The sequence below is a fragment of the Vicia villosa genome, linkage group LG3 (assembly GCF_029867415.1).
Source record: "Vicia villosa cultivar HV-30 ecotype Madison, WI linkage group LG3, Vvil1.0, whole genome shotgun sequence".
Lineage (NCBI taxonomy): Eukaryota > Viridiplantae > Streptophyta > Magnoliopsida > Fabales > Fabaceae > Vicia > Vicia villosa.
Window position 1 is genome coordinate 121,448,211 of NC_081182.1, and position 71,545 is coordinate 121,519,755.

Genomic DNA, 71,545 nt, shown 5'->3' on the forward strand with positions numbered 1-71,545 from the left:
TAACTCTCATTAATTCTCACCTCGACCCGACTAAATCTATTAGTCGCTTTAGACGAGAGATAAAAATACACAAATTAAAATACATTTTAATTTGCTGCCCTCGACGATCAATCTATCGATCTGAGTAATCAGCAATGCTCCGTAATCCGTTAGCTATACTGACCAAACCTATTGGTCACCGCATCTAACGGTGCCAAATCAAATCAGGGTTGTACGCCAAGCCTCAAAATATTTTCACCTTTCAAAACAAATTTCAAAACTACGATAGGCCATTCAAAAAGCCTTTAAAACAATTTCAAACCACGAATTCAATCCTAAGGCGTACAACCCTGTGCCCGAACTACGTTGACTCTGATCCTCCATAAGGAGGTACGTAGGCACTTGGTAACAAGGCGAGTCTTCCCCCCTATAATTTCAATTCATTCTTAAATCTTATTTTTTACCCTTTTCAATTCATTAGCTATAAACCTCATAATTATTGCCATGAACCTTATCTTTACAATGTTAGCCTTTAGGAAAGGGTTGAGGTTGCCTAACACCTTCCCTCAACCTGATTATAATAACTTACCCTGAATCTCACATCTGCGTAGGGTTTCCTATTCGCCCTTCAGAATAGTTGACGACTCTAAACCTTTCAATTTTAGGGCAGGTTGCTACAGCTGGCGACTCTGCTGGGGATAACACTATAGGTTAATTATTATGCTCCTAAGGTTTGAGAGGGTTTAGGTGTGTGGTTTGTGGTTTAGGTTTTTTGGCGCATTTTAGGGTTTGGCAAACTTGCCACTTTTAGGGTTTGGGGGAAGGTTTATCTTTTAATAATAAATTTTTAATTCTTTATTTATTTATTTTTTTTTTATTAAATGTTTATTTGCCATATTTGCATTAAATGCTTAACTGTTATATAATTTTGCACTGTTGGGTTATATATTACTGCTGTTAAACCTAAGTGTGAGAATTATAATTAAGACCAGAGGGGAACTACATCGCTTACGAGTCTTGTTATAATTCCACTCAGAGTGAGTTAAATATTCGGAAAGGTCTAATACGAGGCTCGACCTTGTTGAGGGCTGGACTGGGTATTTAGCTGATCTCTCTGGGAACCAACCCCTAAAATTCGAACCTCATGGACCAATGAGTTGTTCCAAAATCCAAAGAGACAAAAAGTCTCGGCGGCTACGAATGATCCCATGAGACCTTCTAGAACATTCCTGTGGGAAGGGTAGGCTCCCGAGCCGTTACGTCGAACCTATGAACTTAGGGCCTATGTGATTATATGCTGAATATGTGCTTATTATTATTATTATAATATTGTGTTTTTTTTGTATAATTATTTGCATGCATCATACATCATATGCATTTTTTTTATCATGTCTTATCCACAGGTAAAAAAAAAGGGAAGAAGAAAAAAGAAGAATAAATAATAATAATAATAATAATAATAATTCTTTTTTGGTGAAATTCAGGAAAATGAATGCTAAGAAGTCTATTGTCCACCTCACCGTCTCAGTGCCTGATATCAAGAAATTGAGAAATATTAGGGATAAAATGTCATCAACTGCTTTGAACAGGTTTGAGGGCCGTTATGGGGATATTTTGGACTTGCTCAAGGTTAAGGTTCAAGAAGAAGCAATCACCGCTTTGATCCAGTTCTATGATCCGCCGCTTAGATGTTTCACTTTTCAGGATTTTCAGTTGGCTCCTACCTTGGAGGAGATGGATGCTATGCTTGGGTTTTCAAGAGTAAAAAAGGGATTCTATACAGGTGCTGGGAAAAAGGTTGAGATGTCTGATTTGGCCAAAGCTTTGGAAGTGCCCGTTGCGGATTTAGAAGCTAATCACAAAACTGATGGAAGAATACAGGGAATTAAAAGAACTTATTTAGAAGCTCAAGCTATGTCTTATGCTCAAAAGAAACAATGGGACATTTGTGGACATTTTTTAGCTCTTTTAATTTTGGTGTTGTTTTATTGCCTAATAAGGCAGAGTATGTTGATGATGCTGCTATCCATGTCTTCACCTCCTTCAGAAATTCAAATGAGGATCCAACTCCTACTATTCTTGCTAATATTTATTATACTATCCATGATCTTTATGAAAAGAAAAGGGGAGCGATATCTTGTTGTCTTCATTTATTGTACTCTTGGTTGACTTCTCATCTTTACAAGGCTAGCTATTTAATCAAAGATTTGACTAGGCATGAATAGTCTCAAAAACTAAGAGCTCTCAAGGCGGATTCTATCTTTTGGTTTGCAAGGAAATTAAATTCTGAGAGAATTATTTATAAATGTGGAGAATTTAATAATGTGCCTTTAATGGGAACTTTGGGTTGTATTAATTATAATCCCGTGCTTGCATTGCGCCAATTGGGTCATTCTATGGATTGTGAGCCTTCCGATCAACAAGTGGGAGGATTAATTTTGCATGACAATGGGAAAGGAGATCCAAGAACATTAAAGAAAATAATTCAAGCATGGAAGCATGTTCAAACAAAGAACTATGGGCCGAAGAATATTGTTGCTAAGGAACCTTACACCAAATGGGTTCAAGAGAGAGTTGGAAAGATTTTGCTACCTTTTGTTGTGGATCCCACGTACAAGCCCGATTCTCCTAATCCTATTTCTCTATCCATCGAAGAGATAGAAGGAATCAAGGCTGCCCTAGAGGCGTCCCGTAAGGAAAAGGAAAAATTAGAGCTTGACATACATCGACTTTCCAACGAAAAAAGCCAACTACGCTTCGATCTTAAGGAGAAGAGCCAAGAGCTTCAAGCCACTAAGGAAGAGAATGATAGACAAAGGAATAAAATAAAGCGTGCAACCGAAGGAGTACTAAGTGCCAACTTTGATTTAATTGCACATAATTAAAGGTTGGAACAAGCGAATATAGAAATTGCAAGGTGGAGGAGGCGTTATGAAAAGGCTTCCCATGACAAAGCGGAATCCGAGAAAAATCTAGAAGTTGTGGTCTTTGAATTAACGGATAGGACTAAAGATCAAGAGGTAGAAATAAGAAATCTCAAATTTGATCTTCAAGAAGCTCGCAATTCTGGACAAGAAGAACGCACAAGGAGATTGACTGCGGAAGAAGCACTTTTACAGCGCACCGATGAGCGTCACAGAGCACTTCAGGCTATGGCCTTGCTTAGGCAATTACTTATAAGGCAAAGGGAGATGTGTGAGGCTTCAAGGGATGAAGGGGATTATTGGAAAAGACAATACACAATTGTTTCTACGGCATATGAGCATGTGAGCATGGTTCCCAAGATGCTTGAAGAATATGAGAAATGTCGTGAAAATTATGACAAGTTGGTCTATTTGTGCAATGATTTAATCCTAGACATTCCAAAGAGTTTGGCAAAGGCGGAATCATCTCCTATTATCCTTCCTAGAGAAGTCAAGGAGTTCATGGAGCTTTGTAGAGACATGGTGGACAAATTCAAGGAGGACATTCATAGGCGTTCTTAGTCATTTATAGTTTTATTTTATTTGAAAGTTTAATTTCTTTGTTTGTTTATTTCCTTTCGCAACATGAACAAGTTAAATTGTACTTTCATTTAAGTTTTGAATTAATGAAGTGTGTTTATTTCCGCATTATTCAATTTCTTCGCAATTTTTCACCAAAAAGGATTATTCAAAAAAAGAGGTTCTTACTACAAAAAAAAACAAAAAAGAAATAATATATATATATATATATATATATATATATAGACATATATGATTATATATAAATATATATATAAATATATTATAATAACAATGTGGATAAGACATGAGCATAGCATTTGCATATCATTCATAGCACGCATATCATTGCATTTTTTTCAAAACATTAAAGGGAAAACTGTCTTCATCTCCAGTCACGCCATTGCAACCCGATCGCTCATCCAGACAAGAGCTCAGAAGAAGAAAGCAATGGAACAACTAGAGCAGAATCAAGCCGCCCTTCGCGAGGAAATGACCCAACTGAAAGGCACTGTTGAGGACCTCAAGGGAGGAATGACCCAAATGCTGAGTTTCATGAAAGACCTCAAGGATAAGCAAGACAAAGCTAAGGAGGTTCAGGATCAGTATGAAGAGATGCCAAATGATGGCAACCCATTGTTAGGATATGTTCGAGGCCATGGCCCTCACAAAACGAATGCTCACTCCTCTAAAAGGGTAATCACAACCCATGAGGAAGGATAAGCCTCTCAAGAAGGATTTATCCCTGTTGCTCAAAAGGAAGGGACGTCTTGCACAGTTTGTATTCCTGTCAACAATCCTCTTAAGGATGAGGACTACTTGGATCTACAGTATGGGGACACTGATGCCACAAACCAAGTCCCTCAACCCAAGCTGACCTCTACTAATTCTGGGGAGGATTCTAAGGATAGTGGACAAATCAAGGCATTGGAAGAGAGACTGAAAGCTGTAGAAGGATATGATGCCTTCGACGTGGATACTTTTGAAATGAGTTTAGTCCCGGATCTGACAATTCCACACAAGTTCAAAGTTCCAAACTTTGAAAAATACAAGGGGCTCACATGTCCGAGGAATCATTTGCGCATGTATGTGCAAAGATGGCTGCTTATGCTCATGATCAAAAGCTGATGATTCTTTTTTTCTAAGATAGCTTGAGCGGAGCGTTGGTTGACTGGTATATGCAACTAGAGAAGTCTTACATCCGAAGCTGGAATGACCTTGCTAATACATTCTTGAAACAATACAAGTACAATTTGGACATGGCACCCAATCGGATGCAACTCCAAAATTTGTCACAGAAGAAAGAGGAATCGTTCAAGGAGTATGCCCAGAGGTGGAGGGAAATGGCTTCCCGAGTCCAACCTCCCCTGTTGGAGAAAGAACTTGTAGACATGTTTATGGCTACGTTGCAAGGACCATACGACGATAAAATGGTCGGAAGTGTATCCTCAGGATTTTCGGACTTAGTGGTTATCGGTGAAAGGATAGAGAACGGAATTAAGAATGGGAAGATACAAGGGGCATCATCTGGATCGTATCAATCAAAAAGGCCTGCTCCCACATTCGCAAAGAAAAAGGAAGGAGAGACTAATGCAGTGGTGCATCAGGAAGCTAGACCCCCCATGTCATTTCCACCGGAACAAAACCGGTTCCAAGGTCAACAAAGGAGATTCGATCCGCTACCTACTTCCAAGAAGGATATACTAAGATATCTGATAAATGAGTCCTTGGTAGAAATTAAACCATTGGCACCTCCTCCTCCAGGCAAGATCACACCCAACTACAAAGCTAATGAAAGGTGTGAATTTCACGCCAATTCTCCCGGACACACATTGGAGAAATGCTGGGCTTTCAAACATATAGGCCAAGATCTGATAGAGTCGGGGGCATTCGCCTTTGACAAACCTAATGTGAAAACAAATCCTATGCCACACCATGATGGCGCAGTCAATGCAATTGAGGTCGTTACTGAGCAAGAGTTGGTTCAACAAAGAAGCTCCCCCATAGACGCCCTTAAGAGGTATCTATTTATAAAGGGGTTCATCTTAGAACACAATGGGGCTTTTAAAGACACTCTGCAGAGACTCATGGATCAAGGATTGATTCAGCTGAAGGAACATTCTGAGGAAGAGTATGTGGCTATGGTGGATAGGAACGAGCCGTTGATCATACCCAGTCAAGGGGCAAGAAAGCCGTTAATCATCCCCTGTGCGAGACCACTATTGATGATACCAACGCAAGAGCATACTAGGATAATCCCAATCAAGGATCCATATCCTTTGGACAAAATGAAAGCGGTGCCCTGGGAGTACAACTCTGGTATCAATCCTGCTGTGTCAAGCATTGTAGGACCTGGGGGCATGACCCGTAGTGGTCGTATATTCAAAACTGCACAAACGCAACCCACGTCTAATGAAAACTCGACAAAGTCTGGTGATCAAGCTGTCGTGAGACCAAATAACGAGGCTGAGCCCAAGGATAAAGAAGCTAGCAATAAGGATGCTGAAGAGTTTCTTGCTTTGATCAAGAAAAGCGACTATAGGGTGGTGGATCAGTTACATTAGACACCTTCTAAGATATCACTCTTATCATTGCTGATACACTCCGAGAGGCATCGAGACGCCCTGATGAAGATTTTAAATGCTGCCCATGTAACTAAAGACATCACAGTCAATCAGTTTGACGGAATGGTGGCTAATCTAACTGCTGGGGCATGCTTGGGTTTTAGTGATCATGAGTTACCTCCACATGGAAGGGCGCACAATAAAGCCTTACATATCTCTATACAATGTGGAAAGGCTCATCTGGATAGAGTTCTGATTGACACAGGTTCATCACTAAACATGATGCCAAAGGCTACACTGGATAAAATAGCTTTGGAGGGTCTTGTGGTTAGACCAAGTCGTCTGGTGGTTAAAGCATTTGACGGATCACAGAGTCCGGTGTTTGGAGAAGTAGACCTTCCTGTTATAATTGGCCCTCATACCTTCTGCATCAATTTCCAAGAGATGGAGATTGAACCAGCTTATACCTGCCTACTAGGGCGTCCTTGGATTCACGCAGCTGGGGCAGTCACCTCCACCCTCCATCAGAAGATAAAGTTTGTGGATGGAAATTCTATAGTGACCGTTAATGGAGAGGAAGACATATTCGTCAGCAACCTGGATTCGTACAGATACATTGAGGTCGGAGAAGGGGCACTGGAGACTGCATTCCAGGCATTGGAGATTGCAACTGCTGTCACACTACCTGTGGAGAAAGTGCGAAGGGCGGTAACATCTTGGAGAGATCTACAAGACTTGAATGTAGAAGGCTGGGGCAAAGTACCGGAGATCTTAGAGAAGAAGGATCGCCTAGGGCTGGGATACCAACCATCAAAGGTCACAAGCACTGTGAAAGAGGAGCGACAATTCCCCCCGATTACGCAGACTTTCGTAACAGGAGGATATGAACATGTGGCTATGGTATCCAACAAGGATCCTAAGGAAGGAACGTCCAACTTCATCCGAGAGGTCAGACCAGGAGAACAACTTCAGAATTGGACAAGCCTGGAGATACCGGAGATAATTTTTATTTCAAAGTAATTTGCTTTTGTGTGTTTTATTTCCCTTTTAAAAGTTTATTAATAAAATTGTCTTTGCATTTGGTATTGAAAACATTGTCTTTTCCCGCATTTATTTCTTCTCCTTTCAAAATGACAAATAAATTTCTTGCACAAAAAGCACGTTCATATTTGCATACTAAAAACAAAACATAAAACGTGTGCAGATCACCTTCTAACACTACCGATAATAATACTGCTGAAACTCTGTACAAACTCGAGGCTCTCGCTAATCAGTCCGAAGAAGGGGATGAGGAAGACGATGAACTTCTGGAGGAGTTGTCAAGTTTAATGGATAAGGAATCCAAAAGCATGCTCCCTCCTCAAAAGGCCATTGAAACCATAAATTTGGGTACAGACGAAGAACCCAAGAACATCAAGATTGGGGCAACACTAAACGAGGATGTGAAAGTGACGCTAACCAAGCTCCTCCACGAGTATGCAGAGATATTTGCTTGGTCATACCGTGACATGCCGGGGTTGGATACTGATATTGTTGTACATAGGTTACCACTCAAAGAAGGATGTGCACCTGTCAGGCAAAAGCGCAGAAGAGTTCGACCGGATATGGATAGTAAAATCAGGGAAGAAGTGCTCAAACAGTTCGACGCCGGGTTTCTTGCTGTAGTTGACTATCTACCATGGATTTCCAACATAGTGCCAGTTCCTAAGAAAGACGGGAAGGTACGCATGTGTATGGATTACAGGGATCTAAACAAAGCAAGTCCAAAGGACGATTTTCCACTACCGCATATAGATGTCTTGGTATATAATACAACACAAGCTTCGGTGTTTTCCTTTATGGATGGGTTCTCCGGGTATAATCAGATCAAAATGGCTCCCGAGGACATGGAGAAGACAACCTTCATGACATCCTAGGGTACCTTCTGCTACAAGGTAATGCCTTTCGGATTGCGAAATGCAGGGGCAACATACCAAAGAGCCATGGTCACACTGTTCCATGACATGATTCACAAGGAGATCGAGGTATATGTAGACGATATGATTGCCAAATCTTGCATAGAAGAAGAGCATATCACACACCTACATAAGCTGTTCGAGCGTTTAAAGAAGTTCAAGCTGAGGTTAAACCCGAACAAGTGTACATTTGGCGTGAGGTCAGGAAAGCTATTGGGATTCATTGTGAGCCAACGAGGCATAAAGGTTGATCCCGACAAAGAAAAAGCAATACAAGCAATGCCTGTTCCAAAAACAGAAAAAGAGGTTCGTGGGTTCTTGGGTCGATTGAATTATATCTCGAGGTTTATTTCACATCTGACGGCTACATGTGAGCCTATATTCAAGCTGCTCAGGAAATATCAACCTATCAAGTGGAATGACGATTGTCAAGTAGCATTCGAAACTATAAAGAACTGTCGCGGGTCAAAAAATGATCGCCACGAAATGGTAACAAACAGAGTCGCCACCAAATTTTATTTATTCCAATGGGAATGGGAAAATATTGATAAAACCCACAAATGAAATGAAATGGACAAAGATGGTCTTCACAACCAAATTTGGGTTCGGGAGTCGGTTAAGTAAGGGGAAGGTATTAGCACCCCTTACCTCCATCGTACTCGATGGGACCCATTTAGTTGTTTCGCAATCGAGTGTTAGCTTAAGTCTACGTTTATTTCATTAAGAGAAAAGAACATGTTTTTGGTTTTTTATTATGGAGAAAAAAGAAAAGGTTGTTTTATTATTATGCTCGCCAAGACGTTTGTGTCTTGTGCCTACGTATTCCCAATGGGGAAAGTCAGAGCAATCGTAGTTCGAGCCTACGAAATTATATTTTTTATTAGTGTGCTCGCCAAGACATTTGAATCTTGTGCCTACATATCTTCAATGGAAGAATCAGAGCGATTGTAGTTCGAAAGAACTACGAGTTTGTTGATTGATTTTAGGATGGATGTTTTTGGTTCAAAGGATCAAAGGTATTCAAGAGGTGTACACCCCTTGTCACTTAATCACTTTGATTTAATTAAGAAATAACTTTTAAGGTTTGATTCAAAGGATCAAAGGTATTCAAGAGGTGTGCACCCCTTGTCACTTAATCACTTTGATTTAATTAAGAAATATTGTTTAATCGTTTGATTCAAAGGATCAAAGGTATTCAAGAGGTGTGCACCCCTTGTCACTTAATCACTTTGATTTAATTAAGAAATATTTTTTAATCGTTTGATTCAAAGGATCAAAGGTATTCAAGAGGTGTGCACCCCTTGTCACTTAATCACTTTGATTTAATTAAGAAAGAATATTTTAAAATTTGATTCAAAGGATCGAAGGTATTCAAGAGGTGTACACCCCTTGTCACTTAATCACTTTGATTAGTAAAAAAGAAGATTAACAACTTGACGTTGGATCAAGCGTTTTAGGGTTTATGAAATGGGTCTAATCGCACTTGAGCGGAAAAGACAATTTTTGAAATGAGATTCACACTTGGGTGAAATTTGCACTTGGGCGAAGAAAAGACTTCGCGCTTGGGCGAAAAAATGAAATAATGAGTTTGAAATGATTTGAGTTTTTGTGATGATGTTTGAAATGGACTCGATGAGAAGTTTATTTGAATGAAAATATTTTTTGGGTGTGAATTTTCTTAATTAATTAAAATGCACTTAACTAATTAATTGAGTTATTAAAAATTTAATTAACAAAATTAAATCGACTAAAATAAATTTAATCAATTTAATAAAATAATTAAATACTTAACTAACTAAATCATGTAGTTAAAACAAATAAACTTAAGTTGTATTATTGAAGTAAGGCCCGATTGGAAAATGCTGGCCCATGAAAAACAAAATAAAAACTAAATACAGCAAATAAAAACCAGTTGGGCCGGACCGGTCTGAACCGGATCCGAGAGCCCCTTCCACTTCACCAAATTCGGGTTCAAAGAAAACCCTAGGAACATGACAGCTTGATTCTTCAAACCGTGAAACTCTCCTCTCTCACGATATCTACGCTCTGCTCTCTCTCATTTCTAACATCAGTGAAGAAAATGAAAGAACAACAATATGAAACTCTCACACCTCTCAAAATCTCTCTCGGTATCTCGCGATTCTCTCATATCAAAAACAAAATTCAAATCAAGCAAGAACCCTAACCCCTTTTCAAAACGATTCCGCAGAGATTTACAAGATACAGATTTCAATCGATTGAAAAGAAAAATTAACGGAAAAGGAAAAATGAAAGAACACAGGTACGTTACATTTCGAATTCCTCTTGATCTCCTTCGATCAACTTCTTCTGTTGCTTGAACTTGTTCTGCGATTCTTGTTCGTCTTCCTTTCCGCGATTTGTGCGCTATTCCTTCTGTGGTTTGAGTTTATGATTATGGTGGGTTGAGTGAGTTCTTGCGTGGGTGTGATTCGGTTTTTGTTCTGTGCGATTGTGTGTTGTGGATGAGTGATTGAAGAGGGTGAGATTAGGTTGTATGTTCTCTGTATTTTTGTGTGTATTTTCGGTTTGAATTCAGCAGAGGTTGGGGTTGTTGTTGAGGCTGATTTCTGAAGGCTGCGGATTTTGCGGTGTGGTGAGGTTTTCTTTTTTTCGTTTTTCCTCCCCTTCTTTTCCATCTGTTGTTGCTCCTCCTTTATAGAGGAATTAGCATTGGTTTTGGGGGGAAATTTGATGGAGCTGCTATACATGATAAATGATGGTGATACAAATGTTGGAAATGTGACTGGAGAAACTTATGCAGCTCATTTGAATTGTATTTGTGTAATTACTGGTTTTTGTGTGATAACTGTAATTTTTGTTAACACTTTTGTTATTAGAAATGTCCTTTTTTGCGACTGATTTAATGATAATTGAATTATTTTAATTCTTATCTCAAATCATTCAGGTTGGTATTAGTAGTTAAAATATGATTTTAACTAATAAATCCAATCTAAAATGTCTTGGAATAAAAAAAAAACAAAAAAACTACAAAAATAATGTAAACAAAAATCAACTAGAAAACTAATATTAAAGAGGACTAAAATGCCAACTAAACAAAAATTATAAAATCTTAAATATTATGAAATCTTAAATGCCAATGAGTTATGGAATGCTGATGAAATTTTAACTAATGGATCATGACTATATGAAATGTGTATGATGTAATGACGCAGGATGATAAGGGCAAGCCTCATGGTATGAATTAAGGATGAATTTAAAATTCGGGGCAAAATTGGGGTATGACAAGAACTACTTGCAAGAATCACCGATACTCTTACCTCCTGTACCAGGGAGACCACTGATCATGTACCTCACAGTTCTCGAGAGGTCTATGGGGTGCGTACTGGGGCAACAGGATGAAACAGGCAGGAAAGAACACGCTATCTACTATCTAAGCAAGAAATTCACGGATTGCGAGTTTCGATATTCACCATTGGAAAAGACATGTTGTGCCCTAGCATGGGCCTCCAAACGTCTAAGGCAATATATGCTGAACCATTCCACATGGCTGATAACGAGAATGGATCCTTTGAAATACGTGTTCGAAAAGCAGGCTCTCACAGGTAGAATTGCAAGATGGCAAATGTTGTTGTCAGAATACGACATACAATACGTCACCCAAAAGGCGATAAAAGGGAGTGTACTGGCAGAACATCTTGCTCATCATCCCCTCGAAGAATACCAATCTATGAAGTTCGACTTTCCTGACGAAGATATCATGGTGGTAAGGGACTACGAAATACCAGGCCCCGACGAAGGACCTGAACCGGGGGCAATATGGACACTTACGTTCGATGGCGCTTCAAATGCACTAGGACATGATATAGGGGCAGTCTTGACATCTCCTGACAATCGGCACTTACCCTTCACTGCAAGACTATGCTTTGACTGCACCAACAACATTGCAGAATATGAAGCATGCATATTGGGGTTAGAAGCGACAATCGATCTAAGGATTAAATTGCTTGAGGTGTACGGGGATTCAGCACTAGTAATCCACCAAGTCAACAAAGAATGGGATACTCGAGATTCAAAGCTAATCCCATATCGAGACCTTATACTGGAGTTAATGGCTGAGTTTGAGACGATCACTTTTACTCATATCCCAAGGGAAGAAAATCAAATGGCTGACGCATTAGCAACACTTTCCTCTATGTTCAAAGTGACCTGGCCAAACCACGAACCACGGATAACGGTTAGACACTTTGATGAGCCTGCTTATTGTCTCACAATCGAGGAGCAGTCTGACAACAAACCATGGTACCACGATATCAAAAGGTACTTGGAGAAACAAGAATACCCGGAGAACGTCTCCACGATTGATAAAAAGACACTAAGGAGATTGGCAGCTAAGTTCTTCCTGAGCGGAAATATCCTATACAAAAGAAATTACGACTCGGTGTTACTAAGGTGTGTGGATAAAAATGAGGCCAAGGAGATTATCAGAGAAGTACATGAAGGAACCTTCGAAACTCATGCAAATGGACACTCAATGGCTAGAAAAATACTACGAGCGGGGTATTACTGGTTAACAATGGAAGCTGACTGTTTCCAATATGCAAGAACATGTCACAAGTGCCAGATTTACGCTGATAAAGTACATGTACCGCCAAATCCGTTGAACGTTCTGAGTTCACCGTGGTCGTTCGCAATGTGGGGGATTGACATGATAGGGATGATCGAACCGAAAGCCTCAAATGGACACCGATTCATATGGGTGGCCATAGACTATTTCACCAAATGGGTCGAAGCTGCTTCTTACACCAACGTGACGAGACAAGTAGTCACTCGGTTCATCAAGCATAACATCATATGCCGGTATGGGGTTCCAAACAGGATTATCACCGACAATGGGTCGAATCTAAACAACAACATGATGAGGGAGCTGTGCGAGGAGTTCAAGATTGAACACCACAATTCTTCACCATACAGGCCTAAGATGAACGGCGCTGTCGAAGCTGCAAATAAAAATATCAAAAAGATAATACAAAAGATGGTGAAAACATACAAGGATTGGCACGAAATGCTTCCCTTCGCCCTATACGGTTACGGAACCTCGGTGCGCACATCTACAGGAGCAACACCATTCTCTTTGGTTTACGGCATGGAAGCAGTCCTCCCTATCGAAGTGGAGATTCCTTCATTAAGAGTCCTGGCTGACACAAAGTTAGAAGAATCGGAATGGGTAAAAACTCGTTTCGATCAGCTTAACCTCGTTGAAGAAAAGCGACTGACGACTTTGTGTCACGGGCAACTCTATCAGAAAAGGATGAAAAAGGCGTTCGATAAAAAGGTTCGTCCTCGAACTTACAAAGAAGGTGATATTGTTCTCAAGAAAATACTATTACCTCGACTTGACGCCCGTGGAAAATGGACACCGAACTACGAAGGTCCATATATTGTAAAAACGGTGTTCTCAGGAGGAGCGTTAGTTCTCACTACAATGGATGGGGACGAGCTACCGCACCCAATCAATTCTGATGCGGTCAAGAATTACGCCTAGCAAAGGCAGGATTATTGGTCATAAGCTGAATATAGACTACGAAGGATAGGGATTCGTGCAATCATCTACTTCTAAGGTCGAAGGATTATTGGGACCCTTGATAACAAAGGACCAACGGCAGTATTGATATCATTTCTATTTGTCATTTTCTTTTCTTGCATTTTTGTACACTCGCCAATTCAAGGCAATATCAATACAAATTTCTTTTCTTGCATACTACGCTTTCTTTCTCATTTCAATACCATTTGCAAAGATTAAATTATTTTCATAAGCTTTAACTTGGATTTAACATGAGAAACTTACAAACTTTCAACACAAAAGCAATAGGATAAAACTACGAAACCTCCGGAAGGCTACATACGCCCTACGCTGCGATCACTCTGATCTAATATAACTCTTTCACAAAGGATAATATCAGTGGGTCATTCAAATACAATCCGAGCTAGGATTCACAAACACTTCGAAAGGGGTTAAACAAAGGCAATGGGTGATAAGGAGATAAGGTGTTGGAGTTATCATACATACTCATTTGCATACACGCAACACTTGCATGTGTAAACATTCATGCACATACATTATACAAACAACAGGGGCATATGCATGCACATGATGCATACACATGGTGCATACACATGGTGCATACACATGGTGCATACACATACAAAAAAAGAACAACTTCTACGCAGGTAAACTTGCCCGAACCGGGGTAAGCGATCCAATGGTGCAGGTGAATTTGCGATAACCCTCGCAAATGATCCTAATGGTGCAGGTGAATTTGCGATAACCCTCACAAAGGATCCTATTGGTGCAGGTGAGTCTGCTATAAGCATAGCAAATTAGCCTAAATGGAGCAGGTGAAGTTGCTATAAGCATAGCAAATTATCCTAAATGGTGCAGGTGAATTTGTCCGAACCAGGGCAAATGATCCTAATGGTGCAGGTAAAATTTGTCCGAACCAGGACAGGTGATCCTAATGGTGTAGGCGAGATTTGTCCAAACCAGGACAAATAATCCAAATGGCGTAGGTAAAATTTGTCCGAACTAGGACAAATGATCCGAATAGTGCAGGTGAGCTAGTCAGAGTTATGACAAGTAATCCTATTGGTGCAGATGAACTTGCTAGAACTATAGCGAGTGATCCTTGTGGGGTTTATAAACTGTGAAAACTTACTAGAACTATAGTAAGTGGGGTTCACAAACTGCGAAAGTTTGTTGGCAATACAGTAAGCTAATTACACAACTAACGGCAAGTCCTCGCTATGTAAGACTCAGGCTGTAGCAGGACGATTCTCTCACTCACACTCAAGCACGAGGTAAATTTAGGGGTCTTCCATTATTTAATAACTCTTCAATCCGAAAAGCGTGAGACCTGCGTATTCTCACGCTATTCAATCCAAGATAATTAAATAGGGGCAGCTGTCATACCCCAAAATTTACCCGATGTGATTCCCGTTTCAATTTATTAAGGGCGTTAAAAATTAGGAGCCATAGGGTTTAGTATACCTATTATTAAACTCGATCTCCTATAAAATTCCCGTATAAATTGGTTTAAAATAAGTAGAGGTATGAACTGCAAATATTTAAGGTTCAATTCATTTTGGGCCCATCTGTTCCTCGTCATTTCCTTATTTTTATTATCCTTGTGCATTCCCACTAAATAACATTATCATCATTAATCACTAATTAGATTATTATTATTGGTAGGATTATTATATAATTTTGTTTCTAAATAAATAGGAGCTAAATTATAGTAATCTCATTATTAAGGTTAATCATTTCCATTAGGGTTTTATTTAATTTTTATTACTAAAATTATTAGTTAACTGGTTTATTGCTACTAATTAATTAATTAACTAATTTAAGTAAATTAAATAAGTTAAGTGGATTATTGGGTTTTTGTTGTTTTTGTTGCTCGTGGGCCAAAACGAATTGATGTTACTGGGCCAAAGACTCGGGTACTAGGCCAAGCATGGACCAGGGACGGACCGGGTCAAACCGACCCGCGTCCTGTGCACCATCTTCCTCCTCACAGCAATGGCCGCCGCTGCAACACACAAACCCTAGATCTGGAAACCAAACGCCCAGGCCCATGAACATGAATCTTCAGAATCAAATCCTAGCATTGAATCCAATCTTCAATCAAATCTTAAACACAAATTGAATCTTAACAAAATGAATAAAACGGAAATCAATTCATAACAAAAGAAATAAAATAAAATCTTCATTAATCAAGATAAGATTACAATGAATCAATTCTGAAACAAATCTAATCTAACCTAATCAAATCTCTAACTTAAATCTAACATTTCCTAAACGAATTAAACCCTAATACTATAAATTGAAAAGAAGGAAACAGAAGAAGGGGTCGGAGAAATTTCTGGAGAAGCGCTTGAAGGCCGCCGCGAATACAAACGAACCCTAGCTTCATCGTACCTGCGAAAAGTGAGAGGGGAAGAGGATTAGCGAAAGGAGCTTACACGATCCAACATTCAAGACATAAGGTATTGTAAATTGAATCACATAACTTAATAGTCTTGATCTGCATGTTCGATTTGGGGTTTATGATGTGAATCTGGAACTTTTGGGGGTTTAGGGTTCGTGAGACTCATGGTTATTAGGGCTAGGGTTCTAACGAATGGGGTTAGGGTTCATAAATGTTTGAAGGTTTGTTCAATTATCTGGGCTTGTATGAATGTGGGGGTTCAGAGGATATGAAGATCTGCAAGATCTTCATCCTTCTGGGTATTCTGGGTGGGAGAGGGATTGAACGCATGAGTTTCACGGTTGAAACTCAACCGGAGACTGGAATTTTACGGTGGGGCCAAGGGTGGTTCACGGTGGGGCGGGGTGTTTCCTGGGTGCGTGTTCTTGGGAGAGGGCCTTAGAGAGAGAGCTTGAAAGGGGTAACGAGAAAGAGAGAGAGTGGATCCGATTTGCTTTGATGGATCCGATTTTCCCCGCCGTTAGATTAGTGCCACTTGGCCTCCCATGGCCACTTGGCAGCATCACTGGACATGATCCAGTGTGCCTTCCATATCGTACGCCCTTATCATACGCGCATGCAGACCATCTGATCAGCTTAGGGCCAGATCTAACGCATCATACCCTGTAACACATTCCAATGCGAGCACCTGCGTCGCATAGGATCCTGACGGATCTAAAATACTAATGGGCTTGGCCCTTTACTATCCACACACCCTATAATTGCTACCCTTAAACAAAAATACACCCCCCCTTGCGCAAAAGAAAAGAAACTAATGGGCCCAAATCTCTTTCTCTATTTACACCCCTAAATTTTCACATAAAAAAATGATAACATAAAAAATGATAACATTTAAATTAATTAATCTTAAAACGTTAATTGGTTGATTGTTTGTTTTTTTGATTCAATTTAATTTCTCCTCGAGCCGACTAAATCTATTAGTCGTTGTAGATGAGAAATAATTATTTAATTAACTCTCATTAATTCTCACCTCGACCCGACTAAATCTATTAGTCGCTTTAGACGAGAGATAAAAATACACAAATTAAAATACATTTTAATTTGCTGCCCGCGACGATCAATCTATCGATCTGAGTAATCAGCAATGCCCCGTAATCCGTTAGCTATACTGACCAAACCTATTGGTCACCGCATCTAACGGTGCCAAATCAAATCAGGGTTGTACGCCAAGCCTCAAAATATTTTCACCTTTCAAAACAAATTTCAAAACTACGATAGGCCATTCAAAAAGCCTTTAAAACAATTTCAAACCACGAATTCAATCCTAAGGCGTACAACCCTGTGCCCGAACTACGTTGACTCTGATCCTCCATAAGGAGGTACGTAGGCACTTGGTAACAAGGCGAGTCTTCCCCCCTATAATTTCAGTTCATTCTTAAATCTTATTTTTTACCTTTTTTCAATTCATTAGCTATAAACCTCATAATTATTGCCATAAACCTTATCTTTACAATGTTAGCCTTTAGGAAAGGGTTGAGGGTGCCTAACACCTTCCCTCAACCTGATTATAATAACTTACCCTGAATCTCACATCTGCGTAGGGTTTCCTATTCGCCCTTCAGAATAGGTGACGACTCTAAACCTTTCAATTTTAGGGCAGGTTGCTACACTAATAAAGCATGACAAATGACTTAAAGTTTTTTTTATTTTATTAATTGTAACATCCTGGTTGTATAATCACTCTGATCTTTATTATAATTTCCGCGGGGGTTTAGAAGGGTGTTACAATAGTGGTATCAAAGTAGGTCGGTCCGTCCGACCAATTGTAGAGTCAGTTGAGTTGCACGATAGTTGAATACTGTCGGCATATTATCCCTTGGTATGCGACATGTGAGTGAATCACTGTCGGTACTTGGTTATTTTGTTGCAGGTGTTGGATTGAAACAAGTGGGGGAGAAGCTTCACTTCCCGATTATGCTTCGGTTGTTAGATGATTGGTTCAGTAGGATGTTGTTGGCAACAGTGCAAGCGTTGTTGGAGTTGCTGTTTCCCGAATCGAAGGTGACTTGGGATTAAGACTTGACTGGTAATTAAGTTGGAGCATCTTGAAGGAGGATGATTAGATGTAATTGATGATTATTTGTGGGAGAGGTAAATTAGAAAGTTGCAATGTATCAGCTCTTCTGGTGGACTGCGAAGTTGTCAGTTGAGTAGCCTTGCGTCTCGGAAGAGGTTCAGTTACAAGCTTGCAAGGAGGATTGATGCGATGATAGTTCAGAAATCGAACTTCGGAGATGGGATTGTGTTGCTAAAGTTATAAGAGTGTTTGGAAGCAAAGAGATATGATAAGGGGCTGTTTGGAATGTGATTGATTTGAAGATGATGAGTTTTAGAGCGGAATTCCCGTAACAAAAACGCAGGAAAGTTGTTGAATCGTTATGAAACTTCGAAAATTCATAACTGGAGTTCTAGACATCCGATTTGAGTTCCGTTTGAAGCGTCAGAAAGATAACGAGATGAACTTTGTTATAAAAATGGTTGCAGCAGCTGTAACATATTTAATTGTGTCAGTATGATGTTAGAAAGAGGTGAAGTTACGGTTACACTTGTTCTTAGAACTAGACTTGTTCGTGGGTACCGCACGAGACTTCAGCGTCAGAGTTGAACGGATTGAAAGAATAATGAGAAGGTTTATTGAGAAGTAATTTTAAGAATTGAATATACCATTTGAGGGGTTTTGGAAATATCGTTTAGAGTGTCGCTACATGGCGTCGGTGTTGCATTTTCGGATAACGATGGAAAATTCATATCTTGAGTTCCGAGTGTCGGATTAATATGTCGTTTGAACCCACGAAGAGGAGAGATTATGTTATACCCTATAGAAGAGTTATAAATACAGTAGAGTGATCCTACAAAGAGAGATTTTGAATTCGGTTAAGGAAGCCTGAAACTTGTTGAATAGGAATGCCTACTACCGCGGTTGTTTGAAACGAAATTGAGTAGAACTTGTTGTTGAGGAATAAGTTGATCAGATGTTCGATAATAAATATGATTTGAGTTCCGATGGATTTTAGTGAGGAGTGAATTAGTAGGAAAGGTGGAACAAACTTCGGGAACATTTGAAGTCGTATTTGTGATGCCAAAGCAACGACATGTATAAAAGAAGAGTTATAAAGGATTTCTAACACCTATTGAGGTGAGGAAGACTTTGTTGAGATTCCAAGTGGAATGATACTTGGAAGCAAAAGATGTCATGGGATTTAGGGTGAAACCAGGAGTATGAATGTTGTCGCGGTCTTTTGCTAAGACGAGGATTTTGATTGGAACGAGATAAATAGTAATGTACGAGTATATTAGTGATTGTGAAGTTGGAAGTACTTAACAAGCGTGTGATGCTAAGTGACTACGAAGTGGATTGTGTAAAATGTTTGGATGTTGTTGTCTCACCGATAAGATCCAATGAGAGGAAAGCGTGCGATTTGTAAAGACTCAAGGTGAATTACTATGACGATGTTAATGAGTTTGGGTGCAAACTCGGAAAAGGGACACTATTATGTAGTGACGACGGTTTATGCTTAAATATGGTTGTCAACTATCTATTGACAAATTTAGGACTTGATCACCCTAAATCTCATGTTGGTAGTAGATGGAATCATATGAATGGGATGAACTTGTTTTGTTACCTTAATGGTATGAGTTGTGATGGATGTTAAACTGTGAAAATAATCACTCACCATGCTGTGTGAATTTATGAAGAAGTGAATATGAAAGAGTGCAATATATTGGATGATGAATTAAGACGGGTAATCAGAGTCGCGCAGCAAAAGTGTGATGTGGAGTAGTGTGCGAATACTACTCGTGGGCAGTGAGGAATTAATATGCCGGGAGCCTACGTAAAGAACATGAATTGATCTATATGTTGGATTTAGAATCTGGTGGATGCAAGGATGTCGCGCTAGAGAATTAAAACTCTTTTGAATAAATTGCCGAGATGACGAACATGTTATCGTGGTTGTACGTAGTTAACGAGTATGTATTCAGCGAAGTTAAGGCGATGAGTGTATACTATATGATGCTATAATAATTTTGTAGTGTTGTAAGGTATTATTGTAGATTTCCAGATATAATGAGGAATTATACTCTATGAAGGACGAAGTTGATTTAATTCTTAGAAAAGAGCGGGCTTCAGTTTGAGCTATTTTATAAGCAATGGTATATTAAGGATGATGAGTGTGATTATAATTACTTGTGTGTACTCGTTCTGATGGTAGGAATGTTTAAATAGAGGAAGTAAATCAGGACTTTGTTTTGAGTGTGAGTAAGTATTGCTAAGTGGTAGATTAGTACCATGTATGATAAAGAAGGATTCTTGAACGAATGAGTAAAGAGAGTCGGAATTGGGTAAAAATGAGGAATCTAATTGGTAATGATGATTGTAATGAGTAATCAAAATAGTGCAGCAAAAGCAGAATATAACGTGTTGGATAATTGCTGGTATGACTTGAGAGGAGTCAGATAGTTGAAATTCAATGGTATAGAAATGTTATTATCGAGTTTCTTGAAGGAAGCAGTTGGTGAAAAGTGTAAGTATTATTTCATCGCTCAGATGGAAAAGTGTGTCTAAGGTTGGTACGATCGGTAGATGGAATGCCTTACTGCAGTGTTGATCGGGTGTGGTCATACCATGGTTGTGTAATTATATTACTCAGTTATTGGGTGTATTGTATGGGCTATACCTCAATGTTCCATTGTTGTCAATCTTTTAGAGGTATAACGAGGGGTACACCTTTGGATGGTCAAATGTGAAGTAAGAGTTGAGATTTGAATGTATGAGACATGTTTTCTGTTGGTAACATCAGATGGATTTTGATGATCGACTGGTGGGAATGTTACTTAGGAACTAGAGAGTTAGATGAAGGACTCCTATCTGGAACTTTTCACTAGAAGTACGTTTTCGAGGACGAAAACTCTTTTAGTGGGGGAGAGTTGTAACACCCCATATTTTCTAATTTTAATTTAATTGGAAATTAAATTATTAATTAGAATTATTTTGGTATTTGGTTGAATTATTGTAGAATTATGGATTAAGGGCCATTGGGCCGGATGGTGAGGTTAGTAGTATGGGGGTGCTAAGTGAGTAAGCCCATTACTAACTATTTTATGTTTTCATAAAATAAGGGAAATAAGGAAAAAGAGTCAGAACGTGAAAAATGAGAAGTTGAAGAGAAGAGCTGAGGAACGTAAAGAGGAACCAAAGAGGAAGAGGACCAAAATGAAGAATTTGGCTAAGGTAAGGGGTGATTACTCTAATTATATGGTATTATGATTTTGATGATGATAGGATTGAATTAAGGAATTAGAATCTCTATTTGGAATGTTAGGTTTTGTGAAATTCCAACACTGACATGCATGATTTGATGAATTGACTGCAATTGATGATGTAGTATTGTTACATGGTGTTATGGTATGTTGTTTGTGCATTAGAATCATGTATTTGGAGTATTTTGATGTTATTGGTGATCAATTTCGTAATGGTATGAGTTGGTATGTGTTTGGGATGCATAAAAGCCTTAACAATTATGTTTTTCAGCTACTGGGTTCGTAGGAACCGGTTCCCATGTGGGAGGAACCGGGTTCCGGTACAAATTCCAGCAGCACGTTTTGAAAACTACTCTAACTTTAAAAGCTTCTAATTTTCAAACCGTAAGTCCGTTTTAGACGCCGTTTTGGACGTTGTTCCTTAAATTAAATGATCTACCATATGAAATAAAGAAAACAACAATAACTTGATTTTATTTTGAAAAGTATCATTTTCTTCAAATGTAGTTATTCTTGTTTTGCATAGTTAATGAGGTGCAATGATTTGTTGTTTGCATAATTGAATATGTGCAATATGTGTGTTGTTATAATGTGATTGCTTTTGCTTGTTATGCAAATTGATGTTGTTCGTGGTAAATATGGTTATCATGTGTTTTGATGAATGATGATGCAGATGGATGTTATTCATGGTAAATGTTGTTATCATGTGTTTTGATGAATGATGATGATTGATTTGTTTTGAATGATGCATGATACATGTACATACTTGTTGGTGATAACTATGTTGAGTTATGTGAGACGATGTTGTTCATCGGATCGGTGATGTTGTAAGTATGTCATATGTGTGCATTCATTCATAAATCATTTGCGTTGGATCCCGTTGATGAGTGGATCGTTGGTGGCTAATTCCCATTGTGCGGAGATTAGTAAGTAGTCATCGTGTGCCCATGTGGGGTGTGAGCGATGAGGTTAGTCTTGTGCCCATGTGGGGTGTGAGCGACTTGAAGGGCAGTATCGCAGAGAGAAGTCCTGTGAATGTGATTCACGAATTTTGGTACCACATGCATAAGAGTCTGCATGGTCTTTGTATAAATTGTGACATGTCAGGATGAAATCCGGTGTTATGATTGTGTGGTGTTATTGGTGCATACTTTTGACTTGTACTTGTGATTGGTATGAATTGATAAATCTGAATATGCTAAGTAGAGTGGATAATTGCTTATGAAATTCTATATCTGACGATTTATAATGCTATTTAATTATGATGTAGTCCCACCCTTACTTTGATGATTTCAGATTGAAGTAGCGGCTTAAGCGATCAGTGAGGATGACTCGTAGAGTTTATCCGGTTATGTTAGGTCGTGTCGGTCATGCTCTGATTTGTAACACTGGGATCGATAGTCTTAGAGTTACTTGTGATACACTGTTTTGCCATTATTGGTTTATGTACCGTTGATTTTATCGGAGATGTTTTATAACAATGTTGAATGAGTTTACGCTGTGCTGAACATGTGTTTTGATATTTTGGATTATTCCTAATAAAGCATGACAAACGACTTAAAGTTTTATTTATTTTATTAATTGTAACATCCTGGTTGTATAATCACTCTGATCTTTATTATAATTTCCGCGGGGGTTTAGAAGGGTGTTACATATCTCACCCTACCCACTGCCAAACACCCTCACCGGATATATTCGTATCATCGCCACATGTAAAAACATTGGTTAGTCATTTTGTTGTTCTTCAATTTTCTCCTTTTCTTTGTTTTAAATGTTGTTCAATCTTTGTTTTTTGGATTACCCATGGGTTTTGTTCAGTCTTTGTTAAAAGTTGTTGAAATTTGTTCAATCTCTGGTAATCTTTTGTTGCTGCCATGGGTGTTGTTCAATGATTGATAATGTTCCATATTTGCCATGGAGCACTCGTTGCGTTGAACTGTATGGAAAATTCATGTAGTTTTGTACTCTAATTAGTCTTGTATGTTATTCAATCTGTGTTTAATATTGTTGATAGTTGCATCATGTTCTGTTTCAGATAATGTTTCAGAGCTGTCATTGAAGTTCACACTTTTAACTGTATGGAAAATGTGATATCTATTTAAGTTGGCGTTTAAATTTGTTCAACGTTCTTTGATCTTTGTTGTTGTTTCAGTTTACATACCAAGCTAATGGCACACCCAATTGAAGATGTCATGGATATAAATGACTCCAAATATTTATAGAAGATTGATGTTAGATGTAAAGATTTACGGGAGTGTCACAAGTGCCTCTAACAATGAGCACTTGGAAATGGTTTTGGTTGATGCAAAGGTATGGTTAATGTGTCACTTTTAAAGCAACACATATATATTGAAGTTGTTTATTACCTTTCAATCGTATTTGTGTCTAATGCCTATTATTTATGTTTGAATTTTTAGTCTAACATGATCCAAGTAATTGTACCACCACATTTGGTTTCACAGTACAGGTCTACACTTGCAGTTGGAAGTACCTACATCATGCAGAATTTCAAGGTTTCCTATAATGATTTCTCTTTTAAATCAACCACTCATAGTTTCAAGTTGGTATTTTATGGTTCAACTTCTATAAAGATTACAGGTTTTCCCGACATCACTGCAAACCATCTCAACATATTTAGTTTGACATCCTTACTTGAGGGAAAGTTTCAACCTAATGTATTAGTTGGTGAGTTAGTCATAAAAATTTGTTGTTTTTTATTTTTTAATCTAGACATTTTTTCCATCCTTCATTATTGAGTTTATTTAAACGTCTGTATTTCGGATACTATGGGGTGTATTTGGATATGCATCTCCAAATATATTGAATAAACGTTCGAAGATGCAACTCCGAATTAAAATTAAGTATAATATGGGTGACTCACTCGTTTACGTTCAATTTTGTAGAAGAATAATTATCTTTACCAACCTTAGTTTACTATTATTCAAGGCCGGCAAAAGAATAATGCAAGCTAGTTAGGTCAAAACATAGTTCTTAAAGAAATTTTAGACCTTTAAAAAACTGTAGTATTTATTAAGTATAATTATAACAATATTCAATCGAAGGTTTAGAATCTGTTTGATTCAAATGAGAGGAGGGGATGAGGGAAATTTTAATGGAGGAAAAGAAAGGGGAAGGGACGTGAAAGATTTTTTTTAATCAAATAAACGTATGGTTCAAAAGAGGAGAGGGGGTGGAAGAGAGAGGAGAGGAATTTTATTAATATTTTACATTTTTATCCTTATGATCTTTTAATGATCTTATATAAGTGATATGACTTTTAAAGGTGAAAAATTCATAAATATATTTTTGAAAATAAAATTTATAATATTAAGTGGTTAAAAAATTTATAACTAAGCATATAATGTTAAAAAAAATTGAGTTCATACTATAACTCTCTGACATAGTTAAACTATGTGGTAATTATAATTTTTAAATACATAAACAAAAAATATTTAAAATTTAATATAAAGAAAAATATAATATAATACATGATAAAATTGGGAAAAAAATCTAACATAAACAAACATAAAAATAAAAATTATAAAAAAAAATAAAGAAATTGCAATGATTAAAACTTCATTCTCTTTCCCCTCCTTTCCTTTCTTTTTTCCTCCCAAAAATTGAATCAAACATGTTTTATTATAAATATTTCATCCCCTCTCTTCCATCTATCTCGAACCAAACACAACCTTAATTTGATTGGTAAAATTAAGAGAATATAATATTTTTTCGTAATTATTTGTTATTTATAATCATAATACCATGTAATTGTGAATAATAATTAAAAAACTCATTTTAATATTTACCATAGATCTAATTATCTTGGGTCGATCATGCTCGTACGACACTTCCAATGGATTCTTCGACAGACAACTTCAAATTGAAATATGTTACTTTATTTTTATTTTTATTTTTATTTTAGTAAAAGTGTTACTTTATTTTGTTTTTATAAGTTTTTGTCATCTCAAGTCTGTCTGGTTTTCTATCGAAGAAAAGTTTGTTTATTTAATTGAGTAAAAAAATATTATTTACTTAATTTTGTAAAAGAAATTACTATTTATTATAAGAGAAAATGGGTGATGCATGTAAATTTTTTTTACACTGTCAACCAATCACGACCATGAATCAGGACAAATCAGACTGTAATTTTAAAAAAAGTTTATATGACATGACAAAACGATTTGTTTCTATTGGATGACTGTTAAATTTTTTTTACACTGACAGTGCACTATCTTTAACCTCTTGTTATAATGCTAGTGCGCTATTTTTAACCTCTTATTATAATGCTATTCACAAGGTGTTAAGATTTATTGCTTGTCAAAAGAATTAAAGATGTTACATTCATAACACAAGTACTATTAATATTGACATTTGTCGGATAAATTAATTTTACAAACACCAGTAAGAATATTTTTTGATCATATAATAGACCTATTTATTTTAACTTTAAAAAAATAGATTTTTTCTGTATTTTTAAAAATGATTTTTATAAAAACGTTTTTAAAAATATTTTAAAAAATAATTTATTTTTTATAAACTAAAAGATTAATTTTGACATCATGTAACAAATATACAATATTGAAGATTAAAACATAATCGAAATCACAAATTTTCCAAAATGCATCTCAAAAATAATTTTTATAAAAAGATAATTGAAATAACTAGAAATTTAAGTGATTTTTGAATGTTTAAGATTAAAAAATAATTAATAAAAAAAATATCTAAAATAATATTTTAAGAATAACAATTTAAAACTTTCACCTTCCTCATCATTCTCCAAAAACCCAATATTGTTGGCAATATGCAAATAATGCAAACTCAATTTTGTTGTTCAATAATGCATAACATATTTGATTAATGGATAGGTTGTTCAATAATGCATAACATATTTGATTAATGGATAGGAACAAATCCAAGGTGTTCGATGAAATGCTTCATCGAAAGTGCTTAATGGATGTGAAGGGTATACTTTGCAAATTACATAACTACTTTCATTCATGTTAAATGCATTCTGATTCATACTTACATCAGTAGTATGGACCACGGACTCTCTTATGAAGCCGTGTTTGATACCAAAATAACCTTCAATGAAAGTTTTCACATCCTTTCCTCCTTCAGTCGTCATACGAGTAGTTTATATGATTATAACTTATATCTCCCGATTGAGATGCAACCAATCCGTAGATGGTTCAGTGAAACAGTCTTTCTGAATGTTAGTACTCACAGGTCCTGAGATAGCGAATTCTGAAAAGAGGTTCCAAGTTGCATAAAATGCAGCAGGCACGATAGAAGCAACATGGTGATTTGGTGTCACTGTCACAGCCATTGTACCATAGAAGGTAAAGTAGAGCAATGTAATGTAAAGTACATAAAGAATAGATACCAAAAGAATTTATCTGCGGTTCAGTCAAATCCGATCATGGCATAGACTAACTCCATATACCACAGTTTGAGCAAAGACATAAGATAGCTCTAGCAAAATCTGTGACGAAAAGGGAGGTGTTAATATGAGAATTTCTAGTTTGCATAGTAAAGTAATAAATAACTCAGTAGATTAAACTGTGATTATAGTTACCTGTGAAATTGCATAGGGTAAGGCAGAATACATCCCAGCAGTTTTTTTCTCTATAAAATACAGTTCTTTCAACCGCAACCACTGGCTGCACAGAAGACGAATTTCGTACTCCAAGGAAGAGAACAGCAATATACATTAAACCCACAGCATTCAACAGGTCTTGTCTACTTGTGCTGCAAGACACCAAAATGTATTAGAATTTGACTATAAATAAACAGAGATTAGAAAATATAATGCTAGGTGAAAAATATGGAATTGTATTTTGATTAAAAATAGTTTGACTTACTGTTTTCCGCCGAGGTCCCAACACATTCTTCCAAACATCAAGGCTATGAATGCAGTGAAGAAAAACCTCACAGCAGTGTATGGTGGATTACGCCAATATGACCAACGTTGTTTCCATAAGCAGGCCTGGCATTGGACCAGGAAAGACTGCAATAATTGAGTAGGGAAACGAAGATCATTTGAACCAGGAGCAGGCTGGCCAACTTCTTATATGAGTTGTTTGTTACTCAACAAGTTCAGCTCCACGAGGTCCATCACTTCATCAATAAACATCTGCAACCATTTCTAATGTCCTTAAAGTCAGAATAATCAACCTCAAGTAAATTAAACTTTTCATCAGGAGATATGAAACCTAAAAGGGCATAGCTCTTGTGCTGTAAGCACTAACTGACCTTTCTGGTCTTGGAATAAACTCCTGAAGGTAAACGAAGCCATGCTGAGTAAAGCAGGGACTCACAAACTGCTACATGAGGTGAATGGATATCATTCTGCTCACAGTAGCCGGAGATTCTAGCAAATGGTTCCTGCATTTTCGGCTTACCAGAAACCTTGATGTCTCCATCAATATATCCACCTGTTTTCCTACCAGCCAGAACATCCATCAAAAATGTCTTTCCGGTTCCACTTTCACCCATCAAAGCTGTGAGAATACCAGGTTTAAATGCACCATTAACACCCTTCAAAAGTACTAATCTTTCCTCTGACATTCCATTAAGCATAATTGTCATAAAAAGTGTGAAAAATAAAGCACCAGCACAAACACCCGCATCATCCTGATTATTGTGGTGCGTCTCAGTATGAAAAAACAGTGTCATTGCTATAATGCCATGACGAAAAGCTGAAAAACATATATCAAGAGCAATATGTTTAGTCACTCAAAATCATAATCACAGAATGCATGGATGAAAAAGAGTAACTTTTTACATCGTATTGATTCTATTGAACAAGCATCTTACCAAATTAAGTAAATTGGAGTGTCCGTTGTCAAAATGCTGATCAATATGTTTCTCTTCGTAGAAAGTTCTCTTACCGTATCCACACTGCCATTCATTTGTAGCCATATGAGATTTATGCTGTTCCCGATCTCTGTATATATCGTTGTCAGGGTGAAGCCCACACCTTCTTGAGATGTTATATTTTTCATTTTCCACATATGGTGTCAAAGACTGCAGCAAAAAAAACTTATATCAAGAGCATGCACATTTATCCCTTGTGTAATATTGATGCAAGTAGCATCAAGAGACTCACCCTTTTTATATTTGGATATGGTTGAATACCACTAGAATGATCTTCCAAGCTATTCTACTTCTATCTCTAGAGCAATGTATTTGATGATCATCACCGTGCTCCTGATTCAGAATACTGAGCAGTAACATTAATTTATTTGCCATGCCAATTCCAGGAAACAAAAACCAAGAAATGCATAAACATATAGACCAAGCAAAGGTAAAAGATATAGCACCGACACTTCAAATCAAATGCGTGTCTGTGTGTTACATTCAATCACTTTCGTTTTCTTAATTATTAGTGACCGGTGATAAGAATGACATTATTAGTTTGTATATCAGAGTTGACCACTTATTGTCTTGGGGATCCTATTATCAGATATCAGTAATGGAGAAACAATAAATAACTCATTTTTCTCATTCTTCTAACTATGAAACAGGACAGACAAAAACACCGTACACAATACGTAGGTCTAAAATACTTCCAATAAAACTGACTCACCTTGCAGCATTTGGTATCTTGTGAAGTATGTCATGAACGGCTGCCCTCATTCTATACCAACATAAGCTTTTGGAAACAACTTGCGGTATAAGAATGAAAAATAATTTGATTCAACATCAATGACCCTGACCAAATCTAACAAGATCGTCGATGCTACATGCTTCTATAATTGAGTCCAGAACGTTGTAAAGATTTTGATTTCAGAGTATTTTCCTTAAACATAGCAAGGGTCCATTCACATTAATTGTACATACTGTTTTGCAGCTTTCGCTACCAAAAATCCAAGCAGGAACACGATCCATGCTTAAAGTGATGAAAGCGATGACGATCCCTTATGACAATTTCACGATCAAATGCTTTAGAGATTAGCTTTACAACAGTATGACAATCATTACATATGCGCAAATTCTTTATTATTCTGATAGGAGCAGGTGGGGGTATAGTGATTAGTCCAAAGGCAACAGCAAGCTTCTCACTATGGCTGAAAAGAGCAGTTCCCTTCTCCTCTTCATCTATGTCCAATGAAACCTCACTTGTGATTGGTGTATAGCCCTCAATTTTTAGCTTTGCAGCCACTACATCTAACATATGCTCAATCTCATTTATTTGAGGATGTGTCTTATCTCCCGCTAGGAATTCATGAACTATTCCATTTGCTTCAATCACGCTACAACCAGGTATCTTCACCACCCCATGGTGTGCCATATTTCCCCTAATTTCAAGAACATCGCCCCAATTTCCTTTTGAAGCATATATATTTGACAATAACACATGGAAACCGTCATGGTCTGGCTGAAGCTGGATGAGTTTCCTTCCCAACCTCTCTCCCATTTCATTATTAAGATGCTTTCTACAAGCCCCTAGCAAAGCACCCCAAGTAGCAACATCAGGTGCCATTGGCATATTCTCAATCAGTTCCTCTGCTTCTTTAAGCAAACCTGCACGTCCTAAAAGATCAACCACACATCCATAATGTTTAACATTTGGTTCTATATTGTGCTCTTGGGTCATTGAACTAAAGTAGCGGCGCCCCTCATCCACTAGGCCCATGTGTCGACATGCCCCAAGAACTCCCATAAATGTTATCTCATTAGGAAGTGTCTTGGTTTTTTTCATATCTTCAAACATGTTAAGTGACTTCTCTACCAAACCATTCATTGCCAACCCAAGAATGAGAGCATTCCAGGTAGAAACTCTCTTTTCCTCCATCGCATAAAAAACCTCTAATGCATTTTCAACACATCCGCATTTCATATACATATCTATAAGTGTCGTACCCAGAATGACATTAACTTGAAATTTGTTTTTACTTATATATGCATGAATCCATTTTCCCAAGTCCAAAGCAGCCATATGGGTGCAGGCTGAGATGACACTCACTAAAGCAGTCTCATCCGGCCTAATTCCAAGAGTCTGCATTTCCTGAAACAAAGCCACAGCCTCTGTGAAATATCCATGTTGAGCATAACCCGATATCATAGTACTCCAAGACACAACATCTTTCTCAACCATGGAATCAAACAATGTCTTAGCATCCTCAATTAAACCGCACATCAAATACCCAGAAATCATTGAGTTCCAAGACACCAAATCCAACAAGACACCACCTTTGAAAAGTTTCTGAGCATCCAATATCTCCCCGCAGCTTGAGTACAAATGTATCAATGCATTCTGAAGGCTAACATAATCTTGAATCCCTACTTTGGTTGCCAAACCATGCACCGACCTCCCCATCCGGACAACCGATAGGCTCGTACAAGCAGCAATAGCACTAACCACAACCACCTCATCCACCATGACCCCACAAGCATTCATATTCGCAAACAAAACCAACGCCTCCTCACACATCCCATTCTGTTCATAACAAGAAATCAATGCACTCCAAGAAACCATATCCTTTACTTGAATCCGATCAAAAAGCCTCTGCGCCTTCTCAACAAAACCCTTTCTTCCAAACAACACAATCATGGAGTTAGAAGCAATAGTATTCCTCTCCGGCATCCTGTCATACACAAATTCTGCCTCACCAACATCACCCACATTAACATAACCCGCCAAAAGTGTATTCCATGAAACCATATCCAACACAAGACTTTCCTCAAACACCTGACGCGCACTCACCATGTTCCCACAAACAGCATATAAATTAATCAACGTGTTCCTAACATACACATCAAAATCAAACCCAAACTTAACAACATGGTCATGAATTTGCTTTCCTTCATGCTCCGACACCCGAGCCGCACACGATCGGAGGAGAATCGGGTAGGTGTAATGATCAGGCGGAGCGTTTTGAAAGAGAAAGAGCTTGTAAAAATTAATAGCTTGATGAGGTGAATTGTGAAGCTCCAAGTGGGAACGCATGATAGTGTTCCAAATAAAAGTGTTGGGGTTGTGAAGGTGGTTGAATATTTTGAGGGAGTAATGGAAAGGAATGAAATTGGAGTGAGTGGAGAAGTTGATTAGCCTGCTTGCTGCATAGGTGTCTGAGATGAAGCCAGTGAGGATCATTTGAGACAGAATCTGCTTGAATTGGTTCACCCATTGGCATCTTTGTAAGTTGGTCTCTAAGATGGAGAGGTTTATGGTTGGTGTTAAGGCTGTTAGTCTTCTGACATGTTCCAACATCACAAATACATCCAAAATACGATAAGCTCGGCGGCGGCGGAGGTGGCAGAATGTCGAAGCAATGAACGGCCGCGGCGGAGAGAAACCGTATGTTGAGATGACGTCGCACAAAACAATATAAGTTGGAAGGTAAATATCCTAATATTTTAATTGAGTGAGGATATTTTCGTAACTTGAGTTTTTTATAATTCAAAGGATATATCAATTTCTCAATGCAGTGTTGGAATATGCAAACATTGGATGAAAATCACACAGAACCATAGCAATACGTTGAACTCTATTCCTCTTATATAAGAGACGATATCTTCTTTTTCCAGCATACTCTACTTTCTCTTTCTTGGCATCAAAGTAAGCTTAGTTCTCGTGGTTAAATATATAACATTCTGTGTAACTCATGCAATTCCTTTTGTTATTTTGCACACTACATGTTTGATAAAATGTCTGTTTCATATATAACATTCTATGTAACAGAAACACATGCACATTCCTTTTCTTAGGTTTGTGTGAACTACAACTTGTATTCATCAATTAGAGTTTAATGGTATTTATTTTGTGATTTCATTGCCTGAAAGTTGTAAAACATGATTTCGTTGAGCTAACATGGGTTCCGGTGATAAATCTCCCTCATGATCTCCTTCAGAAGTAAAAATAACGTGACTAGAATAAGGAAAACTATGCTCGCAACTATTCGGAGATTCAACTCAGTGGCCGAACAATCTGCACGCCTAACCAAATTCTCTCTTCAACCCCCAAAATATGTGAGTTTTTTCCCTCTCTAATCCCCTTAGTTTTTTCTTTTTGAAAATAAAATAAAAAATTTCCATTTAGTCTTATTGATTTAACTAAACCCACACATGTTTAGTTTGCAATAGATAGAGAAGTATTTGGAAATATCAAATTAATTTAAATTGTCAATTAAGGCAAGTGTGGAACACCAACAGGTCTATAGAAACCTATAGATTGAAATCATAAATGGTTTTAAGATTGGTAATTATAGCTGATGGAAATGTTATTTCATCAATTGTTTTTTGCTTACATCCTTTAGCATTATTGTTTCAGGTAGAAGTAGAATTTGCCAATGGTAGTGCATTCAAATTATCTGCTGAATTTCTCAGAATAAATAGCCCTGCAGTTGATGGAAAAATCAGATCAATTGGAGGTGAAAAGGTAACTTCATTATTTCAAATTGATTCAAGATCAGTGGATTTATTTCTAATGATGCTTACTTTATTGATGATTTTGTTAATCTAGGTGATATCTGGAAGACGCCATGTGGGAATTATGTCTGCAGAACCAGTAGGAAACTATGGGGTAAGGTACTACAATTTCAGACTTTAGAAACAAAATTCTTTGCTTAAATAAAACCTAATACTCTCTCCCAACTAAAACTTGATTGTTTAATTGGATGATCCAGGCTCAATTTTGATGACTTACATAAAACTGGTATTTATTCCTGGGATTATTTCTATCATCTAGGAAGCAACAAGTTTACCCTTATGAGAAATTACATAAAAACACTGAAGAAATACGGGCTTAGTCGAGATCCGCGAGGAAGAAAATGATGCAGACTTCTGTTTGACTTACCCGAATCTAGTTTCAGATGTGTTGGCAGTTTTCATGCTAATAGTCATATGTAGCTGCAAGAGTGGTCTATAAAACTGCTCTACCATAACAACCCTTATAATTCTCGTTCGTTGTGTTTGAGCATATTTCAGAACTTGTATTACCCCATATGAATCAGTCTCTGTAGTATGAAATCAAACTGGTTGTAGTAAGATTCAATCTTCAAATTTTTAGTTACACAAAATTCTTCAGAATCACTCTCTGTAATCAGATTGGTTTTGTAATAAAACTAGTAACAAACCCCAGCATTCGCATGGGTTCTGGTACGGGACGCGCATTTGGCGCAGATATATATATTTAAATTAAGAAACATAATTTTGTAAAATAAAAATAATTAACATAATAAACATTAATTTATGTATAAAAAAACATGAACAAATTGGAAAGCATTGGAATTAGAGAAATAAATCATATTAATTCAAATTGACATAAAGAAATATTAGAAAATAATATTGGTATGATTTATTGAGCAATTTATTTTTATAATTAGTATAATTGGTTTTTATAAAATTTATTAGAACAAAAATAGGTTAATAATATGGGCCTGAATTAGAAGAAAGAAACAATACGTGCATAAATTTGGGCCCAAATAAACAAATTAGAGCCGGTTGATTCATAACATGAAGAATGATCTAAAAAAATTCAGTTTAATGTAGTATTTATTAAATTTTGGACTATGGTTAAAAATATAAAGAAAATGAAAAGTCAGTAGTACACCTGACATAAGTTTATTACCCGTGCGTTCACACAGTACTGGTGTGTTACTCGTGCATTAAAAAAAAACTGTTGTGTTACCCGTGTGTTTACACAGATTTTGCTCTGATTATCCGTACACTCACATGGTACTGGTGTGTAACTGGTGTGTCCGCACGGGTACTGGTGTAGTACGCATGCTTTTGTTTTAAAGATTTAAATAAAAAATAAAATTGTTTTATATCAATATTATATATTTCGATTTTTCATATATTATCAAGAAATGTCAAAAAATAATTAGATACATTATATTTTTGATGGTCTAAGTTATAACAACATATTATTATATCAAGAAATTCATATTACTTCTACAGCATTTGGTCATATTATAGAATATGTGATTTCAAACTATGGCTTGTTTTCATCTCTCTTCTCAACTAATCATAAATAATTTATAAATTATAGAATATGTGATTGCAAGCTATGGCTTGTTTTCAGCTCTCTTCTCAACTAATCATAAATAATTTATAAATTCAATTTCATATGTTATTTCAATTTGTTTGTTATACACATATATTAATACAGGTCTCATTCATTCACATTTTTTTTATTCATTATTGAATTCAATTCAAATGGAAGATTTAAACTGAAGATTCATACAAAGACATTCTAAACTTTTGAACCAAAAAATATTAGAAAATCTGTGCAGTCTAATAAGCTATATTTGAAAATTAAAAAGCACAATAATTAATAAAAAGGATCCTAAGTAGAAACCTGTTTCAATTGCATAAAGTGGAAAACATTTTGAGTTTATTCCATTATAGAGATTATTTAATTTTTTATTCCCATAAGATCGTCATTGTTTGATATTTTAAGTAAGAACAACACTATCTTGTCAAAAAAAAAAAAAGTAAGAACAACACTATATTTTATGCAACAAATTGTGCTTATCTTGGCTACAAAGTTGGGCATGGATAAGCACCATAAAACTACTTATTTGTTTGACACCAAGAGATGCCCATTATAGTCTACAATGTGGCTGCAACATAGTAGCTTTCAAGTTGCAATCTCAAAGATAAAATAAAATCAATTTCTATTCAACTATTACTACATTACTTAAACTTATCAAACAACAATGTAATCAAACCATAAAACTGATGTTTCTATTCATCCAATTATTAGTTCTCAAAATAGTTACAGTATAATAATGATATAGAAATGAAATTATTCGAAATAGCTCATTTAATATTTAAATAATGGTATGGAATAAACTAAGCTATCCATTCAGGTTTGTATCAACATTTGTTCTTGTCGTCGTCATTCTTCTTGAATTTCATAGCCATCTCTGTGTTCTTAGGATGTATCGTATCACAACCCCGAATATGATTAGTGTGTTTTCTTGCTTTACTGTTGTTGTGAATCATTATCACTTCTCTCTTTAAAGAGAAACAAAAATCAAAAAATGAATTTTGATTCCATTTAATAAAATGCTCACCTATAATCTTTTTCTGCAGTTTTATAGTGGCCTTTTTGCAAATAAGTCGAAGACAAGTTCTCTAGTATCCTCAATATCTCTATAGTACATGATAAGGGAGACAGTGAAAGAGCATTAAGTAGGTCATTAGATGCTCAATTTTTCCCATAGAAGTAATAAGAAATGACCTGGGGAGCAAAAACATAAGCCAGGGTTCCAAAAATAGCACCACCCAGAAGAAAGTCAGTAACGAATTCCCCGCCTCCATCTCCTCTATTATCACTGCACAAAGGAAACAGTTAATGGAAATAAAAATCTATAAAATCTTCTAAAATATGCAACCAATAAGATCAAGATACACGCAGATTCAATGTTTCAACCAGTGCTCCAATCTAAGCATTCAAAAGACAACTAAGACATAACAATCTGATCAGTGCATCTTGATGCACATTCTCTTATATTTTTACTCAGGCATTTCTTTATTTTATTTTGGTTATTCTTATGTTTTATTATGTTTTTATATTTTACTTTATTTTTGCTTTTAATTGATTTTCGTACTTAATTTTCAGCTTCAGCAGCTTTCACGGAAACAATCATAACTCGAGTTCTAGAAATTCGATTGAGGCGTTCTAATAATCGCCGGAAAGCTAAGAAAGAGAGCTACGACTTTCATGTTGGAGTTGAAGTCAAATTCGGAGCCTATATTTCCCAGATTTGCGTTTGAAGCTGCAGCACTATTTTATTTTCTGTTTTGGGTCGTTAGTAGTGGGCCTGGGTTTTGTAATTTGACCCAGTTGGGTCTCAAACGGGTTGTGTTATTTCCTTAAGACCTAGCAGCCGCGGTACTGTTCACATTACACTATTCACGAAATTTTCTGAGCTTTTACGAACTCATGAAGAACTAATCGCCCTTGAGTCAATCTACTGTATTTCCGGTTCCAACACTTGAGATTATTATAATGTTAATTTTAGTTTAATTCCTTTCAATGATATTTTGTGTTCTTGTATGCTTAATTCAATTGCATGAAATATATTGATTCAATTTGGTTGATTGCATGATCCTAACATAGGCACGTCACGTCGCGTTTGCTTAATTCGTTTCGTTTTTGTGTCTGATCGATCATGTTTGCTTAATTCATGAGAGTTTATCCCGTTTGCTTAATTCAGAAATAGGATCATACGTCTTAAAAACCTCATAACGCTTGTCATTGAGTTTGTATCCAAATAGGAATGGACAACCCGCTTAGGGTATTAAAATTATAATAATCGATGATAGTAAGAACTAAATTGGTAGATTGACTTATTTCATAATCACTTATTTCACAACAGCTTATTTCAATAATCACTTTTTCTATAAATCGAATACCAAAACAAACTCCCCATAATTTGATTTTCAATTGGTTAGTAATAACTAAGAATCCTTGTGAGACGATATCCGAGTTGTCGTTACCGTCGTTACTACAGTTTACAAAACACTCGTTTTTTATCCATGCGCAACAGCGGATCAAATTGGCGCCGTTGCCGGGGACTCTTGTCGTTATTAACTGATTTTAGAGTCTTAGGTTTAGTGTTCGTGCGTTTAGGCCATAGGTTCCTCGCGGTTTCGGCCATAACGCCTTTTTGAGTCGAAAAATCGGTTTTGGGGAAAATTGAGTCTGATCGATTTTTTTTGCCTATTGGGAGCAGAAAAATCGTGCGATCAATACTCCAAATTCCGACCTCAAATCTCCAAATTCCTCTTTTTTCTATTTTTAATTATTTTTTTACTGTTTTTGCTGTTTCGAAAAAATCCAAAAAAATTTCCATAATTCTTATTTCGTCTAATTAGATGAAATTCTGTGTTTTTATAATTTTCTGATTATAATTTAATCGTTTTCCTTCTTTCTATTTGTTTCCGCCTACTTTGAACATGGTTGGTATTTCTGTGTTTGTTGAAACCATGGCTGAACAAAGAACTTTGACGCAGTTGGTTGTCCCTAATGTGAACTATAATGGTTTATGTATTGACTATCCTGCGGCTGATGCACCTTTTGAATTGGAATATGGTTTAACACATTTGTTGCCTAGGTTTAATGGTTTTGCAGGAGAGGATCCGCATAAGCATCTGAAGGAATTTCAGGTTGTGTGCTATGCACCTTCTGAACCTTCACTAGAGGATACTGTCAAAAAAATGGCTGCAAATAATTTCCACTATCAAGAACAAATAGATTCTACTCTTCAGACTTTGCAAACACAAATTGGACAACTTGTCACTTTGATGAATGCCATGCAGACAACTCAAGGATCAAACCAACAACCCTTGAAAGAGCAATCTAATTTTCAAATAGAGTTGCTTTATGAAACTGTTGATGATACTTGTACTGATTTGTTTGCAGATGATTTTCCATCATTGTCTGGTTTTGATGATGTTTACTCTTGTGATGTTTGTACTGACACTAAAATTTGCTCTGTTTGTGCTAAAATTGAGCTTGCCTTGCAAAACGATATTCGTACTACAGATGAGGTTGCAAATGAAGCTGTTCATGTAGATGAAGCTCTCGACACCCTGGCTGCCCGGAACAAACCATCCATTGAACAACCACCTTCCCGAGAGCTGAAACCAATTCTTGAAAATCTCAAATATGCTTATTTAGAGATGAATGAAAAACTTCCGATTATAATTTCTTCTAAACTTTATTTTGATCAAGAAAGTAAGTTTTTGCAGGTTTTGAAGAAGCATAAGAAAGGAATTGGATGGACTTTGGATGACATTTATGATATTAGTTCGTCCATGTGTGTGCATAGGATCTCACTTGAAGATGTAGCAAAAGTAGTTAGGCAGGCCCATAACCTTTGGTTCCTTGATGTTGTGCAAGATGAGAGCACCTTCACGTGCCCATTTGACACTTTTACTTTTAGAAGAACATTCTTTGATCCTGGAATAAAAGACGAAGGAGCTAAACCACTTTTTAAGGACGATGAGCATTACCCGAAGCTGATCCATGAGAACTATGTTTTCGAAGGAGAGATTGTAGAAGAGCCTTCACTAGCAAAGGTTGTTTATTTGATCACATATCCTCCTTGACTACCCGGGTGTGTTATGTCCTTTCTCTCACTCTTATTTTGTATTTATGTTCTTTCATTGAGGACAATGCTTGTTTTAAGTGTGGGGGAGGGAACCATTTATTTTCTTCGCTTTTGTTCGTTGTTTTGTTTTATTTTTACTTATTCAAAAAAAATGCTTCTTTGAAAGTTTTGAGCTATAGATTAATATGAGGTTTTGTGGAGTCTTGGGAAAAGTTCACAAGATCGGTATCGTCTTAATACCGTAAGTCTCCTGAGTGTGGAAATTATTTTGAATACTTGTTATGAGATAGACTTGAATTCTTATTCTCTAATGGCTCTAGAGTAGTTTATCTTTGCAGTCGGTACCATCTCACACATGCTCTACGCAAGGAAGTCGATGAAAATAAGTGAGTGATCCAAGTTTTATTTGAAAAAAAAAAGGATGCACCTTCTAAGTTTGGTGACCCTCACCCGGTCACTTAACCCAACGGTTGTAGAACCTACAAAAAAAATGATTTCAAGACCCATTTTTAGTTGGTTCATAGGTTTCTGGTGCTGAACTTGGTAGGGCGGATTACGGTCCGATCCCCCGCAACTACAATTGGGGAATAAAAGGGGTATACCACTTAGGTACCAGATCCCCATGCAAAAAGGATCACAGTCACTAACCGGTAGCCTTACTATGAATGTGTGGAGATAACGGGCTTAATGTGATTGCGCCAGAATGAAAAAGAGTAAAAAGGATGATGAGTAAGTTAGGCTTTGGCATAATAACATGATTCGAAGTGGTTTGTGTGTTCAGGAGGCTTATGACCGCACAATTGCGGATTTGTGTTCCTACGATATCTTTAGTGTGCAAATTTAGTACCTATTGATGCAACCTTAACCGCAGAAGAGTTTGTAGCCCAAAATGAGTAAATGTTGCTGTGTGTTTCTTTTGAGTTTTGATTTTACTTTGCTCGGAGTGCAAAAATTCAAGTGCGGGGGAATTTGATCAGGGCATATTGATGCACATTCTCTTATATTTTTACTTAGGCATTTCTTTACTTTATTTTGGTTATTCTTATGTTTTATTATTATGTTTTTATATTTTACTTTATTTTTGCCTTTAATTAATTTTCGTACTTAATTTTTAGTTGTTCATTTAAATTTTTTGAAAACATACATTATAAAAGTTTTGGTAAAAAATACAAGAGTTTTTATCAGAAATTTTAAAATTTTCAATAAAAACACTCACACTTTAAAATTGCTGATAAAAAATTTCATGAGATTTTACTAAAAATTTCTAGTAAATACGCATACATAACGAAATTGCTAATAAAAATTTCATAAATTTTTACCGGAATTTTCAGTATTTTTTTCAAAATTTTTGATATAATTTTGAAAGTTTCGATAAAAATTCATGAAATTTATAATTTTTTATTCAAAATTTCTAATATTTTTTTAAAATTTTCGACAAAAACTCATTTTCTTAAATTTAATAACTTTAACAAGAATATAATGGTAAAAGCTCGCAATATGAAGATGCCGAGTTTAAGTGACGAGGTTGCAAGTTAAAATTGACATTTACAAAAATAATATTTATTTTCCATAAAAGATTTTTTTTTTATTATAGAAATATGAGTGTCTTGAAAAGTGGCCCCGAATATTCCAAATCCCTATCCGTTATGGAAACAAGATGGGCTGGTAAAGAAATGTATAGACACGTCTAGAACACTCTCAAGTCACATTCACGTGATGAAAATTTCTCAACCATCTTTGTATCCAGAAATGTCCAATGAATCCTATAAATTTCAATGCAAACATCAACTTTTTAAACACCATCAATATTCTTCGCTAGCATCACTGCAAAAAAGGAAAATACAATGACTGCAATAACTCTACCAAACATGAGCTTCTCTGCTCCCACTTCATCTTGCAGAATGAACAAAATTTCTAATGTGAAATTGACAACAATGTCAAGTAGGAACAGAACTTTCTACAATAATGTAAAGGCTATGGCAACAGGTGGTGAAAAATTGTCACCAAAGATGAAGGTGTCACAAGCTTCACCTAGAGGTAAAAAAAACTTACAATTCCTTTGTGATTTTATCAAAGGTTTACTCCATTGACACTAACAGTGTTACAAATGGCTTTTTTCGACAGTATTGTTTAACCAGTTTCCAGTAGCTAGAACTGTGCAACAAATGATGGACACAATGGATAGGATTGTGGAAGATCCATTGGTGTACAATGATGGTTCCCGTTGGATAGTTGTGGAAAATGAAGAACAGAATAAGAGAAAAATGCCTTGGCTAATAAAAGAAGGACAAGATGATTACAAGATAAGATTCAACATGCCTGGTATGAACAAGAATGATGTTAAGGTATGGATTGAAGAGAAAATGTTGGTAGTGAAAGCAGAAAAAGTAGCTACGGAGAAACATGAAGGTCAAGCAAATGGCAATGGAAAATTAAGTCAAGAACATGAAGATTGGCCTGCCAGTAGTTATGATAGGTATTATCATAGAATTTCTCTTCCGGAAAATATCGAGTTTGAGAAAATTAAGGCACAAGTTAGAGATGGTGTTCTTTACATAACAATCCCTAAAGCCAAAGCTAATGCAAAAGTAATTGGCATAGATGTTCAGTAAACTCTGAAGTGGCACTTCAGATTAGTGAAGTGCTGTACACCAATGTGTTGATGGTTTCATTTTTTGTCAACTTAATATCGGTTTTATCGTATCAATGTATGTTTGTGTCTCTATCAGTACTTTATTTATAGAGAATGATTATAAGATCATAATAAAGGCGCAGTTAACTCGTAAAAGCAATAAATGTGGAGGAAACTTATATCTAAACAACAACTAAATTTACAAAGAATTCGGCTTACAATTAGCAAAACAAATAGATGTGGATTTGAAGCTGGCGACGACTTGCAGAAAGGGTTTCAAATGCAGTACAGTTCTAGCTGAATCCATAAATCCATTAGGTACATCTTCACTTTCTGAAAAATCAGGTTGAGAGCTTCAGAAGGGAATGAAGATCTACTGGTCAAGATGGCTTCTTTTTTCGGCCAGCTTGTGAGATACGTTTCAGCATTTGAGTTTCCCTTTTCAATCCTCTGAAATACAAAAGTTCAAACCTTGATGGAACCATTACAATTGTTATTACTATGATTATGACAAACAAGTTCTGAAACAAATACCTTTGATATAAATAAATGTATAGATAGTAAAATAACAGCAGCGTCACAAGAAAAATGGAGGCAGCAATGTAGAACCCGTTTTTCTTTTTCTGCACAAATCAAGAAACCAGTTAAGAATATTTTTCTTAATTTCATCATTTCATCATCGCTACATACAACTCAGAAAGTAGTACCACTTCACTATACCGCTGCACTGCAGTGTAATACCACTGCATATACAGCTGCATCTGACAACATTTTATACTAAACTGCGTATAGCATGACAATAGTGGTTTTGTCTAAATTCGGCAAAGCTATAGTGCTATAGGCGCTATTTAACAATCCTGTACCACTTTGACTTTATTGTTTTCTCTTCACTGAGCCTTTTTCAGTGAGACCTATATTATAGTAAGTTTCTTACAAAAAGGTGTCATTTTTAAAATTTACTTTCACATGAACTAAACAAATTTGTTGGAGTATGTTTCTTCATAACTTCTGAATCCTTTATCACAACTAAGGAGCTCTAGAAATCAAGCATAGTTCTAACAAGATAACATGTAGAGTTAGAAAAACTATCACGAGAACTGACAAAAGCAGAGTGAATATCAGAAAAACTATCACGAGAACTGACAAAAGCAAAGTGAAGGTCAATAAATCTATCACAAGAACTGATAAAAGAAAAGGATTGTCTATGCCAGATTACGTGAAAATAGCAGTTTGTTTAAATTCCTCTACACAACACTATTTGACATCATTTTATACTGGGACATTAGTGATTCCCACTATTTGACATCACCTTGTACTAAATAATGTATTACGGAACAATAGCAATTTTATTCAAATTCCGTCCGCTACGTCTGCGGCGCCACTATAACAGCTATTGAACAATGATAAGAAAAATGATGGAAAAAACAATTTAGTTTTAGATTACAGTCAAATTACCCTGCGCCCTCTGGAGAAAGGCTTTCCACTTCCAGTGCAACTATGGGCATCACAGAATTGATGCAAGAAGAATTCTGTCAAATTATTGGTGTTAGAATGCAGTATCACAAACTTTCATAAGCATACAAATTTTGCGAAAGAATGAATAGAATATTGCAATACCATGAAGCCGGCTTGCCGCAGGACCTGTGTTAACCGGAAAACAACTGTCTGCTAAGGTCTATAAAAAAATAAGGAAATTAGAACATGAATCTGGGTTTAACACATGAACAGACAAAAAAACAAAAGCACACCTCACATAGATGTTTATTTCTTGCTGCTGCAGCAGGATTGCACTTTGATTTTTTTGACCTGGAATTGATGTCATGGTCACAGTGCAATGCTCCACATACATCTGCTAAGCACTGGCTTTCATTCTGCATCAGAAAAAATCATCTCATTTAAGATGTTAATGCTGTAACGCGACAAACCAAGTAGAGAAAACTACCAAACTTTCAAAAGGTTTAACAAATTCACACCTTCCTAAATTATAACAAATGCTTTAAAACATCATTTACTTGTTCATCAATGAAAGAAAACATAAAAATTGTATTGATGCTATTAAACAAGAAGTATCATACCAAATTAAGTAAATTGGAGTGTCTGTTATCAAAGTGCTGATCGAGATGTTTCTCTTCGTAGAAAGTTTTCTTACAGTATCCACACTGCCACTCATTTATATCTATATGAGATTTATGCTGTTCCTGATCTCTGTAGATATCATTTTCAGGGTGAAGTCTGCACTTTCTTGAGATATTATATTTTTCTTTCTCCACAACTGGCGTCAAATACTGTGAAACAAGAATCATGTATCAAGAGAATGTACATTTATCAATTACGCAATATCGATGCAAGTAGGTCATAGAGTAGCATTAATCGAGTCACTCATTTGAGCCATACCTCTTGAATGATCTTCCAAGCTATTCTACTTCTTTCTCTAGAGCAATGTATTTGATGAACATCACCTTGCTCCTGATTCAGAATTCTGAACAGTGACGTTATCTATTAGTCATACAAATTACAGTACAAGAAGCAAGAAGGCCCAAACATATAACCAAGTCTTATCCCACTAAGTGGAGTCAGCTACATGGACTAACTTCCGCATTATGTTCTATTCAGGACCATGCTTCTTCTATCCAAATCGTTAATCTTAGATCTTTTTTAATAACTTCTCTTATAGATTTTCTAGGTCTTCCTCTACCTCTAGCATCTAACACTTTTTTAATACCTAAACCACCTAAGTCTATTCTACTAAGTAAAAGACATAGCATCTAACACTTCAGATTCAAGGCATGTCATGTCTCCGACACGACACTGACACATATAGTTATAGTCAATCTCTTTCATTTTCTTAGATTATTAGTCGTGTCAACGCGACACTGATGTGTCTATCTGGTGTCCTTGTTAGTAGTAGTTCATTGTAAGTTATGAAGCATAGACACCGACATCGGAAACAACACATCGACACAGACACCAGTAATATTGGAATAGTAAATAAATTTGACACTTGTCGGACACCAGACACGCCTCTCTTCACTCTTCAGAGGCAGTGCTACAAAGATTGTAAGAAGAATGATAAAAATGAACAAAAGCATATACACACAGTTTTTTTATTGTTTCTCCATTATTAATAATAGAATCACCAAGAAAATAAGTGATGAACTCTGAAATACAGGCTAATAAGTTCAATCAGACATTAAAACTGACTCACCTTGCAGCATCTGAATCTACATAACCCTGTAACAAAAAACAAAATAAAAATTTAACTTTTACACTAAAGAAAATTACACAATAAACTATTATACAACTCCAATTCCAATTCCAATTCCATTCTATGCTAATCCCATTTCAATCAAACCAAGAAACAGTTCATTGAAACAAAGTGAACTTAATTAGCTTAACAATACAAACAAAAACACATCTTGCATTTCTCAATTCCCAATTCAAAAGTTGAAATTTCAAACCTAAATTTGCATCCTATTGTAATCCAAATTCATACAATTCAAACAGCACATGATTAAATTCAACAAACTTGTCATCAATTTGAAGCATATGATTACATTATGAGTGTGTGGGAGTGATGAGGTTAAGGAAACCCTTGTAAGAAGCAAGAAGACGAAGAAACGATGACACCACCGAACGAAAATCTTATTCATTCCTCTTGTTTGCTTTCAAAGAATGAGGAAAGAAAGAAATTGAAGATGCTTGCTTGCTTGCAGAGACTCGGTACCAGAAACCACGACAGAGTAGCCTATTAGTGTTTGCCACGTGTTAAATCTTACACTCTTTTTACTTAAATGGTTTATTAATTTCTAAATATAACAATGGGCTTTGTTTGTGGATAAAATCTAGGGTTTCTTTTTCTACTAGGAGTAATTTTGAAGAATATAATTTTCATGAGATGTAATAATTTAAAATTCAAATTATATAAAATGGAATGCTTATACATAAAAAATATTTAATAATTAAATTTTTTTCTCAAAATAATTATTTTTCGTTTAATTAAATTTACTAATTATAATTTATAAGATTATTTTGATAAATAATATTAATTTTTTATTGACATCAAACACAACTATTTTTTTTTTAATAATTGTCCATAACTTAAATCTGATTTTTTTTTATGAGAAGTAGAAAAGATTGGAATCTCATACATTTGTATACATTTGTTAGAAGATGTAATTTATAGTTTCAGTAAGCAAGTCTATGTTCGATAATATTGTGTTCGACAGAGTCGAATTTGTTAGAGTCAACATAGTTAAGATAGTTTAGTAGGACGTCGAATAGTGCAAGCATGTATTCGGCAAGAGTCGAATACTGCAATGTGTGAATTGTATGTTTTGGTTCCCTATAATAGGCATGTTATGATGTAAATAATAGTAACTTGATAATAATAACTTTCTCCCTTTCATCAATATAGTTTTCGCTTCCCTCTCCTCTTCTTCTTCTTCAATTTCTTCTTGAAACTCTAATTGTTTCAACAAATTGGTATCAGAGCCTGGTTGCGATTCAGGGAGATTTTGAAATGGCAAATAGAAACACAACATCAATGCAATTTCCAGCAAATCTACCGATTTTTAAAGGTGAGAACCACGAGAGATGGGTTATGCAAATGAACATCATCTTCAGATTTTAAGATGGTGTTGAAATCGTGAATGACGGAGTACCAATATCAGAAGCAAAAAACTGAAGAAAAAAAGGGTGAAGTTGCAAACGCCGAGAAAGCAGTTTGAGATAACACAAATGAAAGCAGATGAATCAGTTGCTGGTTTCTTCTTAAGATTAGTGTTACTCATGAACCAAATTAAGGCACATGATGAATCAATAAACGATTTGCAGAAGATTGAGAAAGTGTTGAGATCTATGACTGTAAGTTTTGATTACATTGTAGTGTATATTAAAGAGTCAAAGAATCTAGCTGAGATGAAGTTAGACAACCTTAATGCTTAATTAGAGGCTCATGAGAAGAGATTGAAACATAGGAACTCATGAAGGGAGAAGGATGTTGAATAGGAACTACAAGTAAGATATGGGAAGAAAGTTGACATGAAGGAGGTGCAATGTTGCAACTGACAAGGATTTGGTCGTTATGCTCGAGATTGCCGAAGGAAGAAGGAATCAAGAGCAAAAGATAATGAAGAAGTGTAATATGTACAGGCTGAAGACAGTGATTTTGATGATATTCTACTCATGGCCAACACTCAATCAAACAATGGACAAGTCAATATCACAGTTGGATGAATCAATTAAGAGAGTGATCAAGTTTGCAGACGGAAAACACGTCACATCAGGAGGAAAAGAAAACACATATGAGGTTAGAAAGGATGGTCTAAAAGCCAATATCACATATGTGTTGTATGTATCTTCGATGACAGGTATTTTGATAAGCATAGGTCAATTAGTTACAAAAGGATCAATCATGAAACTAGAAAAAAAATTAGAGGAAGGTGTATGATGGTGAAGGAAGGTTGATTCTAAAAGTGTCATTGACGGATAACAAGACCTTCGAAATAGAGATCAACACGGTTGGTCATAAATGTCTTGCTTGTACTACAAAAGAAGACAAAAACTGGCAGTGGCATCATAGGTATAAACATAAAAACTTCAAAAGTTTAGGTATGCTTAACCTAAATATGATGGTGTATGGCTTATCTCATATTAAGGAACCAAGTCAAGTGTGTGAGGAATGTTGTCTTGCCCATGTGGTCGAAAGAAAAGGTAGAGCTTGCTCACCTAGATGTGCGTGGACCTTTTGAAGTAAGGTTTAATGGAGGTACATGATATTTCCTAACTTTCATAGACGAATTCACTAGATATATGTGGATTTATATGATTGAAAATAAGAGTGAGGTATTCATGAAGTTCAAGAAGTTTAAATTGTATGTCGAGAAATAAAACAGATGCAAGTTAAAGAAACTGAGATCTGATGGTGGAGGTGGATACACTTCTAAAGAATTTGCAAGATTTTGCAATGAGGACGGTATAGATCATGAAGTCATTGAAAACAATACACCATAACATAGTGGTATAGTGGAGAGGAAAAATCGAAGTATATTGAACATGGCCAAGAGTATGTTGAAAGCTAAAGAAAAGCCAAAGAGATTTTGGGGAGAAGCAGTTTTGACAGCAGTATACATAGTTAATAGATGTCCAACCAAGAAGATAATCAACATGACACCTTACGAGGCTTGGACAAGAATGAAATCAAACACCAGTCATCTTAGAGTATTTGAATTAATGTGTTTCAGTCATGTACCCAAGCAATTGAGGAAGAAACTAGATGATTGAAGTCAGGCCATGGTGCTCATAGATTATCAGTCTACTGGTGCATACAAGTTTTATTCGCCAGATGATGATAAGATAGTGATCAGTATGAGATGTTCTTGTGGACGAAATCAAAGGGTGGAATTGGATGCATGGGTCAATTTGACATGAGCAAGATACTGTCACAAATGTGCTTGAAGAAGACCAATAAATTAAAGTCACAATCAATTGAAATGAAGAACCAACTAAGAAAAATGTCAGAAGATCGACTAGAATGAGAATTGAGTCGAAAAGGTTGGTTGGATAAGAGATATTTCTGAATCAAGCAATTGATACATATGATGATCTCATATAAGAAACGATGATGATGGCTGAATCAAAACCAATTGATTTGAATCAAGCTATGAATGATTCGAATTAATTGGTAGCCATGAAAGAAAAACTCAAGGCAACGGGAAGAACAAGATGTGAAGTGGGTCTACAAGTTGAAACTGTTGCCAAGTATAAGGCAAGACTAGTGGTGAAAGTTTTTTTTGTTGCAAAAACATTGTATCAACATCAATGAAGTCTATGCCCCTATTGCAAGGCTGGAAACCATAAGAATTGTTGTGTCGACCGCATCATACAAAGGATGGAAGATACATCAACTAGATGTAAAGTCAGCATATGTCGAGTTTTGAGGGAAGTTGTTTGTATCATGAAGATGAGATACCACCATATTAAATGTCATGATTCTATCCCTAAAGTACAAATCAAGCTCAACAATCCTAGACATTAGACCGCTTAGACTCTCCGCCATAAAAATGAAAGGAGTTAGCAGGTTCCCTTGCTTCAAACTTGTCTAAATGTTAATTTCTTGAGTTTGGCACCCATTAACTAGCACCACATGATTCCCATAAAACAGACAACTCTCATCTAATATATCAATTTCTCATTAAACACATATCAGATAAGCATTGATCTAGAAAACCCCAACTAACTGAATCATACGTTTTTTCAAAGTTCACCTTCAAAATAAGACAAGCTTTCTCCAATCTCTTGGCTAGATCTATTACTTTATTAACAATCATTACTCCATCTGCCAACATCTTACCTTTTAGAAAAGTCGATTGATTTGGAGAAATGAGCTTCTCCATCATCTGCCAAAGTCTGGCCGCCAACACTTTAGCTATCACCTTATAAAGTGAGTCAACCAGAGAAATATGCTTAAAATTACCCAACTGAGAATGAGACTTAACCTAGGGATCAAAATTACAAAGTAGGATGCAAACCTACGAGGTAGAGATGTAAAATCATGAAACTGATCAAACATGATCATTAATTCCTCTTTCAAAAGATTTCATAATCTTTTTATGAAGGAGAAATTAAAACCATTAAAGGCAAGGCTTTTGTTGCCATCACACAGACACATCAAAATCTAATTTCTAGAGTATGAAGGGATCCATAAGAAAAAAATGACCATCTTTCAAAAGAGAACAAAATACAACATCATCGATACGAGACCTATATACATTTAGTTCTTTAAAATGCTAGAAAGAAAAAACTTTACAACCACTTGCCTAATATCGGACACTTCTTCAATCCAATATTTATCAATCTTAACAGCTAAAATAGCATAAAGATTAATAAATTTATAAATTAATCTAAAGTATAAAATATAGTAGCAGTATATTAATGATAGTAATACCAAAATAATAACTTCTATGAAAGCTCTAATTGATCCACTTAGTTAAAGATATGCGAATAACTAACCAATCGTTAGTTGGTCCAGTGGTGATTGGCGCTGGACTTGATAGGGAGAACCACTGCCAGAACTTGCCCCCGAACCATCCACCTAGTTTTTTTGCCGGTAATTATCCACTTAACTTCATATTTTGTTGTAAAGGTACACAGGTAGTTCCTCCCGCATTAGTGAACACTCATAGAGTTTTGACTTTGCCTACACTTTCACTTAGTATTATTATTAAGGTGATTTTCAATAACTTCTTTTGAAAATTAATATTATTTTATGGATAGACAAACAAAGTCTTTTCAGGCTCTCACGTGTTTGTAAGAACAGCCAGCGTACGCGTGGTTTCTTTTGCGAGGGATGTGTTAGAGTCCTAGATATGTTACTGGATCGATTTGAATCAGTCGAAATTTTATGACTCTCTCAAAGTACATAAGAAAAATAATTACAATTTTATATTGTACTCATGTTGTCCAAGATATATAAACCCTTAAAAGAGTAAAGAGTAATACATGGGTATGTAATTGATTGATATAATAGTGTAATTGGTTATTTGGTTACATTCTGTTATATTTGTTAAATAGAACAGACAATAGCTAAATGCAATCCGTTGATATAATATGTCAACTGATTACATACGTAGTTTTTTAGTTTTATTTTTTGATTTATATGTCAACCAATTACATATAGAAATTTTTGATTTTTTTTCTTTTCTGTTTTGATAATTGTATCTCATCTTGTGGTTGTATAAATACTTTATGACATCTCTAATAAATAGTAGTTCATATTTTCACACACTCTCTGTCTCTCTCTCTCTCTCTTCACCAACCTCATGGTTTCAAGTTCTGACATTTGACATCAAGAGTTTGGTTCGATTCATCAAACACATAGTGTGCGAACATAATCTATGTTATTTCTGAATTTACCTATACTTAATGCGAATAACGACAAATGGTGCAAGCAAATGAATGTCTTGTTTGGCTACCAATATGTTCATGATGAGATCAAGAATAATAAGAATCCTTTTGTTGAAGATGCTACTCCAGAGCAAAGAGCGTTGCATAAAGAAGATAAGAAGAAATATTTGAAAGCGTTAATCCATTAACGTGTTGAGAAAGTTGGTAATTGCGCGGAAATCACTTTGCAAGCCCGCTTCGATGAGAGAGATAAGAATGCGAAGGGAAAGTGACCTATGAGCAAAGGTAGAGGGAACTTTCAAAATTTTGGTGGAAGAGAGTCCTAAAGTTCCAAAAATTCAACATTTCAAAAAGGTGAAAATACAGACAATAAGGCTTTGAATCAAATAACTATAGAGGTGAAAATCTTAGAGGTAGAAATAGAAGAAGGATGATTGACAAGAGCAGTGTGCAGTGCTATAACTGTCAAAAGTTTGGTCATTTTGCAAGGGAGTGCAATGCCATGTTATATTTCAAACTTAATAAAGAGTTCACACAAATCAAATACCTTTTTTAAGTATATATGAATTGGGGTTCCTTTGCGTGATGGTACTCACTAGAGACATGTTTTGCCACTAGTTAAGATAGATTCACTCTTACCAAGTTTTAGTTTCTTTCAAAAAACTTTTGAGAGAATGAAGAGAGAGAAACAAGAGAGAGTGAGAGTTTCACCAGAAACCGTTCTTTTCTGAGTTTAAGACTTTTCAACCAGCATCTCCATGGAAGGAGCTTGGAGCAAGGTTAAGAGTAGGGTTAACAGGAATTCAGGAGGAGCAAAGTGGGATATTTTGAGAAAGGAGCCTCGGGCAACAAGGAGGGAGGTGGTTACTATTTTCATTTCTGACTTTGAGGACAAATGGAGTGCTAGGGACCTGTACATCGAATTCAAGGATCTAGGCTTGATAGAAGAAATAGTTATACCGCCTAAACGTGAGTGGAGAGGCAAGAGATTCGGTTTCGTAAGATTTTTGGATGTGGCTGATGAGAAGATTTTGGAGACGAAGATGGACAATATCTGGCTCGATGGCGGCAAGATAAAAGCCAACATCTCTAAGATAAAGAGGAGAGAACAAAACCTGCATAACAAACAAGTTAACAGTGTGGTACCTAGGAAACCATACAACACAGAACCAAAGTCTTTTCCAGAACTAAAGGGAAGGAATAACCTGTCTGTTTCTGAGTTCGGAGGCGGAGTGGGAACTTCAAAATCCTACGCTGAAGCCACCACAGGGGGTGTAGTGAAGAATCTTGAGGTGTCCAAGGAGGCTTGTAAGTCTCTGTTTTACACTTCTAATGATGCTGAAAAAAGGAGATATGCCAAAGCTAAGGTGGGAGTTATGAAGAGACCGGGATACGCGTACGGAGTCGCTCAAAGTTTAATAGAAGAGGGAATTTTCACCATCTCTGCTACAGCCTTGGGACCAAATCTCTGTCTTTTGGAGGAGAGTGAAGGAGGAGAGTTAGAGACGTTGATTCAAGAAGGAGGAGATTGGCTTTCGTTCTGGTTCGAAGACGTCAGGGATTGGAAGAAGGAGGATGCGGAATGCGCTAGAGTGGCCCACATCTCTATCTACGGAGTGCCCTGTTACGTTAGAAACGACAAATTCATCACAACAATTCTAGCAGATATAGGAACTGTGATAAACCCCCATTCGTTGAACAACAAAACCAACAGATTAGATGTATCTTTCACCATGATTTACACTAATCAACTGGATCTAATCAGGAACAGGGTTAGAGTATGTGTGGATGGGATATGGCACAACATCCTAATCATTGAAGAGATAACGACGGAAAAGGAAGATGTGGATTCAAATCAGAGTTTTACCTCGTCGGAAGGGGGCGATTCCTCGTCTGCGCAGGGGTTTCTGGACGGTGAAGAAGTCCTTTCGCCGCACCGCTTGCCGTCATCAAAATCACCTAGAGAATCGAAACATACGCCTCCGCAGGGGTTTTTGGACGGTGAAGAAGCTCTTCCGCCGCAACGCTTGCCGCCCTCAAAAGCGCCTAGGGAATCGAAACATAACATTAATGGTGATGGTGACGGGGCTGAGGATTCCCAGAAAGTTGAAAACGAAAGCACAAGAAGGTGGATCGGAAACGATTCGAACATTAATTACGAAACCTCTTTGGGGGATAAAACTTGCAGAGTTCCAGATCTACACAGCTACTCTGATTCTATTTCCATGATTACGAAAAGTATAGACACGAAAAATAGAGAAGGGGAAGATACAGAGGTCACTTGCAAGCAGAATATATGGAACAAGGACGTGGGGCAGGTGGGGCCAGCGGGACTAGTTATTTTTAATTATTCTTTAGGCAAAAGGTCAGTTCAGGAAGAAAGATTAAGTCATGAAAATGACAAGGAAATAGTTGGTCAAACCATTTTAGAGAAAGTGGAAAACGTGGAAAAAGTGGACCCCACGCATGGTTTTGAAACGGCTTCTATGGGTGACTCAGCAAAAGAATTTTATAGTATTAAAAATAATAGTGTTTTGGATGTGGGCCATGCGGACCAACATGCTACTAGCGCAGAAAGCCCATGCAGCTGTGGAAGGAGTAATACGTCAAAAAAAGATCCCAAAACTTCAAAAAAAAATTCTGTTCCAATTAAGAGAATGATCAGGAACAAAAAGAAGCAGGAGGTTAGTGGTATAGGAAAGCAGAAAGTGTGCTTTGATGACCATTGTAAAAGGGTGAAAAATTCTAAAAAGGAAAGGAAGAAGATAAGAGAAGTGATGGATTTAGGAGAGTTAGCTGAAGAGTTTATCTACCCAGTGGAGAACAGGGACCAAACGGGGAGAGACCATTTTTCGTGTGGCGCAAGTCAAACGTGTAACCAGAAACTTTCCCATATGAAGCAGAATTATTTATCAGGAGGCCTCCCTCTAACTTGTGATTCTATCTCTAGTGCCGATATTGCAAATTGCAATAACAGAATAACAAATGGAGTGTTGAACAAAGCAGCAGAGGGCATTTGGAATTCTATGCTTAAATTGGGCATCAAAAATGTTTCAGACAACTTTGACCCAATATCTAGATTGAAGGACATGGATTTAAGGGATCATAAAGGGAAGGCGGTGTCGAAGGGGGCTAACAACAATGTACCTCCATGATTATTTTCTCCTTAAACTTGAGAGGAGGAGGTAGTCGGGCAAAAAGAAAGAGAGTAGGTTACCACATCCAAAGAGGGGATGTAGATATTTGCTTTATTCAAGAAACTAAATTGAGCGGCATGGACTTCAACTTGGTTAAAGATATGTGGGGTGATGATCAAGTTGAATGGTCTCATTTGGATGCAAATGGGGCCTCGGGTGGCATTCTAACTTTATGGAAAAAAGATTTTTTCTCTCTCATTTATAGTTTTAGAGGAGAGGGCTTCTTGGGTCTTTGTGTTGAAAAAGAGGGCAAAATTATTAACTTTGTGAATGTTTATGCTTCGTGTGACATAGCCTCTAGAAAAAGAACTTGGGAAAGGCTATGCGAGCTCAAAAACAACAACATCAACGGTTCTTGGTGTATAGGAGGAGACTTCAACTCTATATCTTCCATCGAAGAAAGAATTGGAGTATCAAACCGTTGTTTTAGAAGGGAGATAAATGTTTTCAATGATTTCATAGAGGAAATGGAATTGGTGGATCTCCCCACGATTGGTGGCAAGTTTACTTGGATTAATAGTAATGGGAAGGCAATGAGTCGGATTGATAGATTTCTTTTATCGGAAAGTCTTGTTGAAGATTGGAAGGTGGATGGCCAATATATTGGAGAGAGGGATGTGTCCGATCATGCTCCAATTTGGTTGAAAGATAATAGAAAGGATTGGGGGCCTAAACCTTTTAAGTTTAACAATATGTGGTTCAAGCATGAGGAGTTTGATAGTTTTGTGGAAGAGGAGTGGAAAAAGATTGAAGTCAAAGGGAGAGGAGATTATTGCTTGGTTGAAAAGTTGAAAACTCTTAAAAATCGGCTCTCTTGGTGGAATAAAACGGTCTACGGTTGGATAGACCTCAAAATTGACAAAGAGGGGAGAGAGATGCATTTTCTTGATAACTTGTTTGTTCATTTTGCAGGTAACGCTCCGGAAGAAGTGATCAAAAGTAGAAGTAAGGCGGCGGAGAGTTTTTGGGACAACATTAACAAAAAAGAGGGATTACTTAGACTCAAATCTAGACAACTTTGGCTTTCCGAAGGTGACGACAACACTAGCTACTTTCATAATTCTCTAAAAGATAGAAGAAGAAGGAATTCTATTTGCTCTTTTGACACATCGGAGGGAAGAATGGAAGGAGTCGAAGAAGTAAAAGCGTACACTTTCAATCATTTTGAGAATTTCTACAAAGAAGAGGAGTGCAATAGACCGAAACCTTTTGGGATCCATTTGAACTCTTTGTCTAATGAAGAGTCTTTGGAGCTTGAGAATTGCTTTTCCGAGGATGAAGTCAAGGAAGCTATTTGGTCGTGTGATGGTAGCAAGAGTCCGGGTCCGGATGGATTCTCTTTGGAATTCTTTAAAAGATATTGGTTACTTATAAAAGAGGACTTGATGAAGTGTTGTCACGATTTCTACCACAAAGGTACTCTTGTAAAATCTATCACTTCTTCTTTTCTTGCCCTTATCCCTAAAAAGAAGAATCCGCAAGACTTGTTTGAATATAGACCTATTTGTTTAGTGGGGAGTATTTATAAGATAATTGCTAAGATCTTGGCGGCTCGTTTGAGGAGGGTGGTGGGCAAGTTGGTTTCTCCAAATCAAACCGCTTTTGTCCCGGGTAGGAGTATGATGGACGGGGTGTTAATGGTTAATGAGATTCTTGATTGGGCTAGAAAGAAGAAAAAGGGATGCTTACTTCTTAAAGTAGACTTTGAAAAGGCATACGACTCAATTTCTTGGAATTACCTTAGATGGATATTGGGTAAAATGGGTTTTGGAAAGAGATGGATGAAATGGATGGAATCTTGTATTTTTACTAGTTACTTGTCGGTGTTGGTCAACGGTAGTGCAACAAAAGACTTCAAGGTTCAAAGAGGTTTACGTCAAGGGGATCCTATTTCACCTTTTCTTTTTGTGATTGCTATGGAAGGCTTAACCGTTTTAACCAAGAATTCGGTGGCTAGGGGAGACTTTAAGCCGTTCAAGTATGGAGATAATGACTTTGTGGACATCCTCCAATTCGCGGATGACACCGTCATTCTTGGAGAACCCTCTTATGACAACCTTTGGAGTTTGAAAGTGTTGTTGAGAGGCTTTGAGATGGTCTCCGGGTTGAAAATCAATTTCCATAAAAGCAATTTCTTCGGAATCCGAATAGGAGATTGGTTCTCAAAATCGGCCACTTCCTTCCTTGCTTGCAAAAGAGGGTCCTTTCCGTTTAAATTTCTTGGAATTTGGGTGGGTGATGGAGCTAATAAGAAAAGAACGTGGAAGGTGTGAAGGCAAGCTTCTACAATACTATGTTTTGATGAAGACAACTATCATGAGCATGCATCAATAAAGGATGAGCAAAAAGATCAAATTAGCTATGGTTCAAGATTGCAACTTTCATGGAGATTAGCTTTGATTGATTGATCTTCATGTCATAATGGTACAAGCTAAATTCCTTTTACATTGATATTTCTTAGTGCTCAAAAATCATATAGACTTTCATACATATGCATGCCCAAACCCATATATGCATGGCATAAGTTTCCAACCTTGAAAAACATGCATTTTTACCCTTTGAGTTAAGGTAACCGGTTACCAACATTCATGTAACCGGTTACATTGCTGGCAGTAGCTATTTCTGGGCATTTTTACTTGATGTAACCGGTTACATCATTTTAGGTAACCGGTTACATGATCGTGTTTTTGAATTTCTGGGCTGTAACGTAACCATGTAACCGGTTACATCCTTTTAGGTAACCGGTTACACCTGAACCAGTGGCAACTTTTCATGTTGAATCTGTCCCAAACGAATTTATCTTTCAAACCTTTAACCATTGCATTGTTCTATCAATATGCAACCATTCTAAGAGGCATATAGTCACCTATAAATACCATAAACTTCAGATTTAAATGTCACCTCTTTCATTACAATTTACCACCCTTTTTTATCATATATTTTCATCATATATTTTCATACAAGTGTTTCATACTTGAACTTTCATTGAAACTTTTTCTACACATTGTTAGACAAGTTTCTCATTCATACATAAACACTTGAGCACTATTATATCATTGTAAATTGTCTTGCTTGAAAGAGAAGATCAATCTGATTGATTGATATATGTTCATCAACATTTCTACTCAAATATATTTTGTTATTATTGACTTGCTATCCAAGATTGTTGGAAGTAAGGGTTGTTGATTAGTGAGAGGATTGTTCTCATAATCAAGTTAGTAAATCCAAGAGGATTGTACTTGGTAGTTGTAACCTTGTTGTCCATAGTTTTGGAAACAAGAGGTATCCTTAGGGAGGGTGTTCTCTTAAGGACTTATTGAAATCCAAGAGGATTGTTCTTGGTGGTTTTGTTAGAAGATTGTAGGAGGAGTCTTGGTATAGGCTTGTACAGAAATCTAACAATAGTAAAATCTCTTTCGTGTTTGAAAGGGGACTGGAGTACTCTCGGATTGTGAGGGGAACCAGTATATATCGTTGTGTTCTTTACTTTTCCGCAATATATCGCTTTCATCACTATTATCAAGAAAAGAAAAGAACCATTCAAAAACCTTCAAACACTTAACCAAAAATAAGTACAAGTATTCTAAAAACCGGATAAATCTTTGAAAACCTAATTCACCCCCCCTCTTAGGCGCACTCTTAAATTTACAATTGGCATCAGAGCAGGTTATAGGTAACCTGTTTCTAATGATCCAGAATGGCTTCCGCAAATCAAAATCCAGTTTTTAGAGATGGTGGTAGTAACAACAAGCCTCCATTATTTTGTGGTGAATACTTTGACTTTTGGAAAATCCGAATGAAGGCTCACTTAGAAGCACAAGGAGAAGAAGTATGGGAAGCAGTCCAAAATGGTCCCTTTGTTCCTACAACTGTTGTCGATGGTGTTGAATCAACAAAGCTTAAAGTTTCATGGAATGATGATGATAGAAAGAAGGTTCTTGCTAACAAAAAGGCTATCAATCTTCTTCAAGGTGCTCTTAGTATGGATGAATTTTTCCGAGTATCGGCATGTACAACAGCAAAGGAAATATGGGATACTCTTGTAGAAACCCATGAAGGTACCACCGAAGTTAAAAGATCAAGATTGAATACCTTAAGTCAAGAATACGAACAGTTTAGAATGAAGCCCAGAGAAACTATTCTCGAATTGCAAAAACGATTCGTTCATTTGACAAATCACTTGAAGGCACTTGGTAAGACCCTCACTACCGAAGAACTAAATCTAAAGGTGCTTAGATCTTTAACAAGAGAATGGCAACCGAAAGTAACAGCGATATCCGAGAAAAAGAATCTATCGAAGATGACTTCTGCAACCTTGTTCGGTAAACTTCAAGAATATGAAACAGAACTTGGAAGACTTGAAACGCATGAAATTCAAATAAAAGATTCAAAAGATATTGCTTTGAAGACAAGAGTCAAGCATCATGATAGCAATCAAGAGGATGAATCCACTAGTGAAGAAGATGATGAGTTTATCAAAAAATTTGAAAAGTTTCTAAGAAAAGAAAGGAAAAAGGAGATCATTAAAGAGGAAGCACCAACAAGGAAGATTAAATGCTTTGAATGTGGAGAAAGAGGACATGTCAAAAGTGAATGCCCTAAACTTGAAAAGAAGAACAAATACTTCAAGAAAAATAAGGATAAAAAATCAAAGAAAGCATATGTAGCATGGGATGACAATGAAATAAGTTCATCTTCAGATGAAGAACATGTGAATCTTGCATTGGTAGCAACACATCATTCCGATGATGAAGACAATGAGGTTAGTAATGAATTTTCTCTTTATGATATTGATGCACAAGGTGCAATAAATGAATTGTTAAATGAGTGCAAAATTCTCTATAAAACTATCTCATCTCAAAAGAAAATAATATCATCTTTAGAAGAGAAGGTTAAGATAATAGAAGAAGAACAAAAAGATGACAAAGAAAAAATGATTAGTGTTCAAGAAGATAGTGTTGCATGCAAGAATTGTGAATCACTTTCTTTTCAAATTGTTCAATTAAAGAGAGTCCTTGAAAGGTATGAAAAAGGACAAATTGGGTTGGAAGGTGTCCTTAGGCAACAAAGATTCCCTAATGATAAAAGTGGTCTTGGATATGCAAAGTCTAAACCAAGTACTAGTAAAACTATCTTTGTGAAGGCAAGTGAACAATTCAACAAATTGGATAAAGCACAAAAGGTTCATCATCATCCTAAGAAAAGATTTCCTAAAAAGAAATCTTATGTTCCTAGATATAGAAGTAACTTTGAACCTACTTGTTTTTATTGTGGTATTATTGGTCATACACCTAATGCTTGCTATGTGAGAAACTTTAGTGTACCAAGTGGGCATTATGTGTGGGTTAAGAAAGGAACTAACTATGATGGACCCAAAGCACATTGGGTACCAAATCAAACTTAATTTGTTTTGTAGGTTTGCTTAAGGACCACTTAAAATCTATGGTGTTTTTTGACAAGTGGTGGTTCTAAGCATTTGATGGAAGACTTAAACTAACTTTCAAATCTAGTTATAAAGTCCAAGGGTGATTTCACATATGGAGAATACCTTAAAGGAAAAATTCTTGGCATTGACAAAGTTGGAGTACTAAATTTCATATCAATTGAAGACTTACTTTATGTTGAAAGACTAAAGCAAAATCTTCTAAGCAAAAGCCAACTTTGTGACAAAGGCTTCAAAATAATATTCATCAAAGATGAATGTTTGATGAAGTCACTCATGAGGTAAAACTCATAGGTAAAGAATTAATTGTGTTCATATTTTATAATAAATTATCTTTTTCCCATCCTTTTTGATAATGACAAAGGGGGAGAAGATATTTGTGTATATGTGTATGATTGCTTGTCTCTAACATTTGCAGCCACAAAGAAATAATATTCTCTATAAATCAAGGGAGAGCTTTGATCAAGGGGGAGTTATCAAATTTAGGGGGAGCATTCACATAAGAACATTACACTTCATATTTCAAAGGTTGTCATCATCAAAAAGGGGGAGAATGTGAAGGCAAGCTTCTACAATACTATGTTTTGATGAAGACAACTATCATGAGCATGCATCAATAAAGGATGAGCAAAAAGATCAAATTAGCTATGGTTCAAGATTGCAACTTTCATGGAGATTAGCTTTGATTGATTGATCTTCATGTCATAATGGTACAAGCTAAATTCCTTTTACATTGATATTTCTTAGTGCTCAAAAATCATATAAACTTTCATACATATGCATGCCCAAACCCATATATGCATGGCATAAGTTTCCAACCTTGAAAAACATGCATTTTTACCCTTTGAGTTAAGGTAACCGGTTACCAACATTCATGTAACCGGTTACATTGCTGGCAGTAGCTATTTCTGGGCATTTTTACTTGATGTAACCGGTTACATCATTTTAGGTAACCGGTTACATGATCGTGTTTTTGAATTTCTGGGCTGTAACGTAACCATGTAACCGGTTACATCCTTTTAGGTAACCGGTTACACCTGAACCAGTGGCAACTTTTCATGTTGAATCTGTCCCAAACGAATTTATCTTTCAAACCTTTAACCATTGCATTGTTCTATCAATATGCAACCATTCTAAGAGGCATATAGTCACCTATAAATACCATAAACTTCAGATTTAAATGTCACCTCTTTCATTACAATTTACCACCCTTTTTTATCATATATTTTCATCATATATTTTCATACAAGTGTTTCATACTTGAACTTTCATTGAAACTTTTTCTACACATTGTTAGACAAGTTTCTCATTCATACATAAACACTTGAGCACTATTATATCATTGTAAATTGTCTTGCTTGAAAGAGAAGATCAATCTGATTGATTGATATATGTTCATCAACATTTCTACTCAAATATATTTTGTTATTATTGACTTGCTATCCAAGATTGTTGGAAGTAAGGGTTGTTGATTAGTGAGAGGATTGTTCTCATAATCAAGTTAGTAAATCTAAGAGGATTGTTCTTGGTAGTTGTAACCTTGTTGTCCATAGTTTTGGAAACAAGAGGTATCCTTAGGGAGGGTGTTCTCTTAAGGACTTATTGAAATCCAAGAGGATTGTTCTTGGTGGTTTTGTTAGAAGATTGTAGGAGGAGTCTTGGTATAGGCTTGTACAAAAATCTAACAATAGTAAAATCTCTTTCGTGTTTGAAAGGGGACTGGAGTACTCTCGGATTGTGAGGGGAACCAGTATATATCGTTGTGTTCTTTACTTTTCCGCAATATATCGCTTTCATCACTATTATCAAGAAAAGAAAAGAACCATTCAAAAACCTTCAAACACTTAACCAAAAATAAGTACAAGTATTCTAAAAACCGGATAAATCTTTGAAAACCTAATTCACCCCCCTCTTAGGCGCACTCTTAAATTTACAGAAGGACGTGGTGGACAACATTACTTCGAGATTATCAAAGTGGAAGGGTAGAAACATCTCAATTGGTGGAAGAGTGACTCTTATTGGATCCGTCCTTAATGCTATACCTATTTTCACTCTCTCTTTCTATAAAGCTCCGAGTTGTATTATCCAAGAAATAAGAGGGCACCTTAGTAATTTTTTGTGGTGTGGAAATGTAAAGAAAAGATGCATTCATTGGGTGAAATGGGAGAATGTTTGCAAGCCTAAAGGGAAAGGGGGTTTAGGAATAAGAGATGTCGGAGAGATGAATAAATCCCTTCTCCTTAAGTGGAAGTGGTGAATTTTGAAGGAGGACAAGGCAATTTAGAGTAGATTTTTGCTCTTGAGATATAAAAACCCGAAACTTAAAGTGCTAGCTTCTTGCAAGGATTCCCTTAACCGGGATGATTCTAGTTGGTGGAGAGATTTAATTCTAAACGATTTCAAAGAAGACGAGTTGGGAGATGGTTTTACCGATTGGGTCTCTTGTGACTTCAAGCAAGGAAGCAACACTCTTTTTTGGCATAGTTGTTGGTTGGACGATCAACCTCTTCGTACATGCTTTCCGTTTTTGTTTGATCGATCGACCAACAAGCTTTGTGCGGTCGAAGAGGTAATCACTTGGAATAACGGGAATAGTACTTGGAACTTGGAGGCTATTTTTGGAGATGATCTTTTGGTCTCACCGGATCCGAATAATTCCATCTTTCACAACGAATTGAGGGAATTGAAGACGCGTTTAGAAGGTGTAGAGTTGGACATTTCGGCAAAGGACGACTTTCATTGGAAACTTAATCCTAACGGTATTTTCTCGGTGGCTAGTGTGTCACATTTGGTGTCAAACGCTAAGGAGATAGCGTGGCCAACTTTCACCATAAAGTTGTTGGATGTTATTTGGAAGCTAACCTTACCGGCTAAGATCAAGATCTTTTCTTGGAGATTTTTTATCAATAGACTCCCGCTCAAAGTTCTCCTTGCTAATAGAGGTGTGTCTAACCTATCATCCCTTGATTGCCCTTTTTGCTCTAACCATCCGGAATCTATCGAACACCTTTTCTTCCAATGCCATGTTTCCTTAGCGGTTTGGAAGAGAATTTTTCTTTGGTTGGGAAATGAGGTGGCCCTTTCTTTTGAAGACTTCAAGAACTTCGAGTGCATACAAGACAAGGTGAAAAACAACAACTTTAGAGACAAAGTAAACACAATTTGGTTGGCTTTAATTTGGTGCATTTGGATCATGAGGAATGCAATCATATTCGAAAACGCTAATTTTAGCTTCGATGTGGTGATCTCAAATATTTTGTTTTATTCTTGGAGATGGGTTTGTAACTTTGAAACAAGCATTAGGAGTAATTTTTACAATTGGTATAAAATACCACTTTTATGTACCAACACTTATTAGTGTTCTCTTGTTGTAAGGGTTACACCCCTAGTGCGATTCATATATTTATTGCTTATTGAAAAAAAAATTCACTCTTGCCTTTAAAGTTGATGCGCCCACTGTTTAAAAAAAAAATAAAGGAATTTTGTGAATGTACTAAAATAGAAAGATTTAACTTGACAAAATAAATAAAATTACTCTAAAAACATTACTTACCAAAATATGTCAGCTCATTATTTTGAAGACATTAATTTAAAAATAAGACTAATTAAATGCTTTTACTATTTTTTTATTATATTAATAGTAACATATATTTTCAACATATATTTAATAAAAAACAGTCAAAATAGTAAAATATTTTTAGATTCTTTTTATATATTAATCAGTAGCAAAAAAGAGAGTTTAACATAAAAGTAATTAGATGCAATTACAATTTTTTTTATTGAATCTATCTGTAAAATCAACTTATATACCAAAACTAGTAAGAAACCCGTGCGATAATCCGTGCTATCGCACGGGTCTCGTTTGGATTTACATTACACGTCTATCGGATCACCATTTATAAAGTATAAATTAATTCTTCAATTGATTGATATTCACATAGTTATAAATATAGGCTAATAATATGCATTAACTTTTAAGCATTGACTTGTACTTATAATAAATCGTACAGTCGATTCTTTAACTTCAATTATATAATACAACAACAAGAGAAATATTTATAAGATAAACATTAAAATGAACAGTTTACATGAGTTAAATTTTAAAACTACAAATTGAATAAAATCGTTTTTCCAATTCAAATAACATTATTACAGCTGGTATCTCATTGATACATTTACATCTACCCGTGAATCCATATAAGTTAATTTTAAAACTACATATTTGACTAAAATAATGTTTCCAGTTTAAATAATATTACTTTTTAGATATTAGTCCAATTTTCCCAACATAAAATTTATAACAACTTCCCGTCAAATATCAGTTTTAACTTTATGATTATTAATTTTAGTCCAATATTTTTAAAAAATAAATAAAAAATAGTTATAAAACAATATTTTTACTTTAAAAATATATTTTAACTAATTTTATTATTGTATTAATCATAAAAATATATGTTATTAATGACATATTTTATTTATAATTTATTACTCAAATTTACTACTTTATTAACCAACAAAATATATAACATTAATCAAGTTCTGCATTAAATTATGAAAAATAATATTCAATGTTTACATTTTATTAAGCAAGTTCTATATTAAATTATGAATTATATAAAATATAACAAATAAAATTGGTTAATGAAGTGTAAAAACTGATTATTACATTTTATAATTTAATGTTAGAACTTGACTAATGTTATATATTTTATTGGCTAATGAAATAGTAAATTTGATTAATAAATATAAGTAAAATATGTGGTTGATAACATATATTTTTGTGGTTAATACAATAATAAAATTGATTAATAATAAAACTTATATTTGTGTTATAAAAAATATTCTTAAAATAAAAAATATTTTTATAAATATTAAAAAAATACATTTCATCGTGTTGATAATCAGTAAATGCAATACAATGTAGATGCACATTTTGGTGTCATTACTCATTCTAATATAATATAAATTCTTCTCTCGTACAAAACATCTTGTTTATAATATTCATATGCTTAAAAACAATTTCCATTTTAAAATAAAAATAAAAAATCAATTATTTTTTATTTATTATATCTTATTATCTTTAAACTCTTAATTATTCCCCAAATTACAATTAATAAAAATGTTTTAGTCATAACAATAACATACCATATATCATATTACTTAATTCAACTAATTATTTTCTTAAAAACCAGGAACAAATCAAGTATGACATATTTTATTAAACAAACGGCATACAATTTAAAAAGTATTTACAATCCAAAAAGTTGTTTGACTATGTAAAAAAAAAAATTCTTCAAACATAAAAAAAAAATTCCATCCTGTAAAAGAAAAAAAATCTAAACATTTATTTATTTTAATATGTTTTGTTATTGTTCTTTACTACCATAATACCAACTCTACAAGACTCAGCATCACCATCAGCATCTACTTAGTCTTCACCACCTTCAATTCTTCTGTACTTACTTAGTCTTCTTCAGCTTGTTTTTAATCTTTATCTATATAACTTGGACTTGTTCTGTTTTTCTTTTTCTTTTTCTTTCATTCTATATATACATTCTCTTCATTCATGTTTCTTCTTAATTTTCTTCACATATATTCAGAATCTACTCTTAATGTGCGCACCCTCTGAGCAGGGTAATATAATAATGGAGCCTCGTGTTGCTAATTCTTTTGCCTCTAAAGCTAGAACTGCTTTCCATTCTGCTGCTGCTAAAGCTGAACGTGTTATCATGGATTTCAAATCCGATATTAGTTTGCTTCTTCTTTTATTATTATGTTACTCTTTTTAATTTTATGATATCTAGCACTGACAGCTCTGAAGAAAAGATGTATCGTATCAGACACCTATACCAACACTTGTGATCGCGCTTTATTTATCTGTTTTTTTCATTATTTTAAGTGTGGTTGTGTCCGTGTCTCATAGAATTTATGTCCCTTTTCTTGTGCTTTATTGTGTTTAAAATTGAAATGGAGTTTTATTTTAATAATTGGTGAAGAGTTTGATAAGCAACTGAGAGATGATTATGGAAGGCGGACGCATCCAGGAGATGAATATGCTAAAGAGAATGAGTCAAAGGTTTGTTTGATAAAGCATTTTCATTGGTTTTCTATCAATTTTGGGTAATTTTGTGTTTTGACAAAAAAGTATATAGTTTAGTTTAATTTTAGTATTTGAATGGTTGTATTTGTGGGATGGGAATGTGGAACTGAAATATTCATTTATGGGGTATTGTTGGGGGATTTGGATCGGGTGCGCGATCAAAGCACTATGATGTCGCTCCAATTCGACGATCATGGTTGTTAGACCAAAGTTGGAATATGGGCGGTCCAATATTGATCTAGCAATCATATCTTTCAATTGTAGCGACAGTATGGTGCTTTGAGTACACTCAAACCAGATCTATAGTGTTTGTGTGTATTTAAAAAAAAACCAATTGTAAGTAAATTTGTTTGGTTTTAGTTGAAGTTCTAATATGGAAATGGAAATTTAGATTGAGTTTAGTGTTTGGATCAGTGTATGTTTGTTATAAAGAATAGAGTTTGCAACTGTTCGTGTGAATTCGAAGCATCTACACAGATCCTTTAGGGCGAACTAATGGAAATCCGAACATATCCTTAGCTTAATGAGAAAGTTATAGTCCGAAATACGTTGTGTCCTACGATGATAAGACAAGTTCAATTACAAATACATATTGATTGTGAATGTGATGGAATTGTGCAGTTTCTCGATGAACTGAAGCAAATAAAGTGGAGACCTCAACATATAGGAACAAAGCAGGATTGGAAAGATAAAATTAACAACATACGGAAAGGGAGAAAAGAAATGGAAAATACAGATAAAGTTGGAGATGCAAGCATAACTGCTAGAGCTATTCCAATTCATGATGAAAAAATGAGCATTCTTCATATGAAAAATGATCTTGATGCCAAGGTAAATTGAACAATTTTCAATTTCAACATACTAACACGGCGTCTGACTGTCATTGTTAATACTCTCGTACAGTAGTAATACTATTAACGCACGGCGTGCTTGTGATGGATTAATAATTATTCATGCTTGTTTATTGTTAATCATACTGTTAATTGCCTGAAAATCTTTCTGATAAATTGAACATTGATGTTGTTTCAGTGATTTTTCGATTCAAGTATTCAAATGGATTACTTTAATGACTCTTGTTGAAAAACTTTAATCTAGGCTTTAGAAGGATTTCCCTCGGTTGAAGGCTTAACTGCTGCGGCTGAAAGGCCTATTCCTCCATCTTCTGTCCTGAAGCAATTGGCAATAGCTGTTAAGTAAGTTATGCTTGCCTTTTTTCTACCAATTCCATGAACTTCTTAAAGATTCTTTGTTGTTGAACTCTACTAAGTATATACTCAATGGCGTAAAATGTTTAAGTGTCTTCTTTGTGTGTTATTCAGAAAGATTTTTAGCTTAACAATCTCAAAATTGTCTCTTTTTTACTAGGGCTGGAAGGAAAGCAAATTCAATGAAAGATTTTATAGCTTCATCAGGAGGTTCTTTGCCTTCGATGGAAAGAGGAGGCTTAAGTCTCTCTGCGGTGAAGGCATTAGTGTTACGTGAGAAAGATGACAAACTTTCTTCTGAGTTTTGTAGCCGCGAGAAAGTTTTGGATTTGATTAATTCTCTTTTTAATCCAGGTATAACAATTTTACACGGCTCGCTTCTGATATAATTGATTCAATGAACCATTTTGTGCTTATACTTTTTGCATGTGCTTGGTTCTGCGATGTTTTTCTACATCCCTTGTAATTATTGTGAGAATTTTGCAGAGGGAGAGTTCCTTAGAAGGAAGATCAACTCCAATCCCAACGAAATTGACTTATCTTTTATAAGAGATATTCATGGTGCTCCTCCTGAAAGCCTTGTTGTTAAGCTCGCTGAAGTAATCGGAAACTTCAAGACCCTTCGAGAAATGGAATTTTTTTGGTGCAGTGTTGTTGCTGAAGTATGTTTAGCTCAATACGAAAATTTCTAGTTAACCGCTGAAAAAGTGTGTATTGACTTTTATTTTTTTACTTATGGAGACGAGAAAACATTGGTACGAAGAAAAGCATTTACCTGGAGTCCCCCTTGACGATATTCCCGATCTGAAGTCATGTCTTCTCTATCAGCAAATTCAAGTGATTAATTGTTGCATTTCTCGGAAAAGGCGCCATATCATTGCCAATGAATCACTGGACTCTATGATGATGAAAGCAAATTTGAATACATTAGAATCAACGAACTTCTGTGACGGAACTTCTGCAAGTCGTTTGTTATATGCTCGATTAAGTACTGGAGAGCTTGTTCTTCGACTTGGTGCCCATTGTCCATTCGGAAATGTGACACTATTGGAAACTGGCGAGCCTGCGTACTCTCCTATCACCCAGGTTTGAGTTACACAATCAATACTTAAACTTGTTCCGAATTTGCAATAATTAACGTTTGTGTCCGTTTCATGTAGGAAGTACCGTTGCTTACAGAAGATCTGATCAAAGAGACCGAGGAGTTTGTGCTGCGGACGGGAAGGTCTGTACACTAACTGAGATATGTTAGACCTGATGATTATCTATCTGTATTTCATTCATCCAACATGCAAACATTAGATTTTATTTTTTGATAATTTTCTTTACCTTTATGGTCAGTCTTGGAGCCGGGTGCTCTCAACTTTTGTCTGATATGCAGGCTTTCAAGGTCAGACTCACTGTTGGCAAAAACTTTTTCCCTGATATTCGTAATTCTTTTAAGATGTTTCTACTGCAGTGATGTTCTATCTGAATAAATTTTGTTTATGTTCATGTTTTAGGCTGCAAATCCAGGTTGTATTTTGGAAGACTTTGTGAGATGGTACTCTCCTCCTGATTGGATTGAAAACGAAGCAAATAGCGATGATAGTTATTCTTCTGATGATAGTAGTAGCGAGTCATTGTCTATCAGAGGTCAACTAAGTCAACGGATGCGAAAAGAAGGTAAGTTTGTAGATGGTAGTAATGAGTCTTTAGTGCCATGCTATAAAGCTTCTCTGAATCATTCCACGTCGATGGTAGGTAATTTGTGGCACGAATTGTGGATAACATCTAAGCCAGTACCTGCTGTGAAACAAACACCTCTCTTTGAAGAAGATTTGGCAGTGTAAGTATATATAAGAAATTTTGTATTGGACTTGAATTCTCTCCTTGAAAAGACAATCTCACTTCAATGGCGATTTACGTTTTTCTTAGGGAGGGAATCCTTGACGCATTTGAGGACATTCCACCAGTTGAGCTTTTTGGTCAGCTTTTTGTTTCACTTGTAAGTTCTCTCAGAAAATGAAGAATAAACTTTGCTGAACTTGTAAATATTTAAACTTCTAGAAAATATATAGTAAATTCATCGAATTATTAAACCTGGAATTATCATTATCATCTTGCAATTGATTTTAGTTTCATGATTTCTTGAATTATTTGCCTAGATTTCAGTGGTAGCTTGTCATGAAACTATTAAACTTCTGATCTACATTGTGCAATTTTCATGCATTTCTAATCTTTATTTTTTGTCGAATTATTCAGCTTGGTTTAGGATTTACAATTGCCGAACCATTGCTATACCGTAACGTTGTCTTCTCAAAGTTATTCAATGACTGCAAGGATTATGTAGTTACTACTTGCGAAAGCATTAGATTCAGCGAAAAAGTTGATGAACTTGTTCAGGTAAGTACTAGTAGACTAATGTGACTAATTTACATCATCTAGTTATTTAGTTTATATCACCAAATCCTTTTGCGACATCTCGTAGTTAAAGGGAAGTGTTGTTAAATAGCGGTTATTGATCTATAGTGTAACGAAATTTGAACAAACCGCTATTGTAGGTATATGAAACAGTGGAGAGAATGTTGATGAATCCGGAGGAGGCACTGAAGCTAATGAAGCATTCAGAAGAATCAACTGTGAATACCGACAGTGAAACAAAGGCCCGGTTCAAGAAGTTTATCTCTAGTGGCAAAGAGAAATTGTCGAGGTCTTTACGGAAAGATCAGATCAACAATGAAGAAAAAGCGACTCCACAATCTTCTTCAAGTTTCTTAAGGTCTTTTCGGAAAGATCAGATCAACAATGAAGAAAAAGGGACTCCACAGTCTTTTTCAAGTTTCTTTGACAGCAAGTCATCTTTATTCTCAAAAAAGTCTACCAAAGGTGGAAAGTTATCCTTTGATCCGGCACCTCCCTCTTTCGAAGACGATTTGATAGTAAATTAAACAAAGTTCAGATTCTTCTCCTGCCAGATAATTGTAAATTACTTCATTTTTTTTACAAAATATGTATAAGCAAATAGCAAAATTTAATGAGTTTAAGGACTATACACTTACACACAGTATAAAACTTTTTTTTTTTTTACAGGTATAGTATAGTCCTTTAATTTTTAATGTTATGGAGTACTCCAACTATTCCTTAGGTTTGATTGTTGAGGAGGAATTGTACAATAATGATCAATCAAAATAATAAGTGTTCTTCATTCTGTTATATTGTTTTTGCATCACTGTTGTATTTTCAATAGAACACTTGTGGGGGATTTTCTGGCAACAATACCAAAACTTAAAATTGTACAGCATAATTTGCAAGAGTAACTTGCTTTACTCATATGATGAGAATGAGACCATTGCAAATGATTGAAATTCCATTTGTAATTTTTAAGCTTAAATGACGAAATGTCTACGGGCCCGCCCCACTCTCATTTTTATGCAAAGCGGGTCAAGATTTTAGTCTCGCACCCTAAACTATTTCAGTTTTGCTCTGTTTTTTTTTTAGCTTTTATAGGGTGGGCCTGAATGGGGTGGAAATGCCTGTTTGCCACCTTAACTACACGTAACCTATATTATAGGTGGAGAACTTGGTATTTTTCATCAAAGAGATGAATATATATATATATATATATATATATATATATATATATATATATATATATATATATATATATATATATATATATATAGTAGGTTTGGTCGGTCCATCACTTTTCATATTGAAGTATGCCTAAAACCTTTGTTGATGAAGAGAAAGAAAACATGTTTTGAGATTGTCAGAAAGTCAAAAAGTAGTCTAGTCCGAGCGGTTCACGGATATCGAACTCGGTCGGTTCAGTTCATTAATCCATTCATTAATGTTAGAATATTTTCTATTAATTTGGAGACCATATAAATTAATATAAAAATATATTATAAGATATTTATAATAGTCTAAGAGATATTATAAGATATTTATAATTTTATAGAGATATTATAAGATTATAATAATATTTTTTATTCTAATAATTAAAGATATATGTTTGGCTTAAATGCTTTTTTGGTCCTCTTATTTTCAAGTATTTAATGTTTTAAACCCCCATTTTTTTCAGCTTTCTGGTCCCTCAACTTTACTCTTTTTGGAATTTTTTGGGTCCCCCTCCACTTGTCTGGATCACTAATGACATGGCATTGAAATAGTGCAGCCACATCATTATTCCTGCATTTTTATTTTCAAAAAATGAATGACAAAATTAAAAATCATTTTCTATCTATTAAAACTATTTTTTTTATTACGTATATTTGAAATATAAAATACTCTCAAATCTTCTTCTTCATCCCCTAAACCTTTTTCCCATAAACTCATAGTCACTTCTTTTTTTCCATAAAATCAATTCCAAAAATTGAATCAGATTGCATCACGTTCATAAACTAGTTCCAATTCACACATTTAGTCACAAAGTGATAACCTAAATCTCCTTCAACAAAATATTTCCAAAAACAATCACTCATAATTCCAAATTTCACCCTAATTAAATTAAATCAATCAATCATAAATGAAATTAATTAAAATTGATTTGCTCAGCCAAAATTCTTTCAATATAAAAAAGAAAAGGAGTTCGCTAGTAAGGGGATTCACAGACAGAAACTAAAGGAAAAAAGAGAATATTCTGGAAACAAAACTCCACCGTACTGGAAAAATTTCCACTGTTGTTCTTCATTTTTTCAATATCAGAAGGTTGAGAATCTTGTCCTGACACCACATTCACCTTTGTTTTTGCGATTCCTGTGATAATATTGTTGTTTTTAAACTTAGAACTTTCAAACTTTGCTCGTAGATCTACTATTTTCCCTTTGTCTTTTTCAAAATCTATTTCCGAATTTGTAACGAGGGTGAGGAGACGAACACATTGATGTAAAAAATTTTGAATTCTGAAAAAAAATTCGGCGCCGCCACCCCGGACCACCCCGCACCATTATCGGCATTCTTCGTCTCCGTCGTTATCTTCATAGTAACCGCCCCTGTTATTTCTTTTCCACCTTTTTAATTCATATTAGTCTTGAATATTATTATAGTCTCTTGTTTATGATGTATGAGATTACAAAGTGTGGAACAAAAAAATGATGAATAATGTTGCTGTTGTTTTTCTTCACATGATAACATCATAAAGACTAAGAAGGATCTCCCTCTTTTGTTTATGTTGTTGTTTGTTAAAGAAAAAATAGGTGACGATGAGTTTATGAGAAAAAGGTTTAGGGGAACAAGAAGAAGATTTGAGAGTATTTTATATTCCAATTATACTTAATTAAAAAATATTTTTAATAAATAGAAAATGATTTTTAATTTTGTCATTAATTTTTTGAAAATAAAAATGCAAGAATAATGACGTGGCTGCACTATTCCAATTGTAACACCCTTCTAATACCCCGCATAAATATTAAACAATAATCAGAGTAAAACATGAAAAGGGCATTACAACTTCCATATAATTAAAATAATACTCATGTCATGCCATAAAAAGGAACGTTAAACTCAAATATCATTCAGATCGTCATGTCAACACAGCGGAAATATATTTAACATCTGAACAATGCAACATCCAAAGTCATAGACTTAAAACACCACCATAATAAAATACTGAAATAAAAAGAGTTCCACAAATAACTCTAAACAACGTCCCCAGTGTTACACGACCAGAGCATGACACAGACCCAACTGACTCTAACGAACTACTTGACGAGCTAATCCTCACCAAGTACAAGAGCTACTCC

At 35.7% G+C, this 71,545-nt stretch overlaps 6 protein-coding genes across 12 annotated transcripts; 4 read left to right on the forward strand and 2 right to left on the reverse strand.

Annotated features, from left to right (window-relative positions):
* The first annotated feature begins 9,911 nt into the window (after positions 1-9,911).
* LOC131662405 (uncharacterized) lies at positions 9,912-24,378 on the forward strand. Of its 4 annotated transcripts, none has more exons than XR_009301556.1 (3): positions 9,917-10,261; positions 23,419-23,576; positions 23,729-24,378. XR_009301556.1 is itself a non-coding variant. In XM_058932186.1 (2 exons), exon 2 carries the CDS (start codon positions 11,210-11,212, stop codon positions 13,502-13,504), a length of 2,295 nt encoding a protein of 764 aa, XP_058788169.1. In that variant the 5' UTR covers positions 9,916-10,261; positions 11,175-11,209; the 3' UTR covers positions 13,505-22,548. The 4 variants fall into 4 exon arrangements, 1 of the variants encoding a protein (XP_058788169.1); XR_009301557.1 differs by having other exon boundaries at positions 23,734-24,378; XR_009301555.1 differs by having other exon boundaries at positions 9,912-10,261; positions 23,419-24,378.
* A 1,650-nt stretch (positions 24,379-26,028) lies between these two features.
* LOC131662406 (pentatricopeptide repeat-containing protein At3g62890-like) lies at positions 26,029-31,636 on the reverse strand. Of its 3 annotated transcripts, none has more exons than XM_058932189.1 (7): positions 28,855-31,636; positions 28,375-28,475; positions 28,083-28,292; positions 27,519-27,964; positions 27,128-27,411; positions 26,842-27,014; positions 26,029-26,748 (listed from the first exon to the last, which is right to left on the reverse strand). In XM_058932189.1, exon 1 carries the CDS (start codon positions 31,480-31,482, stop codon positions 29,125-29,127), a length of 2,358 nt encoding a protein of 785 aa, XP_058788172.1. In that variant the 5' UTR covers positions 31,483-31,636; the 3' UTR covers positions 26,029-26,748; positions 26,842-27,014; positions 27,128-27,411; positions 27,519-27,964; positions 28,083-28,292; positions 28,375-28,475; positions 28,855-29,124. The 3 variants fall into 3 exon arrangements, with proteins under 3 accessions (XP_058788172.1, XP_058788171.1, XP_058788170.1); XM_058932188.1 differs by having other exon boundaries at positions 27,128-27,399; positions 28,375-28,488; XM_058932187.1 differs by having other exon boundaries at positions 28,375-28,488.
* Positions 31,463-33,772, forward strand: LOC131662408 (uncharacterized). 2 transcript variants are annotated; one of them, XM_058932190.1, is made up of 6 exons: positions 31,463-31,611; positions 31,701-31,830; positions 32,055-32,240; positions 32,542-32,649; positions 32,734-32,798; positions 32,897-33,772. In XM_058932190.1, exons 3-6 carry the CDS (start codon positions 32,109-32,111, stop codon positions 33,042-33,044), a joined length of 453 nt encoding a protein of 150 aa, XP_058788173.1. In that variant the 5' UTR covers positions 31,463-31,611; positions 31,701-31,830; positions 32,055-32,108; the 3' UTR covers positions 33,045-33,772. The 2 variants fall into 2 exon arrangements, with proteins under 2 accessions (XP_058788173.1, XP_058788174.1); XM_058932191.1 differs by having other exon boundaries at positions 32,123-32,240; positions 32,897-33,770.
* Positions 33,773-40,113: 6,341 nt separating this feature from the next.
* Positions 40,114-41,045, forward strand: LOC131662410 (small heat shock protein, chloroplastic-like). The gene is made up of 2 exons (XM_058932194.1): positions 40,114-40,375; positions 40,463-41,045. The coding sequence occupies exons 1-2, from the start codon at positions 40,183-40,185 to the stop codon at positions 40,948-40,950; spliced, it is 681 nt and encodes a 226-aa protein (XP_058788177.1). The 5' UTR covers positions 40,114-40,182; the 3' UTR covers positions 40,951-41,045.
* Positions 41,046-41,088: 43 nt separating this feature from the next.
* LOC131662409 (uncharacterized) lies at positions 41,089-44,723 on the reverse strand. The gene is made up of 9 exons (XM_058932193.1): positions 44,525-44,723; positions 44,176-44,201; positions 43,365-43,449; positions 43,046-43,255; positions 42,719-42,841; positions 42,588-42,645; positions 42,426-42,499; positions 41,505-41,593; positions 41,089-41,420 (listed from the first exon to the last, which is right to left on the reverse strand). The coding sequence occupies exons 1-9, from the start codon at positions 44,618-44,620 to the stop codon at positions 41,351-41,353; spliced, it is 831 nt and encodes a 276-aa protein (XP_058788176.1). The 5' UTR covers positions 44,621-44,723; the 3' UTR covers positions 41,089-41,350.
* A 19,235-nt stretch (positions 44,724-63,958) lies between these two features.
* Positions 63,959-68,974, forward strand: LOC131656604 (uncharacterized). The gene is made up of 13 exons (XM_058926280.1): positions 63,959-64,590; positions 65,236-65,445; positions 65,710-65,807; positions 65,980-66,173; positions 66,306-66,481; positions 66,561-66,905; positions 66,980-67,044; positions 67,161-67,209; positions 67,322-67,484; positions 67,563-67,647; positions 67,737-67,806; positions 68,064-68,204; positions 68,363-68,974. The coding sequence occupies exons 2-13, from the start codon at positions 65,338-65,340 to the stop codon at positions 68,747-68,749; spliced, it is 1,881 nt and encodes a 626-aa protein (XP_058782263.1). The 5' UTR covers positions 63,959-64,590; positions 65,236-65,337; the 3' UTR covers positions 68,750-68,974.
* Positions 68,975-71,545: the final 2,571 nt, after the last annotated feature.

Excerpts from the sequence above, each read along its gene's own strand:
- LOC131662405 (XM_058932186.1), top strand. The coding sequence starts at position 11,210 with ATGAATTTAAAATTCGGGGCAAAATTGGGGTATGACAAGAACTACTTG.
- LOC131662406 (XM_058932189.1), bottom strand. The coding sequence starts at position 31,482 with ATGTTGGAACATGTCAGAAGACTAACAGCCTTAACACCAACCATAAAC.
- LOC131656604 (XM_058926280.1), top strand. The coding sequence starts at position 65,338 with ATGGAAAATACAGATAAAGTTGGAGATGCAAGCATAACTGCTAGAGCT. Across the intron at positions 66,174-66,305 it reads TAATTCTCTTTTTAATCCAG|AGGGAGAGTTCCTTAGAAGG; the intron begins GTATAACAATTT and ends AGAATTTTGCAG. Across the intron at positions 66,482-66,560 it reads GGTGCAGTGTTGTTGCTGAA|ACGAGAAAACATTGGTACGA; the intron begins GTATGTTTAGCT and ends TTACTTATGGAG.
- LOC131662410 (XM_058932194.1), top strand. The coding sequence starts at position 40,183 with ATGACTGCAATAACTCTACCAAACATGAGCTTCTCTGCTCCCACTTCA. Across the intron at positions 40,376-40,462 it reads GTCACAAGCTTCACCTAGAG|TATTGTTTAACCAGTTTCCA; the intron begins GTAAAAAAAACT and ends TTTTTTCGACAG.
- LOC131662408 (XM_058932190.1), top strand. The coding sequence starts at position 32,109 with ATGATCTCCTTCAGAAGTAAAAATAACGTGACTAGAATAAGGAAAACT. Across the intron at positions 32,241-32,541 it reads CTCTTCAACCCCCAAAATAT|GTAGAAGTAGAATTTGCCAA; the intron begins GTGAGTTTTTTC and ends TTATTGTTTCAG. Across the intron at positions 32,650-32,733 it reads GATCAATTGGAGGTGAAAAG|GTGATATCTGGAAGACGCCA; the intron begins GTAACTTCATTA and ends TTGTTAATCTAG.
- LOC131662409 (XM_058932193.1), bottom strand. The coding sequence starts at position 44,620 with ATGAATAAGATTTTCGTTCGGTGGTGTCATCGTTTCTTCGTCTTCTTG. Across the intron at positions 42,500-42,587 it reads TGCGGCAAGCCGGCTTCATG|AATTCTTCTTGCATCAATTC; the intron begins GTATTGCAATAT and ends ATAATTTGACAG. Across the intron at positions 41,594-42,425 it reads CTTTCTCCAGAGGGCGCAGG|AAAAAGAAAAACGGGTTCTA; the intron begins GTAATTTGACTG and ends TGATTTGTGCAG.